A 72,089-nucleotide genomic window follows, 5' to 3' on the forward strand; every position below is an offset into this window, starting at 1 on the left:
GGCGAGCCAGGGCGTCTGCATGACTGTTTGCCGCTCGAGGAACTTGGGTGATCTGGTAGTGGAAGTGCTTGAGCAAAAGTTGTGTTTGCGCAAGATATGCTGCCATGGAGCTGTCCTTAGCATCAAAGTTGTTGGTAACCTGGTTGACCACTAATTGGGAGTCACTGAAAATATCAATTTGTTTAACCCCGAGGTGTTTGGCCAAACGTAATCCTGCTAGAAGGGCTTCATACTCGGCCTCATTGTTTGATGCCTTGAATTTGAAACGAAGAGCATACTCCATTGCTACTTTGTCGGGCGTAGTCAAGACTAGTCCCGCTCCACAGCCCTGTTGGTTGGATGAGCCATCAACATACAAACTCCATGCTGAGGTCGTTGATTCTACCTTCTGAGCTTCCGATGGCAATGAAGCTACTGCTTCAGGTGTAGAAGCAATGTCAACAGGATATGTGAAGTCGGCGATGAAATCTGCTACTGCTTGGCCTTTTTCGGCTGGTTTTGGTTGGTAGGAGATGTCAAACTCACCCAATGCTATCGCCCATTTGATCATTCGTCCAGACGTGTCAGGACTCTGGAGTATCTGTCGAAGAGGGTGATTGGTAAGCACGATGATGGCGTGTGCTTGGAAATAAGGGCGAAGTTTCCGAGCAGACATGACCAATGCTAGAGCTAATTTCTCAATGTTGGAGTATCGTGTCTCCGCATCTTGTAGGGCCTTGCTAGCGTAGTAGACGGGCCGTTCGACACCACTGTCCATTCGAATAAGAACAGAACTGACTGCTGAAGCCGAAACCGATAGATAGATGATGAGAGTGTCACCAACTTCTGGTTTGGAGAGCAGAGGGGCTTTACTCATGTACTCTTTGAGGTTCCTGAATGCCTTGGCACATTCCTCCATCCATGTAATGTACTTCTTATTTCCCTTGAGTGCTTTGAAGAAAGGAGCACATCTGTCTGTGGCCTTAGAGATGAATCTGGTTAAGGCTGCCACCTTGCCAGTAAGGCTTTGGATGTCTTTTGAAGTTATTGGCTCTTTCATGTCGAGGATTGCTTTGATCTTTTCAGGGTTAGCTTCAATGCCTCGTTGGCTAATCATGAAGCCTAAGAATTTGCCAGAGCCCACGCCGAAGGCACATTTGTTGGGGTTCAACCTCATTCGATACCTCTTTAGAATGGTGAAAATTTCAGATAGGTTGGTGATGTGTTGGTCAGCATGTTTGCTTTTGACTAGCATATCATCAACGTAAACTTCCATGTTCTTCCCAATTTGTTCGGCGAACATTGAATTGACCAGTCTCTGATAAGTTGCTCCTGCATTCTTTAGGCCGAAAGGCATGACTTTATAGCAATATAGTCCCCTGTCAGTAGTGAAGGCCGTGTGTTCTTGGTCTGAGGGGTTCATGAGGATTTGGTTGTATCCTGAATAAGCGTCCATAAAGCTCAAGAGCTCACACCCTGCCGTAGAGTCTATAAGCCTGTCAATAAGAGGAAGAGGGAAACTATCTTTCGGACACCCTTTGTTTAGGTCGGTGTAGTCAACACACATCCTCCACAAGACCTTTTGAAGCGAAAGACTTTCTTTGGTCGGATTTTTCCTAACAAGGACCACATTTGCTACCCATGTCGGGTAATTGACTTCGCGGACAAAGCCTATGCCTTTGAGTTTTTCAACTTCTGCTTTCATTGCCTCGTATCGTTCAGCGTCATAAGATCTTCGCTTCTGTCTCACCGGCTTGATCTTGGGGTCAATACTCAAACGATGACAGATGACATCGGGAGAGATGCCTGGCATGTCCTCGTATGACCAGGCGAAGACTTCAGTGTTCTCTTTCAAAAAAGATATCAATGCTAACCGAAGGGGTGGTGACAATGTGGTGCCAATATTCACCATGCGGTCTGGATGATCTCTTGAGATAGGTACCTTCTCCAACTCTTCAGCAGGTTGGGCTTGCTGGGTGAAAGAGTCATCTCGAGGATCATCGGGTTGATTGTTGCTATCAGGAAGATCCAAGTTCGCTTCATCTAGGCTGGTCTTTGTGACTTGGTTATGTACAGACAGGGTTTCCTTGGGTCCGGGCAAGTGTTGTTGCTTAACTGAAGTGTTGTAACATGATCGTGCACTAAGCTGATCTCCTCTGATGTAGCCGTTGCCATGGGGGGTTGGAAATTTCATCAACAGCATATGCGTGGATACCATAGCCTTGAGATCATTGATGCCTGTGCGCCCAAAGATGACATTGTATGCCGTTGGGCAGTCAACCACTAGGAAGTTAGTGGTAATGGTAGCCGTGTAAGGGCCTGTACCAATAGTAAAGGGTAAATGTATGCTCCCTAAGGGTTGCACGATATCACCGGAGAAGCTTATCAGAGGAGAAATCGAGCGATCGAGCAAGTGTTCAGCTACACTGAGTGCCCTGAAAGCTTCGGCAAACATGATATTGACCGAAGCCCCTGTGTCTACGAGGATTCGTCGAACATCAAAGTTGGCTATGTGAGCCTCCACGATCAATGGGTCGTTATGAGGGTAGATGATGCCTCTTTCTTCCTCAGGGTAGAAACATATTGGATCCTAGTTAGGCTTTTGATACTTCCCTCCCCTGATGTCTTCCACGTGAAACACTCGGTGACCAGGCCTCAGAATTCGTCCACTGTTTTTCATGGCCCTATTGGAAGATTCAGATATGGGTGTGCCGCCGCTTATGGAATATATGACATTCACCTGGCGTTGGTTACGGTTATCCCTTTGAGGGTGAAGAAGGAATTGATCAATTTTTCCTTCTCGTGCCAAAGCTTCAATACGATCACGGAGGATGATACATTTCTCGCTATCATGGCCGTTATGCTCATGGTAGCAACAAAACATGCCCGCGTTATTCGGGGGCGTGTAATCTGGATGCCTCGGCTTTGGCTTTGGTATCAGGTGAGCTATGCTGGGGTAAATGGCCGCGCATGTGGCATTCAAGGGCGTGTATGTCTCATACCTTGGGGTAGGGGGTATCTTGACGCGGGTTTGACCCACTGCATTGACTGCCTGGGGGCGAGCGTTATTGTGGCGATACCCTTGGTTATCGGGATAGTGTCCCTTACTCTTTTTACTGGAAGGAGAGTGGTGAGGATGGAAATCCTTCCTCTTGCCTTGAAATTGATATGTCTGTTGATTCGGTGAAGCATTATGCAAGGCATGGGGAGGTGCCACTGCTGTTTGGAAAGTCGAGGTCTTCTCATTTAGGTGAGTCTGGCTTCCACCTCCCACTTGTTGATAAAGGATGGTTGTAGGGGGTTTCTCCTGATATGTCTTTGCCTCGGCGGAGGCATGGTTATAAGCCTGCGCCATCACCTCAGAGTAAGTCTTCCAAGTATTGGCATTGATCATGTATTTAAAGAAACAATCACGTAGGCCTGCCGTGAAGGCTTTGAGGGCAGTCTTGTCGTCTGCCTCGGCACACCGGGAGTATTCATGGCTGAAGCGGCCAGCATACATACGTAATGACTCGTCTGGCTTCTGGCGGATAGTGTACAAGTCATCTGCAGAGTGCAAGCGATCGGTTTGGAAAATGTGTTGGGAAACAAATAGTTTCCTCAATTCCTCAAATGAGTCTACCGTCTCAGGTGTAAGACGACAATACCAATTTAGAGCTCCACCAGAGAGGGTGGAGGGGAAGAGAAGACATCGCTCTTCGTCGGTGTGCATCCGGTATGCCATGGTGGACTCAAAGAGGTTAAGGTGCTCAATCGGGTCCTCTTTTCCAGTATAAAGTTGCAAGCCAAGCTTTTGTTTTGTCTTTGCTTGAAGGGGGGTGTTGAGGATCCTCCTTGTAAGAGGGCCAGGCCTGGGTTGGTTCCAGTCAGGTATTTCAGCCTGACGTTCAGCCTTCAACTTGTTTACTTCCTCAAGAAGTTGTAGGACAAGGGGGTCCTGAGCGGAGTTATGTGTCACTGGAGCTTTCTTTCGTAAATCTCCATCTCCTATTGGAATTAGGAAGGTTTGATCAAGGGCATGTGATTTTTCCCTGGACTCGCTGTACTGGCTTCCAGGGTATGTCTGTCGGAACACCTCTAAGTCCCCTGTACCCTCATGTCTCTCTAGGACTTGTTGCCCCTTCCCCAAATTGGTGGCCGGCTTGGGCCGTGGCAGGGGACCGAGTCTCTCAGAAATCCTTGGGTCATTAATCTTTGAGCTTATATGGATGGAATTCTCTCGACGTTGCTTCAGGAAATCCCGACAATCGCGAAAGACGGCTTTCGATCCTTCTGCCCCTTCAGCAAAGAGGTGTCTCCCTCCACTTCTCATGGTTCGGGTCGAAGCAACTGGGTTAAGAGAAGCCTCATGTTGATTATCAATTCGAGGGGTAATATGTTCCCTATCAGGGATATCTATGTCGAATGCATGTGACCCTCCATGTTGGAGGGCACCCAGTTGATGGTTGACTTCCACGGGGGCAACAAGCTCGCGTGTCTGAGCTTGCCTAGCTTCGTGGAGTGTCTCGAAGAGCTTCTCATATTGCTCCTGGAGGACCTCATTCCTCATTGCTATCTTGTTGTTATGAGCTTCCAACTCATCGACTTTAGCTTGAAGAAGAACTCGTTTTCCTTCCTTCTTTCGTTGTTTCGCACTATGTGCAAGGGGGGTGTCATTCTGTGTGCTGTGGCTTCCTTCGCTTCCCATGCTGGAGAGGGATGCCTGATCAAAAGAAAGTGTACGAATGATAGAAACCAGCTTGACACAGCTGAAGAGAGTAGGAATAAGTGTCGTTTCCCACAGACGGCGCCAAATGTTGATGCACAAAATCAGCGAAGACTTTGGTACAACAGAAAGTGTCAGGTTTTATGACCTTCGCTTGGTTGCTTCGGTCACTAGTGAGGATAAGTACGTAAATGAATAGAGACAGAGAAGCAAACACAGGATGTACGTGGTTCACCCAGATTGGCTACGTCCACGGAGTAGAGGAGTTCTTATTAGTAGTGAAGGGCTTACACAAGTACAAAGGATCAAGCTCTCAATTTAGTGAGTTCTTGTGAATGATTTAACACAAAATGGCATTAGCCCATATTATGGGGGAATGACCCCTATTTATAGAAAAACTTGTAGCTTTGTCACATTGACATGTGTCATGTTATGATTGGTTCTTGATGTCGACACGTGCTGCGCTCTGATTGGCTTCTAATCTTGACACGTGTCGAGTAGTGATTGGCCTCCTGGTCGGAGGGGAACTCTTCTGGGTCCTTGACAGTATAGCGTTGGCCGGTGCTCGGTAGTTTCGGGATTGGTCAAGTATGGTACAAACAACTTATATAACATTGCCTCCCGATTGAAGAAGTTATAGGAAAATCAAGAGACAAAATAAAGACGAAAATGTGTACGAAAATTATTTCCAAAATTTTATCGAGCCTCGACTAGTGAAATAGTGACTTCATTAGCTGAGCATGCTTTAGAAGAATGACCGACTTCGAGTTCACTCATATCCCTTTCACTGTAAAAACCAGGTTTTAGAGGTGGGGGCAATGCACCTTCACTACCCAACATTAGAACTGCGGCTGACATGCTCGGCTTGTCTTCTGGATTCCTCTGCACACACAAAAGACCCACATGAATCATTCTCACAACTTCATGCAGAGTGACGGAGTCCTCTATCGATGCATCAAGCAGTTCGAGAGGCCTGCCTTCTGTGTGTAGCATCCATGCCTAAAACACGAAAACTAGTGTACTTAGCAGAAGTAGTAGAGTCGAGCGATAAGAATTTTTAACTTGACATTTGATGCTGTTACACTCACATGTCCAAGAAGGTTGAGTTTGTGGTCTGGATGAGAGAATCCTCTATTTCTACTCCCACTCACTATCTCTAGCACCAGAACACCAAAGCTATAGACGTCGGACTTTATAGAGTAGAAACCATCAATTGCATATTCTGGGGACATGTAACCGCTGTAGATCAATGTGTCAAAAAACATTTTTATACGCAAAGAATCTAGACTTTCTAGTTTCTATTAGTGTTTTTTAAAATTCGTTAAAAAAGAGCTGTACAATTGTGTTTTAGGATACTTACTATGTTCCGACCACTTTCTTCGTTTCTGCTTTCGTTTCAATTCCTCCAAAGCTTCTAGCCAGGCCAAAGTCTGAGATTTTCGGGTTAAATTCACTGCCTAATAAAATGTTACTTGCTTTGAGATCTCTATGAATAACTCTCAATCTAGAATCTTGATGAAGATAGAGGAGCCCTCGAGCTATCCCATTAATAATTTCAAAGCGCTTCGCCCAGTCTAATAATATCCTTCTTGTTTGATTTGCAAAATATCATAATTCACAATTGTCAAAAAAATACATCATGCTAGGTTGCTAGCATAAGTGGACTAATCAAACTAAATGCAAGGTTTTTGAGTGGTCAAACCAAAAATAAAGAAGTCTAAGCTCTTGTTAGGCATGAACTCGTAGATCAGTATCATCTCGTCTTCTTGAATGCAACATCCAAGAAGTTTTACTAGATTCCTGTGCTGAAGTTTGGCAATATGTGTAACTTCATTCTTGAACTCGTTGAGTCCTTGTCTAGAATTTTTTGAAAGCCTTTTCACTGCGATTTCTTGTCCATCTTGCATCGTACCCTAAAATCCATCAGCGTATGTTATGACCAAAATTCATATTTTGTAGTTTGCACACTACTTGTATCCATCATTCCATATTCTGACCAGAAGTACATGTATCTATACAACTTCGAAACTATGAAGGACTATCTAGTTTTACCTTAAAGACAGATCCGAAACCGCCTTCACCAAGTTTGTTTTCAATTGAAAAGTTATTGGTTGCAGAAACTATAGTCATCAAGTCAAATAACGGTAATTCCAGATCCTCATTTTGGCTGCGTCCCAATTTTCCTACAAAGACGCAGTGACAAGTGAAAAAAAATCCCTATACAATTGAACTATGTAGTTTGGAAAGAAGAGGGGCACAATAATACAACCAACTTCCCACATTTTTGGTGCTGCTTCTTCCAAACATAAAACAACAGAGAAAGGCCCAGGATCAGCAATCCGGTAGACAACACAATAATGCTTATTATGATTCTCATTTTCTTTTCATTGGATTCAGAGTATTTAGCGTTGATCTTTGTATCGTCTTCATGATCTACAAATGATATTTTTGAAGACATAAAATCTATGAGTCGGAGAGTAATAAACAAATAAATAAAAATTGTATAATGTCTATCATCCAACTAATAGTTTCTAGTTTGTGAGACAATTCTAAAAGAAGATATTGCTAATTGTGTCAACATTCAAAGTTAAAACTGTTAGAATTAGTACAATGTTTCACTTCGTTATGTCTTGACTTTGTTTCGAGCATATGATTATGACTAAATGCATGGTCACCAAAAGGTGTTTTTTACATACCTTGTTCTGCTGCGGCCATTCTTATATAAATATCTTGCCCGTTTTCAGCAGTGTATCTTATATCAATTAGATCACCGTACCACAGCAAGCACCCAGTTCCTCCATCCCGGATATCCAAATTTGTATAAGCCGTGCAGGAGCAGTTCTTCATGCACAGCATCTCACATTCCTTGAGGTTCATACTTTTGTTATGCCATGATTGTTCTGTGCTAGGCAATTTCACCCCCGAGTACTTTTGGAACACATCTCCAGTGCAATTTAGAGAAGTCTTTCTCACACAGCCATGAGACCAATCCACCAAATCCCATTCTTTCGGGAACTTTGGTGTAAATCCTTTCTAACAACTACAAACCGGGGACTCTTCAATGTTACATGCACCATGTACACCACACAATGCATAGTTTACACAGTCATCAATTTTGGCTGATTGGTAAAGAACCCAACCTTTGGTTCTATCAATCCATGTGTAGCGCGCTGCACAAGTCCATCTGAAGTTAACACCACCCTCGAAAAGATTGAGCTGTTGTGAAGCTTGTAACTGTAGTACATTTCATCAGGCTCAGAAACAAAAATGTATGTGAATATAGGGTTTGGATTGAACTGAGGGCTTCCACTGAACCCTACTCCATTCCATGGTCCAGTCCGATATTTAATGACCGAACCTTCCCTCACAAATAATTCTGCATATCCTTTGGGACCAAGTTGAGATGTACGATTTCCTTGAGAAGGATCCTGAGGACTTTTCGACGATCTAAGATGCCAATTGAAGCCTGTAACTGTGTTCCTACCAAGCTTCATACCTGGTAAGAATGTATCGCCAGGGTAATCAAAACTTTGCCACAGAAGGTTCTCAGAGTCATCATCACTCATATCTATCACGATAAGATTACCCGAATCCAAAAGACGTGCCATTGGATTCTGTGCAGTTCTCGATGTGTTGGAGGACCAAATTGTGCTCATGTTGTGGTTGAGCACAAGTATTCCGGGGTTGGTGACCTTCAGAACGCCAGACAAATCAGTGAGGGGTGTGTCTCTGTTGGCAACCCATACAATGGTTTTAACAGAAATCTTCTTGTACCATATCCCCACGTACCGTCTATTAGAAGCATCAGGACTGTAAAATCCTAGCTCAAATGTTCCCCCAGTTGAAACTACAGTCTCACCGTCTCTAATGGACTGAAATGTACTTGTGCCGTCATCAGCTATGGAGAATACTGCTGCGAAGATGAGCAGCAAAGAAGAGTAGAAGAGAAGCAAGCACATCTTAGTTGAAGCTTTCAATGGTTTTTTCATTAAATTCATGGGAAGACAAATTGTCCCTCTACGCCCTTCTTACATGTATGATTTCGCATTGTTCAGTCATTTTCGACTGCAATATCGTGATTTCGCATTTTCATTAAATTCAAGGGAAATTGTTTTCAATCGGAAGTAGACATCGGACTCCGTCCAAGAATGATTTTGTCTCGGCCTCACAATTTCCCATGACAATTAAGTTTTTTCATACAGTAGCAAAATATCTAAATTAATATGTGGTCAATGATCATCCAATTCCCTCAGCTCAAAGGAAGCTTACATTAGCAAAATATCTAAATTAATATGTGGTCATCCAATTCCCGTGACAATTTACTCTTGGCCATTATTGGTGGAAAAATTAGACGAAGAGAGGAACCCCACGTTTGACGTTTGACGTTTGACTTGAATACACTGTTAAAGCAATAGCACAACAATTCTAATCATATAAAGAAAATCACAACATCTATAATACACAAGATTATATAAAGAAAGTTAGAAAAACTAGCAAACTTGGAGATTGAGGCTTGTATAAATACAATATCTTAAAGATAAAATTTTGTCCATACTCTTGTGCTTGTGATTCGGTAGGTGTCCCTCTCACATGATTCAACAATCTATAATCCAAAGTCAAAGCACTTCAATTTTTAGACTCTGGAGAAACTCAATTTATTCCGTACTCTCAAGACACGACTTAGAATTAAACAACAAAAAAAGAACATAGTGTACATGGAAATACTCTTTTGTCCAATACGTTCTAATTGACTCTCTATCTCATCTATATTATATATATATATACACACACACATATAAAGGCAAGGGCCCATTGAATAGTATTTTTTGGTGTCAAAAGCTTCACAAAAAATAATTGGACAAAAATGCCTCTCAAATAAAAAACTTCAAAAGCAACCCAAAATAATGTATCAAATGTGGTAGGGGCATTTTCATCATTTTAACAATATTTTTTTAATAATTAATTTTTTTCTTATAGTTTTTTTTTATATAAATAATTAGTACATCACAATAGGCTAATAATAATGTAATTCAATCAATTGTTCATTAAATATTATTTTCTCTATTTTTAAATACGCTCAAAACATCTTAAGAGAAGTGTAATGCCAGTTATAAAAAAGGTATTTCGCACGCGGATAATAATGTGATTAAATTAGTTGTCAAATGATTTTTTTTTTTGAACAAATGATATTACCTGCATTAAGGGGAAGGGAGTGGGCGTAGCCTCACAATGGACTAACAATAATATGATTCAATAAGTTGTTTATTAAATATTATTCTCTCTATTCTTAATATAAATTCAACAGAGAGCGATTTTATTATATGGATTCAGCTGCTTTAATTGGTTTATGAAGGGTTTCTTCTAGCATGATCTAAGATTATAAATTTACTTCAAATATTTGACTTTGCTTTTGTCAATTTAAGCATATATGTTATACCCACCCCCACATTTTTTTAGCTATATTTCTATATTCCTCCTGAAACATGTTTAGGTCTATCAATTTAGTCTTTATTCTCATTTAGACCTAGCCATCTCTCTCTCTCTCTCTCTCTTTTTTCCTTTTGACCAATTCTTCCACTCTCTCTCTTTTCCTTTACATTTTTTTTCTCTCTCTCTACCCACCCACCACTATCAGACACTTCTTTACATTTTTTTATTAAAATGTACTTTTACTCTTTCACTCTCTTTCTTCTTCTTCATCCAACCTCACTATCCTTCTAACTCTCGAAACTCTCTCTCTAGCTCCATCAAAACCAGCCACCACCAGTGCTCGTTCCTTCACAAATTTAATCCCAAATCTTGATACTTTGAACCTTTGGGACATAGGGAACACGACTACAACTTTGCATGCAACATCAGAGCAACTCCGAGTGCTCTACCATTGAAGACCCGAGAGCTTTGAGCTCTCACCCTCAATCTCAGCCCTGTTATCCGCTTCATGTGCATGCATACCTTCCCCGAGGACGAACTCCGGCGAGTTTGTTGCTGTGGGTACACAAACCTCTTTGAATTCGAACCCAGGTAATTAATTACCTTCTTGTTTGTTGTTCAGTGTCGTGAGTGTGTATGCAGTACAGTGTATGTATGGTGTGGGCTGCGATGTGTGTGTGTGTTGTGCCGTGTGTGTGTGTGTGTTGTGCCGTGTGTGTGTGTGTGTTGTACCGTGCCGTGTGTGTGTGCGTGTGCAATATGTGTGGTGCATGTGTATGTGTGTGTGTGTTGTGCCGTGTGAGTGTGTGTTTAAGTGTGTGTGAATGTGTGTGGTGCACGTGTATGTGGTGCACGTGTGTATGTGTTGTGCATGTGTGCATGTGTGATGTGCATGCATATGTGTGTGCTGGCGTGTGTGTATGTGTGTTGTGTGGGTTTAGGCTTAAGCTCAAACCACCCATTTGTTTCTAAACTATCTAAACCCAAAACCCAATAAGTCCTAACCCTATTTAAACTAAACCTAAACCCTAATCCGGATCCAAACCCAAGACCCATTTCCATTTCTTAAATTTCTATAGTTGGGTAGTTTGATAAATTGTACATTTTTTGTGCTTAGATGAAGTTGCTAATGGGGAAATTCTTAATCATTATCCGCACAACTCTACTGCTACGTGCTGAGGGACATGGAGCAGGCATTGGGCCGGAAGTTGGTAATCTCTGGCTACGGAAGCATAGATCATGGTGTTGGCATAGGGTCGGGAGTTATATTTATTCAGTGATCTTACTGGCAGCACACCGCACTTACGAGACGATCTATGAGACGATTAATATTTTGATTTCCGCGATGTTTTTCTGCGATATGTCTTTTGAGATGTTTTTGGCATGCTAGGGTTTTCAGTAAACCTATCACTTATTATGCTAGTAGTTTTCTTTATATAAATCGTAGGGATTAGTATCTTGATAACTATTTTATTATTATTGTATATATGAACTTGGTCCACTCACCTTTGTTTTGCGCCCCTATTCAGGTCTTAGAAACGAGGACTACGACACAACGTACGAGGCATTCCCCTACTAGTAGCAGTCTATCATACATTTGTGTGATATCTTGTAATGATCTTTCCTTTTGTGATCTTGAATTAGAACGTACTATGTACACTCTAGACATTTCCTTAAACTATGTTTATTACCTTTAGATTCTAATGATTATTCATGTATATTTCCTCCTAATCATTACTCTTGTATTCAATAAATGGATTTCGTCACCCTTGGGTGTCGACCAACACGTGCCTATCCGGGTATTCAGGGAATATCGGGGTCGAGACGTGTCAGATTGGTATAAGAGCAAGGTTAGGGTTTCTTTCCATCAATTTGGTAAATTTCAGCTATTTTAAATCTTGTTGTCCTTGTCAGAATCATGGCTAATCCTGGTGGGAATGTACCTCGACAACCTCGTTCTTTTATAATGGGAGGAATCCAGCAGTTTACATATGCATTAATGAATGCTCTTTCGGATCATAGGCCGAATCGGACGTATTTAGAAATCGCTAGAAGTCATGGAGTTACTGAGTTGAAATCTGTGGGAGATTGTGAAGAGGTTGAGTAGTGGTTAAAGAAAATGGAGGATACTCTGGAGGCTATGAAATGTCCACTAAATGAGTGGGCAAACACGACAAGTTATTTTATTCAGGGTAATGCTAGGAATTGGTGGAAATCAACGAAAGAATCTCGTCCACTTGGTTCTTGGATGACATGGGCTGCCTTCAGGAAATGTTTTATTACTTACTTTCTAAGCCCCGGTTACAGATTGAGAAAGAGGCAGGAGTATTTAGAGTTCAGACATGGTGACCTCATCATCACAGAATTTGACAGCACCTTCAGGCACTTGGCTAGGCATCATGATGGGACTTATGATAATCCACAAGCACAGATGGATCAGGCAATGCTTGCACTGAACCAAAAGTATCGTACACTGGTAACTGCTCAGAGACCTAGAACTTATGAAGAAGTAATCGAGATAAGTCTGAGTATAGAACAGTCTAAATGGAATATAGAGATGCAGGATTAACCTCAGATTTTGGGCCAGCCCTAGAGATAAAATAGACAGCGGAATTAGAATCAGATGAGTCGGAATTTCGGTCACGGAGTACCAGAGAATCAGTGGGCCCCTCCATTTCTGTAGGTCCCAAACATTCTTTTTCCTTTAAACGACCATGTCGGGGTTCAGGGTCGTCCAGTGAAAGCTCAGGCAACGAGTCGGTGAGACGATCTTTCGGTCATTTCACTTCGAGTTATCTGGTCTGTAATCAATGTGGGTTACGTCATCGAGGGAGTCGTGGGATAACTGTTGTAGTTTGTCACAGGTGCGGTGACATTGGGCATTTTGTTCGTGATTGTCCTTCAGCACCACCACATGGTGATTTTGCCTCTGGCTCAAGCTACAGTGAATATCAGACAATTCAGAATTTTGGTGCCAGACAGAGCTATGATGGCAATGGCAGTAGTAGTCGAAGTTATGGTAGCAGTAATAATCAGAACTACAGGGGTAACAGAGGTATGCAGTTTGGTGGCAGATGTAGCCAAAGTTTTAGAGGAAATGACAGCCGGAGTGCTCAGTTTTCGACCCAGCAGCAGGCTGGAACATCTTATGGTAACAGTAATCAGGGGAACAGAGCATGACGTGGTTCCAGAGGTCGTGGCAATCGGAACAATAATGCGGGATATCAGGTTCATGGACGTATAAACGCCATGACTCAGCAGGAGGCTGATCAAGATCCTCGAGTTATCACCAGTACGTTACCTGTCTGTAATACTTGGGCTAGAGTTTTAATTGATTTGGGTGCTACATAATCTTTTGTTTCTTCATCTTTTGCTCGGGTTATACATTCTCAACCTCAGCCACTAGGTTTTGATAGGCTGATTCAAATGCCACGTGATGAATTGTTTTGTGCTCACTAGCAATATCGGAATTGTCCAGTTATTGTGGAATGGGAAAACTTAGAGATTGATTTAATTCCTTTTAAACTAGCGGAGTTTGATATCATTCTGGGAATAGATTGGCTATCTAAGCACTGAGCGAATGTCGCATGTTGGGAGAAAATTGTGATGTTCAATCGGCCAAGACTTCCAGCAGTTACATTTATGAGTGAGTGACATGTCATCCCCAATAGTATTATTTCTGCTATTCGAGCAACTAGGTTGTTGAATAAGGGTTGTGTGAGGTTTTTAGCCCACGTAGTTGTGAATGATGAACCTTTTTTACGTCCAGAAGAGGTGCCAGTTGTAAGGAACTTCATTGATGTGTTTTCGGATGATTTACCAAGGTTGCCCCCTGCGAGGGAAATTGAGTTTACTATCGATTTACTCCCAGGTACAAATCCTATTTCCTTGGCACCTTATCGAATGGCACCAGCGGAGTTGAGAGAATTGAAGATCCAACTCCAGGAATTAGTAGACAAAGCTTGCGTAACATTCTCTTGGCAAATTCAAGTTTATGGAATGATCTCTTGGATCCCAAGTCCATGGATGGGTTGTTGCAGTAGAAAGAAAAAAAGCAGCCATGGAAATGCTAGTCCTATACAGCATAAGCAATTATAGAGGGGCAAATGACGCCTTTTTGAATAAAAAACATTCAATTAGATATGTGATTTTATTAAGGGAGTGGGTGTAAAGATAATTTTACATTTTGAATTGGGTTTGAAAGGGTAGTTTAGGTAATAAATTTGGGTTTAAAGAGATATTAATTCTTTAATAAAAAACAATATGGGTGAAGATGGTAAGTTGGGTGTAGAAAGAGATTAGATGTATTCAAATAAAATTTCCCTTAATTTTTTAACACACATATCCCATCATTTACATAGTGACACGTGGTGTACCACCTCATGTGCCGGTCACACTGATAAATTTCTTCTACTTGGACATGTCTTTCCGTGTCTCATACTGGAGAAATTTATGTAAGAGGTAGCTAGTGTTATTCACATGTTTATTTTTATCTTTCAATCACCTTTGTTAATATTTGGCCTTGATTTTCTCCAATTTACTTCATCTGAGGAGCGAATATTGAAAGAATGTGTGGGAAGTAAAAATGAGTTTGTAGATAGTATAACCCTCTTTTTTATATATAATTGTTATTTGGGGGTTTTAATCTGTTTTGGGGAATTCAACAAAACCGTCATAAAACTTATTTTCATAGAACTTTTGTTGTTTTGTAAAATTTTTCAGAATTCATTTAAAACAGTTTCGAAAATGTTCCAATTGATGAAACTTTGTTCTAGCCACTACTAAAATATGTTAGATATTTTCTCTGTTGATTTTTTTCGCCTTAAAAATGAACAATGTTTGGCCACTCAAGAACGAAAATGCCTCATAAACAGTTCGTAATACTTTTGTCAATTCCTACCATATGTTTTTATATGGCTCAATGACTAAACAATATCATTTTTTTTTGCTGAAAAATCATCTTTACGAATCGATTTATAATATGACAGTTCAAATCATATTCACAAACTTTTGTGAATTGGCCTAGAGAGTGTAGCCTTGTGACAATGACTTATATAACATTGCCATCCAATTGAAGAAGTTATAGGAAAATCAAGAGACAAAATGAAGACGAAAGTGTGTACGAAAATCATTTCCAAAATTTTATCGAGCCTCAACTAGTGAAATAGTGACTTCATTAGCTGAGCATGCTTTAGAATAATGACCGGCTTCGAGTTCAGTCAGATCCCTTTCACTGTAAAAACCAGGTTTTAGAGGTGGGGGCAATGCACCTCTAAAACCTGGTTTTTAGAGGTTCAATTGGCAGAATAGCATATGTACATCCTGCATCAGGTGAATTATATTATTTAAGAATGCTTTTGAATTTAAAAACAGGTGCATTAGATTTTGATGATATCAAAATTGTTAATGGTGTTGTCCATTCTTCATATCAAGTAGCATGTAAATCATTAGGATTATTAGGTGATGATAAAGAATGGTTATAAGCTTTAGCAACTGTTGTACATGTTGCATTGTCTACTCAATTGAGACAATTGTTTGTTACAATACTTTTATATTGTGATGTTGCAAATCCTCAAATTCTTTTTAACACTCATTGGAAAAACATGTATGATGATATCTTATACAAACTACGAAAAACTTTTGGAATTCCTGATATGATTGTACCAGAGAATGAACTAAAAAATTCTGTCTTATTTGAATTAGAATTACTTTTTAACAATGCTTCTACCTCTTTGGTTAAATATAATTTGCCATTGCCTGATGAAAAAAAATGTTGGAAATAAAAAATAAACTTTTAAGAGAGGAGCTAAATTATGATTATGAAGAATTGTCCAAAAAACATGAAATTTTAAAGTCACAACTTAATCAAGATAAAAAATATGTGTATAATTCTGTTATAGATGCTGTAAATACAAAAAAAAGGAGGATTATTTTTTGTATATGGTCATGGTGGTACTGGAAAAACTTTTTTATGGGATACAATTATTAGTAAACTTAGATCTGAAGGTAAAATTGTTTTGGCTGTAGCATCATCAAGAATAGCATCTCTGTTATTACCAAGTGGTCGAACAGCTCATTCCAGATTTAAAATTCCGTTGGTTCTTACTGATGCCTCAATTTGCCCAATAAAAAAGAAAACTCATCTTGCTGAATTAATTGAAAAAACAGATTTGATTATATGGGATGAAACACCTATGAATCATAAATATTGTTTTGAAGCATTGGATAAATCGTTATGTGACATTTTATCACATTTACACGCTCCAAATAACAATGTTCCATTTGGCGGTAAACCTCTTTTATTAGGTGGTGATTTCTGACAAATATTACCTGTTATTCCTGGAGCAAGCAAAGAAGATATAATAAATGCTACTTTAAATAGCTCTTATTTATGATCACATTTTAAAAAATTTCATTTAAAAGAGAATATGAGACTATTAAGAAATGATTTAAGTATTGATGAGAAAAATAAAATCAAAGATTTTGCACATTGGATTTTACAAATAGGTGATGGACAAATTCATGACATAATAAATGATTCAAATGATGCAGACTCATCTTTTATTCAAATACCTGAAGATTTAATAATTCATTCTTCTACAGATCCAATTTCTTCAATTTTTCTGGCAACTTATCCTGATTTTGAAAATTCTTTTGACAATGCATATCTAAGAGAGCGAGCTATTGTAACACCTCAAAACACAACTGTATCAGATGTGAATAATTATATAATTAATTTAGTACCTGGAGAACAACATGCATTTTTAAGTTATGATTCTTTGTGTTCTTCAAATGGTAATGTTGAAAATCTTGAAACAATGTATCCTACAGAGTTTTTAAACAAACTTGAATTCACTGGTTTCCCTGCACATAACTTGATTTTAAAAATTGGGATGCCAATTATGTTGTTACGAATTTTAAATCAGCCTTTTGGTTTATGTAATGGAACTAGATTGGTCGTTACACAATTATTTAATAGAATTATTGAAGCTAAAATACTTGCTGGAACCAATATCGGTCACAAGGTTTTCATACCAAGGATCACTCTTGCAGCAACCGAAAGCAAATGGCCTTTTATTTTTAAAAGACGACAATTTCCAGTTAGACCATGTTATGCAATGACGATTAATAAAAATCAAGGACAATCATTGAAGCAAGTTGGATTGTATCTCCCAGAACCTGTTTTTACCCATGGTCAATTGTATGTTGCATTATCTAGAATCACATCAAGAGAAGGTCTGAAAATTTTGATAGAAAATGGAGAGAACAATTCAAACAATTATACTACAAATATAGTATTTAAAGATGTGCTACAAAATTTAGAATCAAGTTTTTAACTTCATAAATGGATAGATCATAAATAAATATGTTCCTGTCCTGTTAAAAAAGGGATTGTTGTGCTACCATTGTTCCATCCAACAGTGTTGCGGTACGGTACCATCTGTTTTTAATCTCTTTTCTTCTTTCTTTCACTTTTTCTTTTCATTATCTATTGATTTATTAATTGAAAATTGAAAATCCATTTTCCTGATACGCAGATCATCATACCATTATCTTTCGTTTGTGTCCCGGATGGCTCATACCTCATTGGCTCAATGTACGTTTCTTCTTTCACTTTCATTACTTTTTCTTCTTTGTTTATAACTCTGCTTTTCATTTTTGTTCAAAGAGAACATAAAAAATTCAACGTTTCGTAGTTGGGCAGGTTTATTTTAAGCAGGAGTCACTCACCAAGACATTGCAAGGCACAAGGGTACTATTCGGACTCGGGATATGTAGGTATATATTGATTTCATTTCTGTTGTATTGGTTGAAGCGTTGTTAACAGTACTAGAGTTGTTAAATTTGTCCACCATATATATTCACCAAATTATGTCTCAATGTTGTTGTTGCTGTTACTCGGTAATGGGGTTTCTTAAGGTAGACTTTTATCAAGTTCGAATTTTCCAATTTTCTTTCTGCAAATTATTTTTTAATTATTTTTTGTTTTAGGAACTGCAATTGTATAATTGGATAAGAAAACTAGAAAATATGTTCGATTAGAACAAATAATTGTAATCATATCTTTAATTTATTTTTGGATTCTATCTTAGTATCATGTTGAGTGTTAGTCTTATCTTTAAACTTTATGATGTTGAGTTTGTTTAAACTCTAATCGTAATTGTAGGTTGATTTGGACCTGGGCAACTATGAACACTTCCTAGATGTGACTCTTACTAGGGATAACAACATGACCACTGGCAAGATATATCAGGTGCTTCTAACTCGATTTTGACTTCCTTTGCGGTGTGTATCATTTCCGAATTTTGACTTCAAACTGTATCTTACTTATAGTTTTTAGTTTTTGAGAAAGATGTAAATGTAATAACTGAGGTTTGTAATAGGGAGGGAGACACCATCAGTTGCTGGAATCATTAACCCAGGTTCTGAGGGATTTCAGAAGCTATTTTTCGGTCAAGATGAAGTCGCCATACCAGTGCACTCAAAGTAATTCGCCATTTTCTCATCCTCTTCCTAGATTTCGTCTTTCGTGGCTGCAAGCCACCTTTTGTATAGTTATGTATATGCATGTATGCTTGGTTAATTTTAATTTTCCATATCCAATATGTTCAAATCATGTTATTAGTTAGATTATTATTCTTTATCTGTTGTTTCGAGATTGTCTGACCCTTGGGTTGATAACTGTTGCAGCATTGAAGCATCATGCGCCGCACATCCTACTGCTGATGTTTTAATCAACTTTGCTTCATACAGAAGGGCAGTGATTATTCTATGAGTAGTGTTTTGGAGTGCGAAACTTTTATGGTTGTACCTAACGATGAATGTATGTTGATATATGTGCAATGCTGCTGCTTCTTCCATGGCTGCTCTCAAGCAACCAACCATTAGAGTTGTGGCAATTGATCGCATGTGCACGGGCAAACAACAAGGTTGCACAATTGATGCAAAGTCATCTTAATTTCACTAACCTGGGAAAATGAACTGGCAATACTAACTTTAATTATCGTATCTTTTGCAGGTTGTCATTGGCCCAGCTACTGTTGGAGATTGGTGACACTGCTGGAACAATTGATAATATTATTCACTGCAAGCTATACAGGACTGGATCTGTTGGTTTTGTCTCCAAATCTGTATGTAGCTAATCCAATATCTTGAACTTCAGATAATTTGGTTATTCATAAGACTTTCATGATGTATATACCTTAAACGTTTAGCGTATTGAAATTGAGTTCATTCATTTCTGTCCTGTGCCCTTATGTTGGCAAAACTGTCCAGGTGATGGTACAAAATCACAATGTTCATATGTCCTACCTTTTCTTTTTAGCTTCACTTGCTTGAACACTGATGACTAGCTTTCTTCCGTGATTTGAGTCCATTTAGGTGGTTCCACACATAATTGATGTCATCAAGACATGGGTCGGATTTGTTTCAGTCATTTCCGTCGATGGAAAAGAGGGCCCTGCAAATGTTTATGCAGATCATTAGGAGCTTAATTTATTAGTATTTATGTAGAAATAGAAATAATTATAAACGAAACCTTCTTATCAGGCATGACCTTTCTTTTGATGTTTGTTTGATTTTCTTTTGTTGGTTGTGTTTTGCAACTCATCAAGAACAGTAAACAAGTGAAAGGTATAAGCTCTCCATAATAGGGTAGCCTTCTATTCATTTAAAAATCATCCGTATGGTAGTTGGTAGATTTTTTCTATTTGAGATTTCTTATTGTTGTGCTAGCCGGAGCTGTGTTGTGATTTCTTTTGCTATTTGATATACATTCTTTACATACAATTTAATATGTCCATATATGCTCTCGAAAATTGATAAACTATATATTTTGGTTCTGCATCTTTGTAACAGAATGGACAGCCTCCCGTGGTTTACAAGCTTTTAAACCACCAAAAAAGATAAGGGTCTCTGTGTGTAAAGTATGGAGAAGTTAAGGCAGGTGAATTTCAAAAACTCATGTTTGTACAAGCTGTTATAATTTGAACAAGTAACAACTATATATCTTATGCAAATACTTGGTACATGTTTTATAAATTCTACACACAATTCTTACAACATATTTGTTCCCTTATGTAACATTTATATACAATACTTACAATATATTTGACATTCCCGCAGCAACGTGCGGGCAAACTTCCTAGTACATTCTAAATCCGACGTACCAGATTAGAAATTGCAGGGGTATTTGGGTCATTCTCAGTTTGGGAGAGTGGTGGTGTGCTTGGGTTCGATGGGATGGAGGGATTAGGTGAGGGATGTGCCAGTGTTGCAGAGGATGAGGGAGGAAATTGATAGAGGTTATCACTGACCCGATTGAGTGAGGGATTTTGTGAGGATTCCATTAACTTGATTGATTGAGGATGGTCTGACATTCGGTAAGGCAAAAACAGAAAGAGAGAGGCGGCTTGCAGAGGTAGAGAGAGAGGGAGGGGTGGGGGCACTGAACAGGAGCGAGCAAGGTGTTTTGATGCCTTATTTTGGCGGTGAAAGGAAGGGTCATCTGTAGAGAGAGAGGTTTCCTTTCGTGCACATTATTCGATCCGTTTCAATCGCTTCGACAGCAAGCCGCCGCCGCCATCACCATCTAGAACAAAAAATAAACACCCGCCACTTCTTTTCAGCAGTCGTCTCCGGCGATCCATTCAAATCTCCAATCGAAACAGGTATTTACTTCCGATTCCATTGATTTCAGATCGTTCAAATTTTCATCATAATTCGCAATCAATCTCCCAAATTTGTTGGATTTAGGGCTTTGTATTTGAATTATTGCTGAAATTTTGTGATGGGTTGAATGCAGAGAGAAACTTAGGGAAAGATGAGCGACGTATTCGAAGGGTACGAGCGCCACTACAGTGAGCTCTCCGCCAACCTCACCAAAAGATGGACGGTAGCTAGTGCTCTCAATAGAGACCAATTTTTTTTCTCACTTTTCCTTATTTATTTATTTATTTTTGTGAATATCATATATACATGTAGTTGCGTCATATTTTGGATGATTTATGTTGTATTCAGTTGTGCTGGTGTCCTCTTCAACGTTTACTTTTGTCTCGAAATCTTCCGTTCTAGCAAAACCCCCAAATCTTTGGTTCTCTCTAACTTTCTCTTTACTTTTTTTTTTTAGTTGATGTGGAATCTCGCGCCGATGGATCCCCTCGATTTGAAAAGGTATACTATTGCTACTTCATTTTGCAGCTTTATTATTTTCATTTGATTTTTATAATTTTTTGTATTTTACTTGCATTTAATTTGTTGGGATCTATTGAATTCGGCTGCTTGAGTAATTAGGGATTTGGTTCCTTGAGTGTCCTTAGGAGTAGCAGATTGAATCGATGAGATCAACGGCTTTGCCGTCTAGGATTTCGAAGTTGTTGCCGGATTTCCGAAGAATTTCCAGCCCAGTTTGTGCGCGGCCTGACTTCAGATCATAGTGAAATGAGTTTTATTCAACTCAGGTATTGTATTTGAGTTTTGATTTTGGATTTTTGTTAATTTGGACGACACCCTAACAGTTTGGTTTTGCGGTGAGTTGTGGTGCTTTGTCAGGGCTTTCCCAGCTAAAAGGGGATTTTACGTTTTGTCTCCTCAGTTGATAAATCTGAGATTTGGCAGTAGCTAGAACGCCACTGTTACTTTTTGGGTATGTTTTCCGTCCTACTTTTTCCCAATTTGAATATGTATTCATAGTTGTCGGTTTAAAACGTATCTGTAGTTTTTGGGAAGAGATGGTGAATGATGGTATATGTTCCTTGCATGTTAGAAGCATTTCAGGGTTTTATTTCATCTTATCTACATGATTACTTGCCACCACCTCCACTGTTTCCTGTATTTTCTTGATTTTTTTTTCCTGAACCAGATCTATCTGATTGGTCTAATTCTTAACTTCTTGTGGTTTAGTCTTCGATTTTGAATATTGAGAAATTTAGATCTTCATGTGATTTACCATGCAGGATATTGAGTCTGTATGACATCAATGAGGATGACATTGATGGTGTCACTGATCGTTCTCAGCTTTCAACAGTAACACAACCATCTCCACTCCAGATGTAGCTACCCATATTAGAGTCGCCAAAAGTTTGTTCTCCATTCTGTTTATTTGTGATATTCATGTAATTTCAAATCCAGCATATGGACATTAGATGCTAATAATTGTGTTGCGTTTATCTAGAACCTCCAAGGTGTTTAGTGCTCCTGCCTCCACCTTTCTGGAGTTGTTATTGTGTCTACTTAGTTTGCCTGAGTCGGCATGAAATATCTTAGTTATATCTTTATGATATTAAAGTGAGCTTGTTTATGTGTGTTCAATTAGGTCTAGGTTTCTTCTTTATATAATGCGGTCGTAGCCTTCATTGAAATTTCTAAACTTTTTGAGATGTGAGATATCTCAATAAAAATAATGCTAATCATATAACGTGTAATTTAGTAGAACACTATTGATATTGTTGGTTGAGTTGCGAGCATTCTGTTTTCCTCTTCTAGAATTGTGACTCTAGGAGCTTTTTATGATTCACCGTTTCTGTTTTGCTTCTGTGATGATATTGGAGTGTGCTATATTGATATATGATGAACTGATGGTTACAGAACACACACGCACACTCACCAGTCATCACGTACTCTGGGGTTGCATAACCATAGATTCTCATGACTCACGTCGAAACATGAGTTTTATCACCCTCAGGACCATCTTTCCCAAGTTCGAAATCCAAAAGCTTGGCATTGTAATCCTAAAATAACTCATTCATTTAACACATGAAAATTATGCATTTTCATAATTAAAGTTTTAAATTGTCATCATTCTGTTCAAATGCACCATTTCCTTTTTGTTTCCCTTCTCTCATCTTGCAAGCACTCATGGTGTCCATTTCCTTTTAATTTCGGTTAATGCAGGTTTTGAAATTTGTGATGATCATTTTCAAATTTCTATAAATTTTGAGAGAAAAAGGCATGTGAAAAAGCACATTAGTCTCTAGGTGTAAATCACATTAGTCTAATTATGGCTAGGATAAAAAACCATGTCATAAACTGTGGCTTGGTTACACTGCAATTTCAATTTAGGATTTGAATTTATTTACAAAATTACGATCCTTTTTAAAATTTAGTTAAAATTTAGAAAAGAGCATGTTAAAAGACCAATTTTCTTTACAGGAACTTGAATAAAATGTAGGCCATGAGTGTAAACCAACCAGCAAAGATTATGGTGATTCGCTAATTTAAACATAAACCAGCTTTGAGAGTCATGCTCACCCATTGTCGGTTTTCCTTGCAAGCATATTTCCTACCCAAAGTTTCCCAAACTGTGTTCTCAAACCGCTGCATCAGCATTTCTTTCCAACTTCTAATGGTCTTTGGTGCTAGAACATCTTCTAACTTCATTCTAAAAAAAATTGATTCATAAGTAAAGACACCTAAAAACAGCTAAGTAAACAGTTTAAACAAGAAGCAATTCAGAAGTAGAACCAAATAAGCCACGGTCCAACTTTCACACACCCTCCGGCGTAATTTAATATCAGAAAATGGGATATTAGGGTGCTGGAAAAATGGGAAAGAGAGCATGGAAGACAAATTTAGGATTAGAGATACGAAAACTAATCAAAAGATTATGACAGAGGAATGGGTTGGGCTAATTTGGTTTTTTTTTTTTTTTTTTTTTTTTGCTGTGGTTGCCAAGTCAGCTTGAAAGAGAGCAATAACCAAATTATTCGAAGATAGGTTCTCTACATAACTTGGTTCATGCATGTAGCTGATCTCCTCCATGTAGAATAAACATCCTTTAGTCAAGTTGGACACTTTTCCATATAATGTTTGGTTCAGGGATCCTTATACAAACATAATATTCTTATGTATTTCAATCAGACTTGACCCTGTTCTGTTTCTTTAGTTTCGTATGGAAACAGACCACCTGTCTTTTTTTTTTTTTTTGCCTTTCAACAGTTGTGGTTCCAAATTTAGCTACTCGAACAAGTTCTTAACACTTTCTGTTTTAAATTACCTGTTGAACTAGCTGCCTACACTGCAGGACACATATTATGTGTGAACTATATGTTTCTTCTGTTTCTTAAGGAAACAATTTTTTTTTGGAAACCATCTCTTTCTAATCAAACACATATAGTTTCTTCCACTCATTCCGCAATGTGTTTATATGCCAACTCACTTAAATGTGTATAAAAGCAAAACTGCTTATCTTACCAGCCTCACTCACTCATGTATCCCTCTGTTTGTTTGTAATTGTCTTAATTTATTCAACTTAAATGTGTTTTATCCATCCGATTACGTCTGAAATAGCTAGTTCCCGTAGCAACGCGTGAGTGTAATTTCGAAGAGAACACAATTCTTTTGTGAAAATGTCTGCATACTGATCTGCAGAAGCTACAAAATGTAACAATACAGTCCCTTGTTGAACTCTTTCACGTACAAAATAACAGTCAGTTTCAATATGCTTGGCCTTGGAGTGCAATACTGGATTGATCGCTAATGCCATGGTAGAAATGTTATCACAGTGAAGTAAAGGAGTATCAGAACTTACAATGTGTAAGTCCTTGAGTAGCTGCTGAATCCAAACGATTTTTGGAGTAGTAGTAGCAAGAGCTATGTATTCTGCTTCTGTGGAAGACCGACAAACAATGTGTTGTTTCTTATAACTCCAAAAAATATGCTTGGAGCCAAGAAATACTATAAAACCAGTAATTGAACATCTATTATTAGGATCACCAGCCCAATCGACGATACACGTCCCTTAGAATGTTTCGAAAATGTTCCAAATTTCCAATCGACGAAAATTTGTTCTAGCCACGTTTTGATGAACAATGCTCGGCTTTGAACATTTCTCCATTGATTTTTCTTTTTTCGGGCTTAAATATGAACAATGCTCGACCACTCAAGAATGAGGAGAAATTCCTCCCATAGTTTTTAATACTTTTATCAATTCCTACCAATTCATTTTTATATAGTTCAATGATTAAACAATATCGTATTTTATTGGTTTTTTTTTGTGCAAAAATTATCTTTATAAAGTGATTTATAATATAAACGGTTCTAATCATAATTACAAAGTTTTGTAAACCGGCACAAAGAGTGTAGCTATGTGACAATGACTTATATAATAGGCATTTCGTTTTGACTCATAGTTTAGTTTTGCATTCCTTTATGAATTCTCCCGTTTGCTGAAAAAAAAAAGGCAAATTTGATCCATGTACTTGGTTTTTTTTTTTTTTTCAAAGTTTAAAACCTTTTTGTTGCTGTAATACTGTATGAAGTTATGAACTATACCTCAAATCCAAAGAAAACATAAATAAAAACAGTAAAGGCTTGGAATCTCTCATATTTGTGTTCAATTCTAAGAAGTTATATGCACCAACACGAAATATAAATTACGACATATCATTTATTTCTTGCCTTGAAGAAGTTGTAGTAAAATCAAGGGACAAAACAACGAGGGATAGGTGTGCGGAAATCATTTCCCGTATGTTATCGAGCCTCAAGTACTGAAATAGTGACTTCATTAGCCGAGCATGCTTTAGAAGAATGACTAGCTTCGAGTTCAGTCAGATCCCTTTCACTGTAAAAACCAGGTTTCAAAGGTTGAGGCAATGCACCTTCACCACTCAACATTAGAACTGCAGCTGACATGCTCGGCCTGTCCTCTGGATTTCGCTGCACGCACAAAAGACCCACATGAATCGTTCTCACAACTTCAAGCAGAGTGATGGAGTCCTCTACCGATGTATCAAGCAGTTCGAGAGGTCTGCCTTCTGTGTGTAGCATCCATGCCTAAAACACAAAAACTAGTCTACTTAGGAGAAGTAGCAAAGTCGAGTGATAAGAATTTTTAACTTGACATTTGATGCTGTCACACTCACATGTCCAAGAAGGTTGAGTTTGTGGTTTGGATGAGAGAATCCTCTATTTCTGTTCCCACTCACTATCTCTAGCACCAGAACACCAAAGCTATAGACGTCGGACTTTGTAGAGTAGAAACCATCAATTGCATATTCTGGGGACATGTAACCGCTGCAAATCAATGTGTCAAAAAAACATTTTTATACGCAAAGAATCTAGACTTTCTATTAATGTTTTCAAAAAATCTTCAAAAAAAAAAGTCATACAATTGTGTTTTAGGATACTTACTATGTTCCAACCACTTTCTTCGTCTCTGCTTTCGTTTCATTTCCTCCAAAGCTTCTAGCCAGGCCAAAGTCTGAGATTTTCGGGTTAAATTCACTGCCTAATAAAATGTTACTTGCTTTGAGATCTCTATGAACAACTCTCAATCTAGAATCTTGATGAAGATAGAGGAGCCCTCGAGCTATCCCATTAATAATTTCAAAGCGCTTCGGCCAGTCTAATAACATCCTTCTTCTTTGATCTGCAAAATATCATAATTCACAATTGTCAAAAAATACATTGTGCTAGGCTGCTAGCATAAGCGAACTAATCGAACTAAATGCAAGGTTTTTGAGTGGTCAAACTGAAAATAAAAAAGTCTAAGCTCTTGTTAGGCATGAACTCGTAGATTAATATCATCTCGTCTTCTTGAATACAGCATCCAAGAAGCTTCACTAGATTCCTGTGCTGAAGTTTGGCAATATGTGTAACTTCATTCTTGAACTCATCAAGTCCTTGTCTAGAACTTTTTGAAAGCCTTTTCACAGCGATTTCTTGTCCATCTTCCATCGTACCCTGAAATCCATCAGCGTATGTTATGACCAAAATTCATGCTTTGTAGTTTGCACACTACTTGTAGCCATCATTCTGACCAGAAGTACATGTATCTATACAACTTCAAAACTATGAAGGACTATCTGGTTTTACCTTAAAGACAGATCCGAAACCGCCTTCACCAAGTTTGTTTTCAATTGAAAAGTTACTGGTTGCAGAAACTATAGTCATCAAGTCAAATAACGGTAATTCCATATCCTCCTTTTGGCTGCGTCCTAGTTTTCCTGCAAAGACGCAGTGACAGGTGAAAAAAATTCCCTATACAACTGAACTATGTAGTTTGGAAACAGAGGGGCACAATAGTACAACCAACTTACCACCTTTTTGGTGCTTCTTCTTCCAAACATAAAACAACAGGGCAAGGCCCAGGATCAGCAGTCCGGTAGACAACACAGTAGTGCTTATTATGATTCTCATTTTCTTTGCATTGGATTTAGAGTATTTAGCGTTGATCTTTGTATCGTCTTCATGATCTTCAAATGGTATTTTTTAAGACAGAAAATCTATGAGTCAGAGAGTAATAAACAAATAAATAAAAACTGTATAATGTCCATCATCCAACTAATAGTTTCTAGTTTGTGAGACAATTCTAAAAGAAGATATTGCTAATCGTGTCAAAATTCGAAGTTATAACTGTTAGAATTAGTACAATGTTTCACTTCGTTATGTCTTGACTTTGTTTCGAGCATATGATTATGACTAAATGCATAGTCACCAACAGGTGTTTTTTTACATACCTTGTTCTGCTGCGGCCATTCTTATATAAATATCTTGCCCGTTTTCAGCAAAGTATCTTATATCAATTAGAGCACCGTACCACAGCAAGCACCCAGTTCCTCCATCCCGGATATCCAAATTTGTATAAGCCGTGCAGGAGCAGTTCTTCATGCACACCATCTCACATTCCTTGAGGTTCATACTTTTGTTAAACCAGGATTGTTCTGTGCTAGGCAATTTCAACCCGGAGTACTTTTGGAACACATCTCCGGTGCAATTTAGAGACGTCTTTCTCACGCAACCATTAGACCAATCTACCAAATCCCATTCATTCGGAAACTTTGGTGTAAATCCTTTCAAACAACTACAAACCGGGGACTTTTCAATGTTACATGCACCATATACACCACAGGATGCATACTTGTCACAATTATCAATTTGGGCTGTTAGGTAAAGATCCCAACCTTTGGTTCTATCAATCCATGTGTAGCGCTGCACATGTCCATCTGAAGTTAACACCAACCTCGAAAAGATTGAGCTGTTGCGAAGCTTGTAACTGTAGTACATTTCATCAGGCTCAGAAACAAGACCGTATGTGTATATAGGGTTTGGATTTAACTGAGGGTTTCCACTGAACCGGACTCCATTCCATGGTCCAGAACGAAATTTAATGACCGAACCTTCCCTCACAAATAATTCTGCATATCCTTTGGGACCAAGTTGAGATGTACGATTTCCTTGAGAAGGATCCTGAGGACTTTTCCATGATCTAAGATGCCAATTGAAGCCTGTAACTGTGTTCCTACCAATCTTCATACCTGGTAAGAATGTATCGCCAGGGTAATCAAAACTTTGCCACAGAAAGTTCTCAGAGTCATCATCACTCCTATCTATCACGACAAGATTACCCGAATCCAAAAGACGTGCCACTGGATTCTGTGCAGTTCTCGATGTGTTGGAGGACCAAACTGTGCTCATGCTGTGGTTGAGGACAAGAATTCCGGGGTTGGTGACCTTCAGAACGCCGGACAAATCGAGGAGGGGCTTGTCTCTGTTGGCAACCCATACAATGGTTGTAACAGATATGTGCTTGTACCATATCCCCACGTACCGTCTATTAGAAGCATCAGGACTCCAAAATCCTAGCTCAAACGTACCGCCAGTGGAAACTACAGTCTCACCGTCTCTAATGGACTGAAATGTACTCGTGGCGTCATCAGCTATGGAGAATACTACTGCGAAGATGAGCAGCAAAGAAGAGTAGAAGAGGATCAAGCACATCTTAGTTGAAGCCTTCGATGGATTTTTCATTAAATTCATGGGAAGACAAATTGTTCCTCTACGCCCTTCTTACATGTATGATTTCGCATTTTTGCTGTCATTTTTTACTTCAATATCGTTGAATAATTGGGCACATGGGAAGACAAATTACCAAGCTGCAACGGAAGACTAATTGTTCTCCAGCGTTGAAACAGAGGAAATTATTGGAAGTAGACATCGGACTCGGTCCAAGAATGATGTTGTCTTAGCAAAATATATAAACTAATATATAGTAGCATTATTGTCGGAAAACTTAGACGAAGAGAGGAGCCCCCGCATTTGACTTGAATACACAAATGCCAAAAACAGAGTATCAAATAAGAGCATCTCAGATGGGAGAGAATATGCCTTGTAACCGGTTGTATGTCTCTTTATGTGTATCTTTCTCTCTCTTCGCGTGAAGTTTTTTTATAGTAAAGTCAATATTTTTTAGAATGATTCCAGGGATGCTACTGTCTTTTTTTTATTTTATGCCATTGTGTCTACCGTTCCCTGCCGAATTTCTTTGTAGAAGTTTTGCTTTCTCGGAGTCTCTCTGTTTCTCTTATTTGTTTTGCTTTCAATCTTGTATTGCAGTAAACATTAGAACGTACAGTAAAGCTGTCGAATCTGAATCACAATTGTTCAAATGTATAATCTAATCCAATTGAAATTTATAAACTATAACTATTTAATCTCTCTAATTCAAACTTCAAACTCGACTACTGTAAAAGTGACTTCATTAGCTGAAAATGCTCTAGCCTTGTTTGCACAAGGATCGACTTTGAGGTCCTCTAGATCCCTCTCGCTATAAAAACCAGGTTTTTGGGGTTGAGACAATGCACTTTCACCACTCAACATCAGAACTGCAGCCGGATTTCGCTGCACGCATAAAAGGCACATGGATCAATCGTAAAAAGTCATGTGGATTACTGAAGTCTCCTACTGATGTATCAAGCAGTTCAATGGACTTGTCTTATGTGTGTAACCTTCATGCCTAAAAACAATCTCCAATCGTATTGAATAAATAGAAATTGAGTAAATATAAACAATAATGCTAGACAAACCACATTTTAGATTTTTAAGCGGAATCGAATCCATTTTCTACATGAGTTATCGTCACCAAATGTTAATAGAGAAGTCACTGTCACAACCTGTATATCATTAGCTAATGTAGTCATAATATAGTCCCTCTAGCATAATTCAACGAAAAATTATCAACTTGACAGCTGACACTTACATGTCCTAGCAGGTTGAGGCTGTGGCTTGGATGAGAAAATCCTTTGTTTCTCTTCCCATTCACTATCTCGAGCACCATAACACCAAAGCTATAGACGTCAGATTTTATCTAGTAGAACCTATCGACAACATATTCTGGGGACATGTAATGTAACCAATGCAAAGCAATGTATCAAAAACTATATTTTGCAAGCAAAGCAAGTAAATGTGTTCCTGCCGAGTTTTGTACCCCGTAGGAATGTGTCACCAGGGTAATCAAATCTCTGCCAACCGATATCTTCTTGTACCATATCCCCACGTATCGGTTTTCGGAAGAGTCGGGAATGAAAAATCCGAGCTCAAAGGTTCCACCAGTTGAGACTAGGGTCTCACCATCTGCAATGGAGTGAAATGTGCTTGTTTCGTAGTCTTCGGCTGCGGAAAATAGTAATACTGTTGTAGTGATGCAAATGAACAGCAAAAGATGCAACCGCATGTTGTATCCAAAAGAATAATATTGGAGGTGAAGTTAATTGGACTTAATTGTTTGGACTTGGGCCGGTCATGGGGTTACCAGCTTCCTCACTTGGTTCTGCTCCGATTAGTCCTTATGGGCTTATTAATTGTCTTTTGAACATTCGCCCTTCAAGTTGATTTGTGGTTGAATCCTCCTTCGGCATGATAGGATTAAGAGCCCAATAGGTCTGCTGGAAAGTGAGCAAAAAGAAAAATAATAATAATAACCAGAAATTATCAGAGTACCAAACCATGAAATTAACCATAAATCTTCTGTAAAATTTGTGTTCGTAAATCCTATTGGCATAACTTGTTCTTAATCTTACCACAGTTTATCCCTTCGAATGAAAATCAAAACAGTTAAAACAATCAAGACTTAGATAAAAGTATCACTTCTTGTATATGTAAATTAATTTTGCTGGTGAAACATCAGAGGTGGAACTCTCCCTCCAACTAAATTATACATAACCCATTTGAAGTTAGCCATTAGGCGTTCCTAAGATATCATGGTTAACTTTTAGGGTTTTGAATAGTTTAGATATGTAGAGTTTCTAACAGCTGAAATGCTTATTACGTTGTGGAGTCACCAACTCTACTTCCCCTTAACACCTCTCTACCAACTCTCCACTAATATTATCGTTGTACTAAAAAATAGAATAAATTACATTTTAACATTTCAATTTTAGGTTGCATAACAATCTCATATTGCATGTTTTAAACATTTTAATGTTATACATCAATTTAGTGGACGGAAAGACCTTACATGAAATTATAAGTAATTAATTGAATTACTCTCTATATTGTCATTCGATTTTATAATATAAACTCAACTTCCTGAATTTGTAATTACAGCTTCCTTACCAATAGTTGAAGGTGGGGAAACTACGTTCCCAGATTTGTATTGTTTTTTACCATTATTCTTCAAGTATCCCAAAATCTAGACTGCATGCACCTAAAAAAGTACAGAAAAAAAATAAGGAAAAAGATTTTTTCTTTCTTCTGTGAACTGACAAATGCAGTGTCGTTTGTTATGGTAGAGGCCTACATCATAATATATTGTGGCTGACTGTTGGTGGTGAGGTAGTCTCCATCGGGACAAGTATCTCTCTCGAGCCTCTCGATTGAATTCTGAATCGATCATATTATTATTACGCATTAACAAATTAAATAAATTAAATGTGAAATGGACCTGTCCTAAAGTATGAGTAGTATTGAAATGCACATGTTACGCCTGCAGGCAACACCCACCCATCACCGAAACACACAGACCAACCCACTGGGAGGGAAGGAGAGAGAGAGAGAGAGAGAGAGAGAGAGAGAGAGATGCATGCATGCATGCATTATTGGGAAATGCTCATCTCTGATCGATCGACCAGATTTATATCAGAGCATTACTTTTATTTATTTTCTTTTTCTTCATCACAAGTATACATCACTTTCTATATCCAGATTAAAGTTCCAAAACCCCATGTCCGATTCCCCCACTTCCCTTCTTTCTTTGCATGTCTATCATTCAATGTTGCAACTTTCTTACTTTGCGAGGAGTAACTTCAATTCATGGTAAAAATCACATTTTGTTCAACAATAAATAGAAAGAAAAGAAATTTTGGAAGTTAAGTAATACGTCATTGTGAAATTATGTTTATCTCTCTCGTCACGTATATATTAAACATTTAAAAATCTCTTGATGTTGTTGTAGTTATCTAATTCTGATAGTTTTCGCACCGAGTAAGACAATTGAGACTAAAATAAAGAAAAATTTTCATAATTTGTGAAAAGTGTTTGTGTTAAAGAGATTTTTCCTATACCCAATTCAAAAGCTCAATGACGAACATCCAAACAATAAGTATTTGTCACGTATTTAAAAAATAAACTTTATATTCAATAGAAACACTCATCACTTGATGCTTCGGTAACAAGAGAATATCTCACCACTAACCTAGTCGAGTTTTTATCTGAGAGTTACTGGATATTGATAGATGACTACAGAATCATCATGTAGCTATAGAGTGGGTCCAGGGCTTCTCTGCAAAGGACCCGACCCAGCCATGCAGGCCCCATGAATGAATGCCATTTCTCCGTCACTTTCCCCAACCAAACGGTCAAATTTTACTTTGGCAAAGAGAAGGAGAGAGGGAGATTGCATATATATAAAGCTGGCATATATTTCCAAGCATCCTGAGCACAAGTAAGGTATGTTTCCAATACAAGAAATAATGATATCCCCATCAGACCCGGTGCCAGACCCCATCAGCAAGCAGCAGCCGCAGTAAGCATCACACTTGGTTGTCATGACAATTCTGGCACAATATTAATTCAAACCCAAAGCCAAATGGAAAAGTCTCCTTCCATTATTATCTCTTTTGCTGTGAGACAGAAGTCACCATAGTCATCACCGACGTTAACAAAGATAAACTTATATAACATGAGTATAATTTTTTAGTAATATTTCGAATCAATGATAGAATGATACAACGTTATTAGATATGTAAACAATGCTTTAAATATTGTCTTTGTATTATTGATATAGACTATTACAATAATGATGTATTCGTGTCATGAAAATTATTCTTCTATGTCTGATGCATGCATTAGCAAAACATGAGTTTTGGTTTTATGTATTGGTGAAAGAGACGAATGGAAGGGAGACAAATTCAAAGGGTTGGTTTTATATGTTTGTTAGGGTGATGAGTGAGATTCCCAAAAAAATGGAAAACAAAGCTGTAAAGATAGAGAAAGAGAGCGAGAGATTCTTCATAATGTGAGAGTTAAAAAGGGTCGAGATCACATGTAGAATATAAACACCAACTTTAAGTTGAATGGAAGAAAGAAAAGAAAAAGGGTTAAACAAAGATAAAGATAACTTCCATGTCCACAAGTCAAGGTTGCAAAAACAATTTGATCTACAAAAGGTGGTGAAGCACAAACACACATGATTCCCAGTGTACTTATCTTTATTTTTCTCCTTCCTTTTTAAACTAATTTGTATAGAATCCTTATCATAATATCACGCCTCAAGTAATCTTGGCTCTCAAAATTAGTTTTTTTTTCTTAGATTGGCGGTTCAAATTCTGAATCTAATCTACTCTTACTCATCACCCTACTCACCATGACCGCTAAGCTAATCCGAGAGAATACTTTTGGCCCTTGGACTTAGTATATCTTTTGTTTCAAGAAAGCAATCAAAATGTAATAATATTGGTTGTATTTTTTTTACTTTTGATGCATGCTTTTTGGATTTGGGTAGTGGTTAAGCCAAAGTATGGTCGATCGATGCAGTTGGGTTGGCAATAATAGAGCTACTATGAAAGAGAAAGATGAGGGAAGGTGGGCAGGGAATCACTCTCTCTATATGCTTCTTTTTTCTTTTGTTTTCCATCTAATGACTATGTCCTTGTTCATGAGATGGTATCTTTCTCTATCTATTTCATCAAGTTTCGGAGCGATTGTTTAATTGTATGATCGAATTCTTGGCGAATAGAATAGAACCTTTTCCTAACTTTAGCATTTTTATTTTTGAATATTAGATAATAACGAAATAAATATAATGAGTACTAGATCAAGCTAGGTTTTCCAAATTAATTAGTAAAAGCAAAATGGAGATAGGTGTTCAAACAAAAAAAATATTATGTTGTAAGAGAATTTGGAATCAGAACTGTGAATCTGAATCTGTATCATTTACCTTGTTTCAATTTTTTTTTTTAACAAACGATATTCTCTCCATTAAGGGGTGAGTGAGCAGACTAAGTCTCACAATGAGCTAATAATAATGTGGTTCAAGTTCGTCTTTGGCAATAATTAAACTTAAGACCTCTCACTTACAAATGAAAAAAAATATTACTAGACCGTAGTACTAAGTAACACCTTGTTTCTATTTAAACATTTGGTTTGTTAAGTAAAAAAGTTATAAGTCAAAGGGAAACCTCTATCACAATAAGTACAACATCCATATGATGGCCCATATTTATGATCGAATCAACTACAAACTTTGTCTCTCAAGTTATGCGGTCAACCAAAATTTGATGGAAGGATCTACCAAGGTGACGATTATTCTGAAAAAACATATCTCTGTAGCAATTCACCACCAAAGTTGATTTTGATTTGCTATGCCTTATCTTATATTCTTTTCATTAGCTTTTATTCGGAAAAAAAAAACAAAAAACAAAACTAGTGTCTATTTGTGGTCCAACATTTTTAATTAAAATTAAACTCTAGTGGTTAAGCAGCCTGAATTATGGCAGAGAAAACAATCGAAGAAGATTAGGATGCCATGCCAATGCCATGCTGTATATATCATAACTAGTAATGCCTTGTGACTCTGTCTGTACGGCCTGCCCTGCTACGAAAGAGAATACTATTACCAAATAATATTATTACCCATGTGGGTGTGTGTGAAACTATTTAATTAAGACTGATTAACTCGTTTTATAATCGTACTAAACAAGGTTAATTAATTGTTAATACTAGTGTACTTATTTAAAAAAACCAACAGATTAGATTAGAGAAAAGTTTATCAATAATGTCAGATTATGCCTCCTCAAATCCTCCGCAGATGAAGATTATGTGCAGGATCAAGGTGTGGAACCCTTGCTAGTTGGCCACTTTAATTTATTAACTTTCCGGCAAAGTTTTTGGTCACTAATTAAATGACAGATCTGTTTGTCATTTTGTCTCCTTGATTGAAACTACCTTTCCATCCCTTTGCTTAAGTACTTAGAAAAAATTACAAACCATCTAATTAGAATTATCTTTCTCTTGGTGATTTGGTGGTCCATAAATTATAATCGCTCACCATTCAATTTCGTATCTAGAGTGAAGATTAAAACACTAAAAAGACGTGCACTGTTAAAATTGAATTTAAAAGTGAATAATTATGTATACCTGATTACCTGACTTGAAGAACATTTTTTATTCAGTTAATGATTAAAAAAAAATATATATATATATATATATATAGTCGCTTAGTCGTGACACATTTTACATTGAATATATCGTTCTATAATTTATAACCATTGTTGGCTATAATGAATGCAATTGTCACCCGTTGTCTTCATAAAATGCAGAATTAAAAAAAACATTATTTAACTTTTTATTGGAAAGGTACATCTTTTATATCTTGGTACAGCATCAAATTCTTAACAAGTGAGGCAAATGACTCTTTGACGCAATAACATAAAATAATTATATTTATAAATTTTGTGCTGGCTCAATTTTTATCGATCTCTCTTCTCTTTAATAACTAACAATTTAATTTAGTAATATTATCGTTTGTTAAAAAAAAAAAACAACTATTAACAAGAGAGAGGAGTAGGGCATGGCCGCTTGGGCTAAGATAACTCAAGAAGGGATAGATGCATGTGGAGACAAATTATTGTGTGTGTTTGGATACTAATTGAGGATTAGTTCAATGACCACCGAGTTTATAGAATATTAATTATAAATATTTATATATTACATGCATGTTTCCTAGCTATGTGTTCATTTCCTATATCTATACTAGAAGCTAGTAGCTATCTCTTCGTATATATTAGCATGCTAGGGTTTTGTATCATTTACACATTTAATTTTCTTTGCCCAACTTAGAAGAAAGGTGGCAATGGCATGATCTAGGTGATGTGGAGGAAGAGTAGGGCGTGAGATAAATTGGTAAGCAAAACCCATCAACTTTGAATGAGAGTTTATCTTTTTATTATAAGCGGTCTAACGAGAGATTCTCTCTTGCAACTATTTTATATTTTCAGTTGTGTTAACTAGTCACATAATTAAATATGCCACAAGATAACATTTCCTTTTCTTGGGTACTTATTTTATGGTTGTAGCTTGAATAAAAATGAAGTAGGAATTGTAATTTCACATGGCAGGGTGATTAATTCGAAAGACTAATTAGAATTTAAACAGACAATGTGTTACATAATTTGAATGACTGAAACATAAGTAAATACTAGATACTCATAAACTCAATAAAGAAAATAAACTAATTTTTGTAAGATATGGTATGTTTCAACCACATATCTTATGACGTGAAATGAAGTTTCTCACCGTAGATTTTCTCGTCAATTTAGAGTGAAAATGTAACAACATGACATACGAGACTAAATTAAAATTTAGCAAGCGTATTTCCCTCTATATAACCTATGAGCGTCCATAAACTATGATTGGGATGTTCATGCTTTTCTCTAGGGTCAACATCGTGACCACCTACAAAGTTGTATCCTTATTAATCGAATCTTAGCAGCCAAGTTATTTTCTAAATTAACAAAACTTGACTACTAATTAACAATTATGCGGAAATAACACCCAAGTAATTAAAGTGTAACCTGGATAAGTCTAAAACGGAACAAATTTTATCCACTAGTTTCTACCAATCTTATACTAATTTTATCAGATGGAGCATCAACATTGAAAAATCACAAAAATTAGTTGGGATTGATTGTCACGCTGTCAAATTTAGATTTGGTCAAGATCCATGCTTAAAATGGACGGGAAATAAGAAGGATATTTACTAAATACAGCTTAACGATTAGAAACGGAAAATTAATTCTAATTGGTTTGTTAATTCTTGTTTGTCACTCAGTACTATGGTCTGATGGTCTTTCACTTCATTTGTAAGTGGGAGATCTTAGGTTCAAATCTCGTAAATGGCGAATTCGATACCAAATTAGGTTGCTCATCATGTGGTTTGGCCAAACTCTCCCTCACCTTAGTGTAAAATATACCGTTGTACTAAAAAAATATTCTTGTTTAAGTTTTAGAAAATAGTAAATGAGAAAATATCCAAGTCCATAGCAATCTGGTTCCTTTAGATTTAAGATTATTATGATGACCAAACGATCAAATATTAATCCGACGATGGAGCAGAAAATAAAATTACAAACGTTAAATAAATATTTATTTTGATTGAAGATCCAACAGTGGAGAAGAAAACAAAATAAAAAAAATTTAAATGAGTATTAATTCTCATCGATGGTGAAATTAAGTTTAAAAGGTTATTAACCACGATTTCCTTGGATCATAAGATTCCAGAGGATGGGATTGATACCATTAATCCATGGCTATTAGATAATCTAAAAAATAGTGTCACATGTTTCACAGAAAGAATGCGAGACGTACTAAGCGACAAATAATTCGGTTGTTTTTGTTAGTTACGGAACCAATAATTTGATGCATGCATGCACTAACATTTGTAGAAAATGAACATTTGAACATCAATAATACATATCCAGATTATCCTCAAAAAGCAAAAAGTCTCCCAAAAAAAAAATACCATGAAATCATATCATCATCTATCAAGTTGATGTATATGTATCAAGTCCAGAGGGACGGGACAGAGTTTTTTGGGTACAACGGTTCTTTTTCTTTCGAGTGAGAGTTAATATCTCGTACATGACTGTTGACAAAAATCTAATTTTTTCTAATTTTTTCTACAATATATATATATATAGTAATTTTATTGGTCGCTGTCAAATTCTAAAAATTAATGTTCAGGAGCTTTACATACTGTTAGGTATAACTGGTCTGTATATACCAAACCGATAAATTAGAGGAGGCCCCTAAAGCTTAAAATGTACCCTATACCTATAGAGACGTCAACATTACATGATTTATCATACGAAGCCTTGTTCGTTTGTCAAATTTGTTATACATTTTAAGATATTCGAATCCCAATACTTTAATGTAAGGGCTTATGTGAAGTCCTATCATATTATATGGATTTGGATCCTCTCATGAGCTTAAGATGAGGATCCTCCAGATCAAGTAGTATGGGCCGTTGGATATACAAACAGATGATCCCTTTAAAGTTATAATAATTATACCCGTTGAATTTTTATCCAACGGTCCACACTTTATGGTCAAGAGAATCCTCACCTTGGGCTCAGGAGGATCCAAATCCATATTATATCATGCAAGTATCGTCACTTTGATCTTAAGAGTATGAATAAATTTTTTCGTAACGTATGTTAACAAAGATAAATGTATCTGATTATAAATATAATTTTCATTAATAAGTAAAGCGGTAACTTTTGCCTATGCACGTGTGCGAAAGTCAGTTAACATTTTGTATACATATACAATACAATGACGAACAAAAGTAAAACATCATCAACATTGCTTATACTTCATGAAAACCTTGACACGCACGAGTACAATTACCGTTAATGTGACAATTACCGCATGTGCGTTGACAACATAAACGTTTTTGAATGAAAATTAAGATTCACTTACACAAATTCAGATGAAGTTGATTCACAACGCTTCACAATTACCCGCATATGCATTGACAACACAGAGTCATAGACATGCCCTCATCAAGACTAAAATGAATTGGACGGGTGTGATGAGTCGATTAGGGAGGTTGCAGGAGAGTGAGTATGGAGGAGCAAGCAGCTAGCAAAACCCTCTTGTGCCCATTTAGGGGTTTGGAAAATGTCTGGAGAACCCTCGTCTGATTATTCAATCATATATGTTTATTGTACATCGTGCGATCAGAAATTATTGTATATATATTTTTATTTAAAATTAAATATAAACAATACTTGATAAAAAATTAATCACGTGATGCATGATATACGATGAACAAATGCACGGAATTCTCGTCAAAATGATTCGAGGATGATCATTTTTTTGGAAAATAGACTGTAATCAAATGGGGATAGTGTCCAGGTGGCAGAAACAGTCCAAAGCCGAACCAAACAAAACGAAACGTATCCATGCGATGCGCCTGAGTGTGCTGTGTAGGCCGTAGGTCTCCCCCAAAGTAATAAAAAAATAAATAAAATAAATAAATAAAACTGCCAAATGGGCCCACCCTCGCAGGAGTACCACCCGTACTTCCCAACGCCTTAATTAAATTAATTTAATCTCCTAAATCAAATCAAAATTATTTTTTATTTCTTTAAACTTTATTGCTTGACAAAGTCAGTTCGGTGGCCCCACGAGTCCACGCTGGCCCCTCGCACGCGTTCGGAGGGATGAGCAATTGTCGTGTTCCCTGCCTAACCAGCCCCACACGTCCGCAGTTACGCTTGTGAATTCACTGAATATATAGAGTAGGATTATCTTTTATTTTTTATTTTTTTTGTTTATTTGAACAATCATAATTAAATTATGTTAATATTTTATATTAATTTTTTATAAAAATAAAAAATATAAGAAAAAGAGATGGAAGTGATGAAAAGAGGAGGGAGAGAATCTGTAAGTAAAAGGAGACAGGCTCGGCATGGTGACTTGGCGCTTTGGAGTGTAGCGGTGCCTACGTGGCGCTCCCGCAGGCCTCAGCGAGCAAACTGCCGCGTGGCAGATGTCCACAGTGTTAGTTGTCATCAGTCTCTCTCTCTCTCTACTTTCTCTCCCCTCTTTATTTTCACTTGGTTAATCACGGGAAATAAATAGTAATTAATTATTTCTGTGCGGAGGACGAAAAACAGAAAGTCGCGGCGCTGGCGTTCCGTATATGCCCCTCAGTTATCGCTGAATTTGCGGACTGACCGCATCTCTGTTACTGTGTTGGTTGCAAATTAGGAGTCAAGTAAAATTGTAAAAGTAGAAAGTAAATTGTAACAACGTTTCCTCAATTTTAATTAAATTAGAGCAATAATTTTTCAATTAAAAATCTATTACTATTAGTCCCTCAACTTATCAAAATATACAGCTATAGTCTTTTTCATCAATTTAGTCAAAATAAGTTATGTTAGAATAACCATTTATATAATTAGGGTCCCTCAACTCATCAAAGAGCGTAATTATAGTTATTTTCGTCAACTATATCAAATTTTTTGTTAAAACGAGTTATATTAGAAGGATAATTGCTACAATTGGATTAAAGTTAAAAGACCATTTCTCTAGTTGAATTAAAGTTGAGGATACATGGTAATGAATTTTTAATTGAGGAATCAATAGTAATGAATTTTTAGTTGAAGGACCATTGCTCCAATTAAGTTAAATTAAACAACATTACTACAATTTACTCTAAAACAAGCAGAATACAGAAGGGTCTTTCTGGTAACGGGCATCCAATATACAAAACGGTCAAAACACCATAATTTCTGTCTCTCCACTTTTTATCTTTACTCTCACTCTCTCTCTCTCTCTCTCTCTCTCTCTCTAAAACTTGTATCTTTTTAATATTTTATAATTTAATTTTGTATTTTTTCTAAACCAATCCAAACCCTAAATAAACCCCACCGTCCAGCCTTGCCACCTCTACTGTATGCCCTTTAGTTCATTTCCTCCTCACTCTTGTTCTCTCTCTCTTTATAGGCACCAAAAACCTTTTAATATAAATCCAAGCAAGAACCGCCACCAAACTCCATAACGCTTCGCTCGCTCTCTCTCTCTCTCTCTCTCTCTCTCTACATATCTCGACACACCAATTTGCAAACCCAAAGAAAACGTTTCCTCTATTTCCTCTGCTTTCTTCTGCTTCCTTCTGCTTCCTTTTTCACCATTAAAATCATGGCTGTTGAAGCCCGGCATCTCAATCTCTTCCCTTCCCAACTCATACCCAACAGGTACTTTTCACAATCTCTCATCTTTCTTCTATGTATTTAATCACCTGGGTCTCTAAATATTGATGTTTTCGGGAAAAAGCCTGATGGGTTTGGTGCGATTTTTTATTTTTTTTACAGGGACATGATGAATCCGATTCAGGGGAACGGAAATCTGTACAATACCCAGATTGGGTACGGAGTGCCGTTATCCGCCGGAGGAGTGGCGGCGGAGGCTCTGCTTCCGACGTACAACTCCGTGATCGCCGATTCCATAATGCCTCCGAAGACCTCCGCCATGAAATCCGACAGTGGCCTCACCTACAACGTCCCGATTCCTCTCCCAAGAAAGCGGTCCAGAGAATCTGTTACCAACGGCATCAGCCCTTCGTTTTCGTACCCGGCTCCGCCGTTAACCAACTACAAAAACTGCGGCCCTTTCTCTTTTCTCGGCGAGGACATTTCTCTGCACGTGCAGCAGCAGCAGTTCGACGTCGACCGTCTCATTTCCCAACACGTACGTACCCAAATACAGAGCATACATGTTTGACGGATTTGGACCGATTTGGCGTTTGATTATTCGATGGGTATCTTTGTATTCGGTTTTATTGATCTGGATTGCGTTTATTTGATTTTACAGATGGAGAAGGTGAGATTGGAAGTCGAGGAGAAGAGGAAGCGGCAGGCGCGGCGGATAATGGAGGCGATTGAGGTCGGGATGGCGAAGCGGCTGAGGGCTAAAGAGGAAGAGATTGAAAAAATGGGGAAGCTGAATTGGGCGCTGGAAGAGCGCGTCAAGTCGTTGTGCGTAGAGAATCAAATATGGCGCGACCTGGCTCAGGCCAACGAAGCCACCGCCAATGCCCTCCGAACCAACCTCGAGCAGGTCCTGGCTCACCAGGCCAAGGACGACGACAACCGGCAAAACGACGCCAACGCCGCCGCGCTCATGGACGACGCCCAGTCATGCTGCGGAAGCAGCGGCGAGGACGAGGGTCGAAACGACGGAGTCGTGGGGTTAGACGGGTGGCGCACTGTCAAGGGTACAACTAGTGCTAAGGCTGCGGAGGCGCATGTCGGGGATGAAGGTACAAGCAGGGCATGCAGGTCGAGTACAAGTAGGTGGTGCAGGAGTTGCGGGAAGGAGGAGGCCTGCGTGTTGCTTTTGCCTTGCCGGCACCTTTGCTTGTGTACGGTGTGCGGATCATCGCTGCATACTTGCCCCATCTGTAAATCCACCAAGAACGCTAGTGTGCATGTTAACATGTCTTAGATCAAATTAAGTTCACCTCCAAAAAGAAAAAAGAATACAAATTTTAATCACTAGAAATTTGTTTTTTTCCCCCCAATTTTCTCTTAACTTCTTTTATTATTTTTACTGTGAGTAATTTATAATTTTAATATTATTTTGTTATTAATCTTTGAGGTTCATAGGTTGGTTTCGAATGCTTGCATTATTTTGTTATTCATTTTTTAAGGTATAAATTTCACCCCACCCAAAACAAGTTGTCGGTGAAAAATAGATTGGAGAGTGCAAATTTCAACCCATTCGATCTTTGTTTGCTTTTGGATTTTTAATTGAACAATTAGTTTTGGATAGAAATATGGATTAATGCGGCGCATTTTAGCATAACGCGCACGTTAGCGATGCTGATGCGCATGTTAGCGACGGCACTTCAGAGTTTATGGCACAAAGGCCGGATGTGTGCGTTTGTAAGTATTTCAGTCTTTCTTTTTTTTTGTTTAAATATTTTCGATAGTGTTTATTTTAACGAAAAATCATATTTTTACATTAAAAGTTAATCATATTACTATTCATTTTAACTTTTATTTTATTTTTATCGTTAAAATTTAAAGTTTTAAAAAAAAATTTATTAATTTTTTTTTTATCAGCGGATCCCGCCGCGATCAACCCCTGCAGGCTGCGGCTAGTCTTTCTAGACCAACTAGGTAACACGAAACGGAGGTGGGTCGCGGGGACGCGCGACTTCCGAAGCGTGGGGTCAACGAGAGAGGGAAAGAAGAAAGCGACAGGTGTGAGGCAAAAGCTGACACGTCGAACGTGCGCGCGCAAATGTTGCTGTGGCAAAAGCACTCATCATCACTGCCTGCAACGGGCCACTATTTCTGAAAAGTTAATAAATAAAAAAAATAATAAGAGGCTTAGTGTAAATAAATAAATAATAAAAATGGGGACATATATAAAAAAGGGTAAAAATCTGGGGAAAAGGATGAAAAAGTCCAGGAGTGGGCAACATCATGGGCACAATCCAATTACTATTAGCATATTCTTGTTGCGTAACCGAGACGACGACGTATGAGCAAAAATATCGAGGACACAATAAAAACAGTTGGGATTCCCGAAGCCTGGTGATGGTTGAACGATGCGAGTCCTACGAACGTTACTATGTGCCTCTCTCTTTGGTCCCTTTCATATTGCGACAACAAGATAATCACATTGCCCTCTGGCACCTGCCTGCCCCTATTGTTTTCCTATTTCCCTTTAATTATTTATTGCTAATTACTTGGGTTTTTTTTAGGGTAAATTTGGAATTACAGCTACGAATCTTAGGGTACAGAAGGAAAAGATGTGGGGGGTGTCCTAGTGAAAGGCGGCCCGCCCTGGATTGGAAGGTGAGAAATAAATGTGGGTTTTTGGGTAAAATTGGTAACCAAAAGTGGTCCACCTTTGTGTAGGTTGGTACGATCCTCCGTCTAGATGTTCAGTCTGTAGGGCTAGCTCATACGGTGATGAATTAGGTCAAGGATTCGATTTCATCTGAACCGATCCGATCATAGCGATTATCCACTATAACACTATGTGAATCATCCTATCAGCAGAATTGTATTGATTCGACGCATCTAATAGTTTCGTAAGTCATAAGGGTTCAGTTTTTCTCTTCGTTGAAACGTCTAACATGTTAAGTCGATATAATTTAATCGAGCATTGGAACATTACCCTAAAATTGGGTTTGCCAAAATTAGAAAATTATAATAATTAAGAGATGAGGTTGTACTTACTTGGACATGGGGTTATGAAGAACGTGAGGGGCACGTGATGCGTGGGCGGTGTTTTCCTTTTCAAGATGTGGGGAAAATAAATTGAATGATAAGATAAGCAGTGTGGGAAAGAATTGTGAATTATTCATTCCCCCTCTCATGACTCACACCAGTCACCACCTTTTGTGGGACCCTTGGAAATTAAAATTATGCTGCCCAAATATTTTAAATGTTATTTTTTGGGGTCCTACCACATAAAAAATCAAAATTCAAGCAGGAAATTACGTACCTGATTTTACATGCCGATATATGATTTTGTTTTTTATACGCAAGTTATATAATTGGGTCGATGACATTATGCTTTGCTGTGTTTAGCATGTTTGCATATTTTTATGCAAAGGCGAAATTAGTGGTTAATTAACCTATTTTAATTAAGATTTAATCAATCACAAACTTCACCAACCAAACCATGATTGTCATTAACTTCTTCTTTTTTTTTTTTAAATCAAGTACGATATTCTTTAATTGAAAATTTGTAATGCAGACAATACATGATCTTGATAAAAAATTTGTTGCATGTTTCAACTCAGTTGAAGGAGAAAAAAACATCCTGCAGCAACATATTTGCTTTCCTCCATGGTGGTAGAGCTTCGTATGAGGAATGAGTTAATGGTCTCACCATTAGTTTTCATGTAAAAAGATTAAAAATAAATTTTATTAAGAAATTGTTATGTAATTCTAGAAACGTAATCAATCAAGTGGAATTACGAAAACGCGGAGTCAATAACAACATAAAAGTTTCAATCATCTGGAAATGTTGGCTAAATTAAAGGTTCAAAACGACAAGCAAAAGAAAAGGTCAACATACAATTATACTAAAGAAAATAAAAAATTAATTGTGTTTTAATTTTCTAGTACAGCAAATTGATTTGGAATTTTTGTTTGAGCCCCATAAAACAATTATTGCTAATACCGCCCCTTTGGCCTTTGAACAATAATTCTCTCCATTTTTTGGTCTATGGGAAAAGACAAGTTTGAAATAGGCATCGTCTAACCTTTACTTTTATTTCTTCGTTTTTTATATTTTGACCTTTGTTTTTTGTGTTTTTTTTTTTTTTTGTTTTACATTTTTGTTTAGGTTGACAACGGAGCTAAATGTCCAACAATAAAAAATTACCATTAAACAGGCCTAAGGATTTAGCAACATTCATCACTTATGGCACGTTTACGTACCCGTAATCGGAATCAATTTACGGAATTGGATTCCGAATACGGGATACACCTTTGTTTACGTAATCTTGGAGAATCAAAATACATGTGGGGTCCACACGAATTAAGGAATCCAACTCCTAATTTTGGAGGAATTGGACTCCCTACATGAGGGAGGTATTTCAATTCCTTGACACTTGAGGAATCCGGAATGGATTTCTTCTACCAATTATGCCCTCACTTGTTTCTTATTATCCCAACATTGCCCTTCATTTGACACTCATTATGCCATCTTTTAATAAATAAATAAAACCTATTTATATATTTTTATATAGATTAATTTAATTAAGAATTTAATTTAATTTATTAGTTTGTATGAAAATAATTTATTTATGTAAGGGCAATTTAGTAATCAACCTAGTTTTCATTTCGATTAAAGTGAATTAGTAAACAATTTATATGGATTCAACATCATTTCTACCATCTTTTAATAAATAAATAAAACCTATTTATATATTTTTATATAGATGAATTTTATTATATAAATTTAATTAAGAATTTAATTTAATTAATTAGTATGAAAATAATTTATTTATGTAAGGGCAATTTAGTAATCAACCTAGTTTTCATTCCGATTGAAGTGAATTAGTAAACAACTTATATGGATTCAACATCATTCCTACTCCGATTCCAGACAGTTTTAGTAAACAATTTTAACAGGAATCTGATTCTGATTCCACCTCATTTCAATTCCTCTTCAATCCAATTCCTCCTCAATTCAATTCCTCTCAATTTGATTACGGATTAGTAAACGCGCCATTAGAGATGTCGACAAGAGGTAAGGATTCATTAAAAATGATTGAAGAGGCTATAATCGAATTAAAAATGGTTAAGTTAACAATGTTGGTAGTTTGAGTTTTCACAAGATAGACTTTAGGTTAAATCCACTTATTTGTGATACGACCAATAATTTTAAAGTGACCTTCTATCTAAAGTAGTCGTGCAGAGAAACTTTTCAGCTTTGGTATCATTGTTTCTCTCTTCACATGATAAGTCACAAGATGCGATAAGAGTGATCAAAATAATGAACCAATAATTAATGTATCGAGTTTTTTTTTTTTCTTGTTATGGATGTGGGGTATATGAGAATTGTAGGATATTGAAGGTTACAACCTAGCTACATCCTTGTATAATACCGAGATTCGAGTTCTTGAGTCGAGTATAAAGTACATAGAAGTTTATCCATATTGCAACACATGCACATCTACGCTCTACACATTTTACTATCTTATTAAACTCATAACACTATCCACACCCACATACGTAATTACCGTGTCACACATAATAATCTTGCTTGTCACAAACGAACTTTAAGTAGTATTTCAATACCTTTCTCGACATTTTGGCTAAGATCAAGTGTAGTATTTCATACATTATGTTTGGGTTAATATTTGAACATTGGACCTAGATGAAGGAAAGCCCAAGGATGCCAACTAAAAGGGGACTTGCCCGAGCTAAGCACCAAGCCCAAAGGCAAAGTGAAGCATTTCTCAACCATGATACAAGCCACGTGCTTACCATTGAAGTGACAAGTGATGAAGACTAACCTACTACCAGCCACAAAACATTTTCTAGTGGCATTCCAAGTAAAAAGCTAATAACTTACTACCCTTCAGATGTTTTCGGGCAAGAGCAAAGTCACAACAATCGGGCTAATTGGCCTATAAAAGGCAGAATAGGCCCCAGAGACAAAGACACTCAACAAATCAAACAAACAAACATACAAACTCTGCTCTCAAGCCAAATTTGCGTTCAAAAGCTGAAATCAACCCAGATTTAGTCATTTTTAGCGACAAGTTATCTCTTGTCCAGTTTATAGCTCTGCTATCTCCCTTAATGGTGTAGTATCGATTCCCTTGTGTAAACTTGTTTACCATTCATCCCTTTTTAGCATATAAACCCATGTTAATTCAAAGAGAAGTGATTGCAAGAGGTTCAACCTTGACAGACAAGGTGAAATCTTGCCCGACACTTTTTGTTTGTTTTCTAAATTTGTAGATCTATTACTTAATGCATTCTCCAGTATGTATTCAAGTTATTTCCATCATTTTTCCTATTTTAAGAGTTCCATTTGCATCTGGATTTGGTTAGTTTAATGGATATGTTATCATTAAAATCAATCAAGAACCAAGCAAAAGCATTAAAAGGGCCTGGACTCCCTTCATTTGAACATACAAGACTATGAACTAAAAGTTCTTGTTTGCAATGCAAGAAAAAGAACTTAATGTGGACTTAACCCATCTACGACAATCTTTTGATAAAAAGAAGTCCGAGTAACTTGGGGCACAAGTAATCGACTAAAAACACTTTTGTTCTACATCTGCTATACTGAGATAGCAGTGACACGCCTAACACTTAGTTGGTTTTGATTACGAGCCTCAAGGCCTACACCTAAGGCCCCACAAAGGCACATTTTAGAACTAACTTTGTCATTTTCTTTTAGCACATTAACAAGTAAGAGCTCGACTACACATCCAAAGTGCCAATCCCTTAGGGAGTTGTGCTGAGGTCTGAGGATCCTTCTCCAGAGAAATCTTTGCCCGAACACATCGAGTATATGATTCATAAAATATTTGCCGTAAATTGAGGATGAAAGTTCAAAATGCCAAAGACAGGCGGCTAGTATGTATCAATCAGTTGGGAATATCTTCTCCAAGAATGCTAGCCACCCTTCACTTTTGTTTTAGGAAAACTAATGAAAAGAGCTTGAAAACTTTGAGTTTTAACGATAAAGACAAAATAAAGGGTAAAGTGAATAGTACCAGGATTGACTTTTTAGTGTAAAAATGTGGTTTTTCGTTAAAGTGAACAATACCGTGGCTTTTCGTTAAAACTCTCTTTTATTTTATGTAGATTGTTTGTTCCTTAGGTATTACTTAATTAATACCAGTAATCACCCTTCACTTTTTTATAAGCCTTAAAGGAAAGGCAAGATTACATAAGAATATCACGAGGCCACAAGATCCCAGCTATATCTATAACTAGCAACCAACTACAAGAAGGAGGAGCTTGCTTAAAAAATGATTGGACCCAAATTGCATGACAAACCCGAACGAGTCAAGTCATCAGTAACAAAATTCTTTTCACGATAAATATGACAAATTTTATAATACCAACTTCAGTGCACAAGGGCACGACAATTCAATTGAATTGGCCATTTTATACTAGATTTATATACTGTTCTAAAAAACGGCCTAGGCACTGGGCGATGGTGACTTAAGGCGTTTTCTTGCAAATCAGTTGGAAAAATCAGCTGGGCTCTAGGTGGCGCCTAGGCGGTATTATTATTATTATTATTTAAATTTAAAAAAAAAATCCTATCTACATTTCTATATTTCCTTATTTTCCTCCTATTTTGCATTTTATGTGGTTTTAAATTGTGAATTTATTGTACATGTGTCATCCTACAATACCCCTCACTATGGTTATATGGCATATATGATTAATGTGTTTTTAAATTTTGGACTTGTTGGATACTCTTTTTGCATTTTATTATTCTTTTATTATCTTATTCACGTATTTCATACAAGTATAATTTTTTGTAAGCGTTAATATGCACTTATTTACAAGATATACAAGAAATTTACCTATATTTGCCTAGGCGCCCACCTAGACTCCGTCTAGCTGCCTAGGCGCTAGACGCTAGCCCGCCGCCCGATTAGCGCTTAACATTTTTTAGAACCTTGTTAATAAATAAATTAACTTTCAAAAAAATCAATATATAATATTATTTTTTAATACAACTTAAAATTAACGGATGAGATTTTGTTTTTTAAAAAGTCATATCATTTTATCACTTTTATTAATCTATTAGTATTTTAGTGCATTTAAAAGTCACGAATTATTGAAATCGCACGTTAAAATATGATACCTAAAAAATGATAATGGTGAGACCGAAATAAAAGGCTATTATTAAAAGGTGCCCCATATTGTTCAGAGGTTTTTGTTTCCGGTCCAATTCAAGCAACCAAATCAACTTCAAATTTGTCCTACTAATGGTCCAATCAGGAACCGTATGTCCTAATTGCAAGACACAAATTATAGAAAATAGGAAAGAAATGAAAAAAAAAGGCTTTGGGCCCCACGAGAAACAGGTGCAAACAGCCAAAATTAGCATTTAATTGGAGAGAGGGTAAAACAAAAGACATCACAAAAATAATGGGAGATTTTGTTTTGTGGGATTGGATGTTGGGGCCCACAGTGGAGGATCCGGCAGATATCAGGACCATCTGTCCCTTTACGACCAGCAGCATGCCCTCTACAACACGCGAATCGGATTCCCGCCCAGTTCGGTTACCCTTGCCCTTTCCCATTTTTCTTTAATTTAATCATTTATTTTATCATTATCCTTCTAATACCTTGTATATCTTAATTAATTAATTAACTAATTTGATTAAGTGTTGATGATGATGATTTAGTTGGATTCCCCATCAGCATAAGATAATAATTATTTATTTCCATGACATTTTTCTATTGACTGACTAGTTTAGTGTGGATGTGATAGATAATGATGCATTAATTTGGTAATGACGAAAGACCTTTTTAATTGATTGTTTAATTGTGCAAATTGGACTTAATCCAAAATTTAAAAAGTAATTTAAAAAGGTGTTTCTGCCTAGGAATCTAATCAAAAGTAAGGGAACGTTGTACCTTAAAAAAGGGGATAATTCCCTTTTTCGTGTGTATTCTAAAAAGATTTATCTCCTTGTGACTTGTGGTGACAAAACGCACCCATTAGTATGGCCATGGACGCAATTTTGGATATGAATTTGTGTTATATTGTTGTTTAATTGCTTAGAGGTCATCTTTCAAGTAAAGTTGTATCCTTACTGTGTGATGTTTATGCATATATAAAGTGAGGATGAGTTTAGAGAGAAATATAACATTTCAGTTCTAAAAAACCCAAGTAATTCAATTTAACTGTTTGATAACATGACATATTATCACGCAAAAACCTTATTACATGTCACTAATTATACAATGCACCCTTAAACATTTTGACAACTATTTCCAATGTCACTAATAATGAAAAATTAGCCGAAGGAAAGTGTTATTGACACTTCAAAATTTTCATTCTACTGTTTGATAACATAACATATTATCACAAAAAAAACCTTATTATATGTCACTAATTATACAATGCACCCTTAAACATTTTGACAACTATTTCCAATGTCACTAATAATGAAAAATTAGCCGAAGGAAAGTGTTATTGACACTTCAAAAATTTCATTCTACTGTTTGATAACATAACATATTATCACACAAAAAAACCTTATTATATGTCACTAATTATACAATGCACCCTTAAACATTTTGACAACTATTTCCAATGTCACTAATAATGAAAAATTAGCCGAAGGAAAGTGTTATTGGCACTTCAAAAATCTCATTATACATTCCTCACAAGTGTATTTTTCTTTCTAAATATAGAAAGTTTGGAGTTTAGAATAAGATTTTTAGAGTGCTAATAACAATTCCATTAGCCGAATGACAAGAACATAAACCTAATTTAACATTTAAAACAAGTTTATCTTTCTTGCTGTAGTTTTGTAGGTATGCTCAACTTGTATTCCAAAAGGTATCTAGACGTGGGCACTACACGTGACATGTGCCCTAATTTTTGTTGACCCTATCTTAATTTGGTCATCATATGAGTTTTTCTTATCCCTTCCGCCATTGTATTTTTTTTTTTTTGTTAGGCAAAATTTGTCTTGTACTCAAATCGAACATAAAGATTGTACTTGCATATATAAACATTTGGCTGTACTTGTATATAATTATTTGCGTGTTTGTATACTTTTCATGCCATCCACATGCAAATGATACAACATCAAAGACAATTTCATTCAATGGATTCATATATTCATAGGGCAAGAAATTGACCCATTTGTTGGTTAGGATGACTCCTCTTGTCCCATATTTAAAATATATGAAGAAGCGGTTGTTGACATATTAATTAGCTAGTAATCTGAACCAATTATTTTTAAGTTTATGATTGAAATGTTGTCCTATAACCTAATACATAGGCAAACACAATGCTTTTATATAAAATCCTGATTGGAAGTAATTGGCGTGTCGTATGCATTTGTAATTTGTCCAAAAGAATCGAGAGCAACGTTACAAAGAATATTAGCTAAATAGGTCTCATTTGGTGAAATTTCAATGACAATGCCGGTTGGGTTTTCAATTTTGATAAAGGAAAACAATTAGGTCACTCTCAATGATAAGTCAGGCGGCCATCCTTTCGTTGCCGTTGGGAAGACAAATGAAAAATGTCAGTGAAAACTTGATTAAAGAAAAGGACTTGGATTGTCTGCCCTCCCATTTCGGTGTCCTCCTGTTTTGTGTGGTAACGGTTAAGCCACGTTAGTATTTTATATTATTTTTTTATAAAAATAATAAAACAAAAAGAAATAGTAATATAAAATGTTGACGTGACTTAACCGTGACCACAAAAACAGGAGGGCACAGGGAGGGCACCAAAATTAGAGGGCAGACAATCCAAGTCCTAAAGAAAAGGGAGAGAGGGAAGGTTGCCCTTGCTTGAATCATGGGAAGGTGGAAGATGGAAGATGGGAAGAGGGCAACTAACATATTGGCAAGCACAAGAAGTTTTCGGCTGATTTTCTTGGACTGTTGGTAACCAGCTGAAAGTGGAGGAGAATTAACAGTTAAACAATGAAATTTAATTAATGGGTTGAACAAATATATATTGGTATGGGTGTTGAGAAGTGTATTGAAAGTGCAGGTTAACTCTCTTAGCTTAATGTTGGGTTAATTCAAGCTCAAGTAATTCAGTCATATTGCTTCAACTGGCAGGCTAATTGTGGGAAGCTAGTTTCTTTTTTGTATTTGTTTAATAATAATTGTGGGAAGTATAGTTCTTTACCGTTGAAGTTACAATAATATTTGGACTTAATCAAGGCGGATCCATTAAAGGGACCATCTAGGTCCCGAGACCCTCCAAAAGATGGGAGAATGGATTGGAAGGTCCCTATGCGGATCATATGGTAATATGGTATGTGATCCATTAGTTCACACTAATAGTCTAATGGAATGCATGCTCGACGTATCTCAGTAAGGTGATGCTTGGCAGACTTCAACAACAATACTTGATAGATGTCGACATGCCTCGACAACACTGCTCGACAAATATCAACAAAGGCAGCATGGCTCACTAGATGTCAATACGCTCGACAAATGTTAAGATGCCAATCAAAATGCTTGATAAAATGCCTCAACGCTATAAATCAGCATTAATCTTATGAACTAGAAAAAAATTTATGTACACCAGAACCTTATTAGGCATGATTTCTAGATCCGCCAAGTTAATTCCAATTAAGCTTACATGGAAGAAGAAAATGGACACATTTTCAAACCATAGGGTTGAAAACAAAAGATAGAGAGTTGGCTTTACTATATATTCCTTTGTTTTGGATACATACTATAAGTTTCATAATCCAAAATATTGTTTTTGTGAATGGTGACCCTTGTTGATATTTCTATATGCTTTGAGCAAAACATGACCATATACATCTTGATCAAATTCATTGATTAGAACATTAAAAATAAAACAAAACGTAACACATGATCACATTGAGGAATGATAATTACAATTAAATCACGGGCTTAATTATGTATTGATTAAGATTGGTTTAAATATGGATTACACGGATGAAGCATCACGGAGCTTAGTGCGTACTAATCATGCTGTAATGGGACCACCTTGCTGTATTGTACCATCATTTAGATTGATTCGATAGTGACTAACGACCATGTTAAACCCTTGATACAATTTTTAATCAAGAGGATTAAGTACCTAATTATAAAATGATATTATCTTAGGAGATAATTGGGATTGTCAAAGATGAATTAAGAACTAATTAATTTTTGTCAAAAGGGCACATCTCATGGTCATGATTCATGAAGTGATTTGCTTTTGGTTGAGTGCTGAGAATGCACATTGGACTTCTCTCAAGTTACCAAACCCCTAATTTTTTAAGAACTGGACTTTTGGCTTTAATAGCAGCTGCTACTTACACCCAATCCCGTTTAGACACATGTTCGAGTTTCAAAATTTGGACACATGTCCAGCTGGGATTGGGTGTAACCAATAGCTGCTGCTAAATTCGCAGCAGAGAAGTTAAATCCATTTTTTAAACCAATATTTATTTTAATTAATTTTTTTATTGTGATATACTAATTATATTAGAATAATGGGTGTTACCAATTATAGAAAAGTGCTACCTATTACAGAAAAGTGGTCCAAAATATAATACAGATAATGTATATTATTTTTAACCGCCTTTACCCAAATGATCAACTAGGTGACTAATGGGGCACACATTTTATAAATGTCAAAGAGAGGGCGACAAACACGTATTTCTCCTTCCAATGAAAAAGATGTGCGATTAAAGTAAACCTAATAAGATATCAACATTGGGTTGGTCTTGGTCCCCCAATTCCTATAGAATCACACATCAATTTCGTGTGGGGGTCATGATCCATCCATCCCTACCTTACCTTGTTCCTCTCCCCTCTGTTCATTGATGTAAATGCATACCAGATGGTTGCATATTTGTATTTTGTATGTAGGAATTGAATAATCAAATAATGAAGGGTATGCTCAACCAAAACTCATATGTCGACGATGAGGACAATGACACTTGGCCCAATGGGAATGGAATTCTTTTGTGAGGACTTCAAATTTTTAAAAATCACAATCCCTCTAAGCCGACGAAGGTAGGCTGCTGAAGTTGAACCAGATTTCACCCCAAGAAAGATTAGACAAAAATAAGTAGAAGTGCTTATGAGTTATACAAGCAGTAGTTCGCATGGTTACGAGCAGAAGTAATTCTGACTAGTAGAGTAGTTATTATATTTAAGAGGAGAAGTAATTTCGACAAAAGCACAGTAAATTTTTATGTTTGTAAGCGAATGTAATTCCGAGGTGAATAGTTTCAGTAGAGACACTCGCAAAGGCCTAACAAGTATCTACTAGTCCATGCTTGTGCTTTTTTTTATTCTTTTACGTCGTCAGGAGTGAAAGGGATTGAGCTGTGTGTGGTGTCACATTTAGTTGTCCACTTTGGTGATACAAACCATATTCCAAGTTTAAGTTGATGAGGATTGAGGATGGTGGGGCTGCTAAGTAATGGACGGTACAAAGCATAGAATATGGATCCAGTTAGGAGGGGGGCATGGAGGCCATGATGGCAACCCCAAAACTTTAACTCTTCCCTTGTGAAAAGGTGCACTCATCATGTATGTAAATTGTACCCACTCCACTTCATCATCTCGGAATTATGTTGCTTGGCTATTTCCTTCTTTTGTTCTTTCATCCTAACATGTATATTTTTTCAAACTTAGGACAATTAGGGACCCCCCACAGGGTCCTACAGTCACTTAAGAAAATTGATAGGACCTTGGAGAGCCTTGTCAAATTAGAATTTGAGGTGCATGGTCCCAGTTTAGCGTTACTTAATAAGCATGAAACATAAGTCTAAAAAGGAACCAAACCCTAATGAAACTTAGACTCACTTAGGGTCGTAAATTTGTTTGTCTCTTTACGTGGGGAAATTTCTGGATGGACTTGGGGTTTTTGGGTGTGATGGATGGAAATCATGGAATGGATGGAGTAAATCTAAAGATTGAGACATTATTTATTGCATATTTGAATCCAGGAAACCCCACTAGGAGAAAACACAAAGTTAAAAAGCAAGAAAAAAGAGCAAAAGGAGTACAACAGTTGTATTTTGACTTGACAGATTGGTGTGTGCCTGCAAGTGCAAACATCAGCCTCTTCCACTAGCATAAAATCCATGTGCTAAGACTGAAGACTGAGTCTTATTTTCTCATCCCCCATTGATGATACATAGCAAGCCAGGTCATTGGAGATTATGGTTGCAAACCAAACCCTAGCTACCCCAGCTTGGCTAAAATCATTATGTCCTCTCTCTCTCTCTCTCTCTCTCTCTCTCTCTGTTGGTGTTGGTGTGTGCCCACTCAGCACTCAAATCAAGCAAACATCATGAATCATTTTACTGGTGAGAACTTTTGCAGTGGTGCTCTAGTTTAGGCAACAAGGATTACATGCTACTTTAGACAAAGTACCCACTAATGGAACGGATGAGAGAGAGAGAGAGAGAGAGATGAATTTTCTATGTGAAAGGACATAATGCAGGCCGAGGAAATAGATAGATAGATGGGGTTTTGGAGTCTTTGGACGACTAGTTAAGTCTCTTGGCTTACAATATATAAAGTGATTCTACACAAGCATGATCTCTATCATGAACCTAAAGAAAGTGATTCTACACAAGCACCATCTTTCTCTTTCCTTCCCACTTTTTACTATACACAAATATCATTCTCGCTCTTTTATATTTTATGATTCTAGAAAACTGTCCTTATCCAATGTTCAATTTTAATCCAATAGAAGATGGTCATTTAAAATTTATTGTTGTACGTCGACCTCCACTATTAGATTAAGATTGAATAGAAATGGCTACAATTTTCTTAAATCATGAAGTCAAAGAAAACGAGAGTCACACATATATTTATACAGAGATAGATATACAACCCCTCTCCTACTATATGAAAGTTGCAGAATTTAACAGTAGTGAAGTATGGGTCTTTTAATTTAAGGATGAAATCTTATTTTGCACCAAATAGATTTGGGTGAGGTTTTATTTCAATCTTTTACTTTCATTTTTCGTGATTTCACTCTTGTTTTTACTAAGTATTGCAATTCATGGATAATACGATAACCTTGGCGTCTATTTATTTATTTATTCTCTTTTTAGAAAGAAATGAAGCAAATAAACCTTTGTCTTTAAATTGATACAATTAGCAAATCATAAGGATAGTGAGAATCAAAACTATATAGACATAGGTGAAATTTGAGTCAGAGAAAAGCTAAGCGGACTCTCTTAAAAGTGGACTCGCTTCCACATCATGTTTTTGGTATGATGTTTTATAATATGAGCACGAAAATTGATGTTAAACTGTGAAATAACAGAAAATCCGTGAAGAATCTCACTTTCGAGAGAGTCCCATCTGCATTTCGCTTTGAGCCAAACTACAGTGACCAAAATCATTATTTCGCCACATTTCAAGTTACACGCACTACCAGTGGAACCATAAGTACCAATTTATTGTCAGCTACCAAACATTTTTGGTGGGTTGGAAGCTTTGCCTTATTTTACAAAGTAAAGATGGGCCCATAAGAAACAACAGATCGAGACACCGAGTTAAGATTTTGGGCCTGCTATTGGGCTCCACAATGAACCCTACTGCAAGTAATCAAAAATGGGAAGAAGAAGATAAAAAAGAAATGGTGACTTGAGAGGGAAGACATGTCCCACCACGTCATCATATACCAAACGAAACATGAATGATGTCTGCATAATGCATTTGACACTCTGGTCGACAAGGACTTGGATTCTCTGCCCTCCAATTTATGTGCCCTCCTCGTGCTCTTCTGTTTTTGTGGTCACGGTTAAGCCACGTCAACATTTTATATTATTACTTCTTTTTATTTTATTATTTTTATAAAAAAATAATATAAAATATTGACGTGGCTTAACCGTGACCACACAAAACAGGAGGGCACGGGAAGGGCACCTAAATAGGAGGGCAGACAATCCAAGTCCGGTCGACAAAGATGTTCCAGTACACCAACACGGATTTGGATCCTCTCCTGAGCTAATGGAGAGGATCCTCCTGACCCATAATCGTGGGTCGTTGGATTTTTATCCAACGGCTATAATTATTATAACTTTAAAGGAACTCTCCTGTTTGTAGTCGTTGGATAAAAATCCAACGGTTGAAGATGATGGGTCAGGAAGATCCTCTCCATTAACTCAGGAGAGGATCCAAATCCCACCAACACCATCATATATTATTAACACCAAAATATTCAAGTTACTTTTTGCTTTATTTTTTTCTTTTTCTTTTTCTTCTTCTTCCAATCGATGGTGATGAACAGTCTACGGATACAAATGTCAACAGAAAACAACAGAGAATTTAAAGCAAGCTTCCCAATGAGTCGGTACACTTTCCGTCTTATCGAATTTTAGTTACGGAATCCTCTACCGTGCTTCGAAACATAAGATAATTCAAACATTTGGATTTTTTTTTTTTGGAAGAGACATTTGGATTTTATTGTAACTATCGGACCAATGGATATGTCGGTCGTATAGCGTGAAGTTACATATCTTTGCATGCAATTTTTATGACATTTAGAGAGTATAATGTTAAATAATTTTCATTTTTTTTTGTTTTTGCGTTTTTTTATGAGAATTGTTATTGTCACACTCTAAAAATTTAATTTAAAATAAGTAATGCTAGGTAGTCTAAGGGTTGGTTTGGTATTGTTGCACTTTGAAAAAAGTTGCTTTTGTTGTGCTGTGAGAATAAGCAGCAGAGTGTTTGGTAAACTTTTTTGTAAAAGTGCTTTAGAAAAAAAAAACAGTATTATAGTGTTTGGTAAACTTTTATGTAAAAGAGATGTGAAACAAAAGCCGGTTTTTCAAAGCTAGGTTTTGCAATTTTGTGTTTTTGACTTTTTTTTCACCCAAAACTATGAAAAAAAGTTGAAGCTGAATGTTTATCAAACATAAAAAAACTCCCAGCTTTTTTTGGTACCCACTTTTTTTTCAAAATCACTTCAGTACCAAACCAGGCCTAAGTAAATTCGCAAATTAAATGATGTGTCAACTAATAAGAAATAAACACATTAATCAACAGTTAAGTAATAATCAAATCATAAACTTTCATGTCATTTAGTTTACAAAATTTAAGGTACAAATTTAGTCTCCCTAGCATTACTCTTTTGAAATTTGAAATTTGAAACTTTGACGAATCATATACTCTTTTGCTTTGAGGCCAAAATGAGATTTTGGAGGAAACTTAAAAGTGAATTGCAAGAAGCGTAATGGTTGTTATCCATGACTCTTCATTTCAGCTTGTAAGCCCTCAAGATTAGGGACGTGATTAACATTCATAATGACTAATTAACACGAATTATAACGCTAAGTTTGTTCTTATCATAATTAGTTAATTTCAAGTCCAACTAGGGTTCCAAGGTGTTATTCAGCTGTAAGCTTAGGTTAAGCAGAGGATCCATAAATTGCAAGGGTTAGGTCATAGGCTAAAATTCTTTAGATAGAGAGAAATTAGCCACGGCATCCACCCCCGTCCACCGATCCCAGACCAAGCGACCGTTTGAACAAGCTACTCAATTTTCTGGGCAAATTCTTTTAGTAAAAACGCGACCCTCGTTGAATGCATACCCATGAGAAAATCCGACTCCTCTAACTATGAACTCGCTATGGCATTATTATCTATAATCCGCCTTCTAGAAAATGAATTATTGATATATATATCTATATAAACAGGTACTTGTACAAATCCACTCATGATGAATGAAAAATGAACTTACCTTGAACATCTATGACATCTCTACAGACATCTAAATAGCATCAACACCACTCATAGACCATATGCAAACTGATTATTTCGTGTTAAAACAGAATTAGCAAAGATCCATCTTCGACTATTCATTGTTCTGAAAGAGAAAAAAATTGGAAATGCTCTCGTGTTTGTCAGGAGAAATATTTGAGTGTGCATAGAAAATCGAAGGATCACAGAACAAATGATAAAATGTTGTCATCTGATTCATTAGATATCTTTAAAAAAAAAAAAAAAAAAAACCCAGCAGAAACCTGTGACCTCGCAAGTTGATGGAACCATAGCGATTCAAAACCTAGACATAACATCTGCAGAAGACATTGCTGAAATCTAATAGAGGGCAACTAATATTAGCTAATTATGCATAGTAGTCATGCTGAAAATTCAGAATAAGACGGGAGCTGATGCTACTTCTTTTTTTCTAAGTTTACTTCTATAGACTATAGTTCAATGTTTAACGCATGTTAAGACTTGCGTTAGGAAGTAAAATTATGCAAAGTTTTGGAAGTTTCAAAGATTTGCATTCAAGAATACTCATTTGAGATGCAATTATCCGATCAGTACTTGGTATGACAGTCATTCGATGCAACAAACAAGGAAGGAAATTTCTATATTTCAAAGCACTCTAATTTGTAACAACTTAAACTGGAAAGGACCTTGTGTGAATCAAGAGATGATATGATTGAAATGATTCTCGATAAACAAAATTTGCAGCTTGACGAGGACAAACTCCAAACAGTTCTGTTAAGCAACATCAAGTAGGCGTTTAATAAATTCAGAGTCTTCAGACATTATAGAACCATGCTGTGAACTATATACTTTTGCAATAAATTTCATTTCGTTGTTCTTTTAAATGGTAGAGATACCGTGCATGATAGTTTCAATGACAAATATCACAAAAGAATCCAAATTTACAATTTCAAGAATAAAATCTATGAAGAATGCATCACATTACATGGATTGGTCTCTCTTCTACCGCTAAGCGCTACAAATTTATCGTGAAATGATAACAGGGGACATTTGCTCATCAAATTCAACCCATCATAAGCTTCTTTAAGAAAAACAGTGCTCCTTGCACCTTTATTAGTTATGTAAAAGATACCAGGATGCTTTATCAGACAAAGGACCAATTTAGAGGGTAAGAAATACTCTGCATGAAATGCTTCCAGTTGAGCAGATGTCATCCTCTTCTGCATTGTCAAGCTGAGGAGCTCATGAAGCACCGCCACCACTCGCTTCCTCGCTTTGGGATCAGCAATGTCAAATCTCCTGGCATTCAAATATGGAGAAGGGAATTCCGTTTTCTGCCACCTTTCAAGTTGCTCAAGATAACTAGTGTTTGGCCTAAAACCAGCAGGAAAATTCACTCGAAATGCATGTGGACCTTGAAAATTACCATCCTTCGATATCCTAACCTTCTTCCCGAATCCACAAGCAGCGGAAATTCCTTCACCAACCAAATGTTCCTCACGAGCTGTCACTGCTAGTGAAGAATCCCAATTCTCCAAATGCAGATAATCTCTGCCACTGACATCTTTAACCGAAAAGAATTCAGGATACTTCGGAATCAATGATTTCTTGAAATCATTTGGCAAACCCAATTCGGATTCGATGAATTCAATGTTTTCGAGAGGAACCCGGCAGTCAACTGACAACATCAACAGCTTCTTCAAGTTTTTAACCAAATTGGGTTCCATCAAATCCTTAGCTGAAGCTTCTTCAGCAGCAACTTTCTCAGCTTTTTCAGTGAGTGTAACAAAAGGGGGCGTTCTGTTGCCGCCGCCAACGTAGAATACTGAAGGGTATTTTTCTATGACGGCCATGAAGTTCCACTTCTGAACAAACCCAACTTCTTTCTCGAGGTCCCTGAGAAGGAGAGATTGGTGTTTCTGCGACTGGATAATGGATTTCAGCTGTAAAATCAAGACGGGCTTTTTCTGCAAGTCCATGACTTTGTCGAGTTCGTGGACTCTGTGGTATACTTTCTTCTTGGGTCTACTCCCTCCGCTGGATTTGTGCTTCACTGGGACCCACATAGACGCTAATCTCTGACATGGGATTGGAGAAGACGATGCGTATGCTTCTGTTTTGCACAGATGAGAGGTTTTGAAAAGCTGATGAAAGCGCGGTACCGTGGTTCTCCAATGCATTTCGCGGGAACGGGTGAGTGTCTCTGGCGCAAAACATCGAACACTTGGCGTGCAAGATCTACCCAACTGTCACTTGTATTAAGTGCTCTGAATTAGTAGGAGGTGGGAAGAGTAACGTGGTTCGTATCAGGCATGGCAATGAATGGCCTTTGAGATATTCAGACAAAAGGAACTGGACCATGAAAGGTCAGCCCATTCGGCCCACATCAAAATGGTGGCGTTCCAAATGCAATTGAATCATTCTTCCCCAAATTGTATTTCCAGAACAATCAAGCTTTTAGCCCTTTTGACTCTCTACAAATAAATCACTTAAATCGAAAAACAAATGACTGTTAGAGCATCTAATGCCTGCAAACTAGTCTAGGCAAACGCGTATGTAGCCTCAATGACAAAAATCAATTTCTAATGGGACTGATCTAGCCTAGGCTAAAATAGCCTGCCAAGGGCTTTTCAGAAGGGACTTGGCTTCTCTGCCTTTCTAGTTCTCATACACTCACATACACTCACATTCCCTCTTATTTGTGCGATCACGGTTAAGCTACGTTAACATTTTATATTATTATTATTTTTTGTCTTATTATCTGTATAAAAAAATCAATATAAAAGATTGACGTGGCTTAACTGTGACCGCACAAAGTAGGAGATGATGGGAGTGTATGAAAATTGGGAGGGCAGAGAAATTGGATCCTTTCAAAAGACCGATTTAGCATCGACTCTTGCCCAAAGGTCTTGAAAGGTTAACTTAGGAAAAAACTGATGACCAATGAAAACTAGTCACTTGATACTTTTTAATCTCTAGCCTCACACTATTAGAACAATTTTTTTTTATTGGGCTTAGATTTCATGAATAATGACATTTTGAGATGCCAGATAAAGCCTCTATCCCCTAGCCCTTTCCAATAGACTTGCTCTCGGATCAGTGGTCATTTAGTGTTTCTTTGAAGCATTGCATTTGTATATCTTCATCCATCCAATTGAATTTAATAATGGTTTTAGATTTGTCAAACTTTTTGCAGGGTGTTTTATGAATAATGAAATGATATAGACGGTTTGGATTGTTAATAAAAGTTACGGAGTGGGCAAGATACCCTCTAATAGGTATTTGCAAGCGTGATATGCAAAGATGCTATTGACACTAAAGAAGTCACCATACAATCCTCTAAAAAATAAGAAAGATTTACATGGCACAAGTATTGTTACTATTGCATGGCACACGTATTGTTATTTAGCAAAAAAAAAAGTCCTTGTTATTTCAAGATACCATCCCAATAATACAAGAATATGTAAATGTTTGCTTAGTGAAAGCGCACATATAACATGTAAATTACTCCCCTAAAATAGAACGGCTAAAATACTCATTATTTATTAATGGAATAAAATGAAATTATGATTTTCAAGACTTTTCCCTAAAAAATAAAAAAAATATTGTTTTTATCATACGCTGGACACAATTTTCCTTCCACAGCCCAGCACATCAGTGAGCCAAAATTTTAAAAGGGATGGCTTGAGTGAAAAAGAGAGTAGGCGTGCCACTGATGGAGGCCTTCAACAGACAGTTTTATCAGTTGGCTTGGAATTATATTGTTAGAGGATCAGAGTCCAAAGTAGAAGATGGATGCGAGAATGAAAGTGAAAGAGAATGAGAGCAGAAAAACTGAATGTAATCATTTCATGACTGAAGCAAGATTACAAGCGTTTGTAAAAGAAACTTGTTAAACTGTTTGTTCATAAACTAATGTTGAGTAGCTATCGACTAGCTCTTCAACTTAGTGGTACTTCTCCTCCCATAGTCGGATGAGATCCTGAGTTCAAATCCCCTCTCCCCCGTTGATAAAAAATCTAATCATCTTCCACAAACTTTCTACATCGTCGTTACTCTTTAATCTCATCTTAATTGGACAATAGATATCAATACTAAACACTTACCGCGATTTATACGTTAAATGCAGCAAGCAAGCGAGATTTACTTCCTGAGCAGTATGTTCATGGGACGTGTATCGTACTGGTCATGCAAAATCAAGACAAAACGGTGCATTTTCTATCACATTGAAGGACTTAAAAAGTAAATTAGGTAAAGCCAATACCAGCGTGCATGTATATGATTATGATATGAACACAACTGCACAGATAGAGGTTGGCTGCTCACTGACTTAATAGGGGTTATTAATGGAGGTTGTTGCCACTGCTTTGTGTCTCTTGGAATCCATGACTCCGAATCCTTGCTTGTACTTGCCTCAGGGAGGGATCGAAATTACGCAGTTATCTCCCACCTGCAATCTGTTGTAAAAGAAAAGCTTACATGCCTACCCCTGATCGATCACTAAAGGAAACAAGATATTAATCCAAACCATATATAGTTATTAGTTAACGAACTCAGAAACAACGTAAGCGTCTGGTCAGTATCCAACCAATTAAACTGAAGCGTTTGACAGCAATTTAGTACTTACTCTGGGGAAGAGCCTTGGTAAGGGGTTCTGCGACAGGAAGCTTGACAAAAAAGGACCTTAGTGAGAACTCCAGGTCAGCCTCTTCCACCCTTGAGCCGTACGATCGATTCACATTGAGCTTAAACATAAATCTTTCCGCAGGGATGTTGTCGCTGTTAAAGAAAAGAGAAAATTGTAGCAACGGTTTCTCAACTTTAATCGAATTGGAGCAATGGTCCCTCAAGTTGGTTAGTAACAAACAACTCATTTCAAATAAATAGTCTGCCCAACGCATTTCATCAAGTTGGTTGGTAATCTTTCTCAAACTGGACCACTGAATACTGGCATTACATAATCTAGCAGAAATTCTTACAAATAACTAATCTCAATCCATTACGAGGCTAATTTGTACATTTGCTACAAGCAAAGTCGCTAACTTGTTCAATTAGAAACACGATCTTCAAAATTTTCACCCAATTTGGTTTACAAATCATTTCTAAGCATAGATGATAAGCTTAAGAGCATGAATTTTTAGTTGGGGTTTTCAACTTTTGAATGATTTTCCTTATTTTACAAGTGTGTGCAATTACTGGTACTTGCTTGCTTGACAGAACCCTTTCACTTTTATTTTATTTATGTTTTGATAAAATTGTTAAATTATGGCCAAACAACAATTACTTTCGGCTATTAAAAAAAGGAAAAGAAAAAACTTTTGGTTATAAAATTATAAAGACATCATGATGAGGAGGCATCATGATGATGTTTTTTCTTCTTTTGTGGTTTTTTATTAGCCGAAAGTGATGGCTTGGTTTAAATAATAAGTCATTGTTTTGTTTCGGTAGATAGAGAAGAAAAGGAGAGCTCAATTTCAGTTTTGAGCAGAAGAGAGAAGAGAGCTGCAGAGAAAATGAGTGCAAGCTGCAGAGCATCAGAAAATTAGAAAGGGTGCAACAACCCTTTGTTGAAAAGAAGAAGAATGTGCTCTTCTTTTTTATTAGCAATCATCCATCATAGTTATTGTTGTAATAGCTTTGAGCTATATGTGTAGAGAAGAAATTATACCTTATATTTCTTTCTCTATTTGTTTCTGTGGTGTGTGAGAGCTATTGGGTGTATTGGGTTATTTGGGTTGTGAGATTGCCAACACTTTGTAAACTCCCATTTGGTTGATAGTGGATTATTGGGTGAGCTCCTACTGCTCCGAGGACGTACTCCAGTTACACTGACTGTTGAGGAACCTCGTTAAAATCTTGGTGTCTTTTATATTTTGTTCTTGCATTTTCATTTGATAAATTTCCTGTGGGTTAGCTTGAGTTGGTTCCAACGGGTTTGGTGCTATCCTAGCACAACAATTGGTATCAGAGCACTGGTTGCTCTTGGGTACTGTCTTGTTGCCAAAAGATGTCAGACGGGCAAGATGAGAATCCTTTTGGAAGCACCTCCGGGTTTGCAAGAACTACGGTGCAAAATGCAAAGTTCGAAGTGGAAAAGTTTGATGGCACAAACAACTTCGGGATGTGGCAATGTGAGGTCAAAGATGTGTTGGCTCAACAAGATCTACTTGCCGCTTTGGGAGAGAAGCCAGAAGCCATGTCGAAGTCAGAATGGGAGAAATTAAATTTGTGGGCTTGCTCTTCAATTCGGTTGTGCCTTGCAAAAACTCAGAAGTATTTTGTGATGCGGGAGACGGTAGCAAGTGTGTTGTGGCAAAAATTGGAAGACAAGTATATGACGAAGAGTGCAGAGAACCGGCTACACTTGAAGAAAAAACTCTACCGCTTCCAATACAAAGAAGGTACAAAAATGATTAGACACCTTGATGCTTTTAATAAGTTGATTGCCGACTTGTTAAATTTAGATGAGGATATTAAGGATGAAGATAAGACCTTAATATTGTTGAATTCCTTGCCGGATTCTTATGAGCATTTTGTTACCACTATTATGCATGGTAAAGAAACTGTGAAATTTGAAGATGTGTCAAATGCCTTGATGAATTATGAAATGAGGCATAGAGATAAAAATCATGATAGTACCTCTGAAGCTTTATTTGTTAGAGGTAGATCATCGGAGAGGAGGTCATCTTCTAGCAGGAAAAAATCACAGTCTCGACCTAGAGGAAACTCTAAAGGTAGAAAACCTTTGGAAAGGGATGAATGTGCCTTTTGTCATAATAAGGGTCATTGGAAGAAAGATTGTCCTAAATTGAAGACCAAAGGCAAAGAAAGTTCTGAAGCTAATGTTGCTGAGGTTGAAACAGATTTTTCTGATTTTGCTTTAACCACTTCCTCATCATTTAATTGTGCTACTAAGTGGGTGTTGGATACGGGTTGTACTCATCATATGACTCCTCACAAGGATTGGTTTTCAAGCTTGAAAGAGTTTGATGGTGGCGTTGTGTTCATGGGAGATGATAATCCTTGCACAACAAAAGGGATTGGTACAGTTCGTTTGAAGTTGCATGATGGCATGGTTAAAGAGTTGACAGGTGTTCGGTATGTACCGAATTTGAAGAAAAATCTTATTTCTTTGGGTACTCTGGAATCCAAGGGCTTCAGGTTTCATTCAGATGGACAGACATTGAAAGTTACTTATGGTGCACTTGTTGTGATGAAAGCTCCTAGATGTGGCCATTTGTGTTTATTGCAGGGAAGCACTGTGACAGGTGAAGCATATGTAGTCTCTGAAAATATGGGCACATCTGATTCAGATACTACTAGATTGTGGCATATGAGATTAGGCCATGCCGGTGAGAAAGCTCTACAAGGGCTTGTGAAACAAGGTCTTCTAAAAGGTGCCACGACTTGTAAGCTTGATTTCTGCGAGCATTGTGTCTTGGGGAAGCAAACTAGAGTGAAGTTTGGTACTGCTGTACATCAGACGAAGGGCATTCTTGATTATGTGCATTCGGATGTTTGGGGTCCTACAAAGACTCCCTCTTTGAGTGGTAGACATTGGTTCGTGACCTTTGTTGATGATTATTCAAGAAGGTCTTGGGTCTACACTATGAAGCACAATAGTGAGGTGTTGAGCATTTTCTTGGGTTGGAAGAAAATGGTTGAGAACCAGACTGGGAGAAAGATTAAGATTTTGAGATCGGATAATGGTGGTGAATACACATCCGATCCTTTCTTTAAAGTTTGCAAAGAGGAAGGAATTGTGAGACATTTCAGTGTTCGGGGAACTCCACAACAAAATGGAGTTGCAGAAAGATTGAATCGAACCTTGCTTGAGAAGGTTAGATGTATGTTGTCCCAGTCGGGTTTAAGCAAGTCATTTTGGGCAGAAGCAGTTAATTATGCATGTCACATCATCAACCGGTTACCTTCAGCTGCTATTCAGGGTAAGACACCAATGGAGGTATGGACTGGAAAACCTTCTTCTGATTATGATCATATTCGTATTTTTGGTTCACCTGCTTATTTTCATGTAACTGAAAATAAACTTGATCCTAGAGCCAAAAAGGCTATCTTTCTTGGTTTTAGTAGTGGTGTCAAAGGTTACAGGTTGTGGTGTCCAGAGATGAAGAAACTGGTAATTAGTAGAGATGTGACATTTGATGAAGAAAGTATGTACAAAGTCTCTGAGAAGAATGTGAAAGATGTCCAACAGGTGGAGCTTGAGAAAGTTGCATCTGGTACTTCAAATCCTATTTCCGCTGATGTCGAAGCCACTACAAGTGAAGAAGTGGGAGACCATGAGGATGTTGAAGAAGTTGAACTTGAAGATTCTATTCAAGTTGAAGAGCAAGTTTCACCTCAAGAGTCTATTGCCAAAAACAGAGGAAAGAGACAAATTACCAAGCCAGCTCGGTATAGTGACTATGTTTCTTTTGCTCTTCCTATTATCACTGATGATATTCCATCTAATTTCGAAGAAGCCATTGAGAGTGAGGAGAAGAAGAGGTGGTGCAATGCCATGGGTGATGAGATGAATTCTCTCTTGAAGAACAAGACTTGGGAGTTAGCTAAATTGCCTAAGGGCAAGAAAGCTATCGGTTGCAAATGGGTGTATGCCAAGAAGGAAGATGCTGATGAGAAAAGCAATGTGAGATTCAAAGCAAGATTAGTTGCTAAAGGGTATGCACAAAAGGAGGGCATTGACTACAATGAAATCTTTTCTCCGGTTGTGAAGCACTCCTCAATTCGCATTATGTTAGCTCTTGTTGCACAATATGATCTTGAGCTTGTGCAACTTGATGTGAAGACGGCTTTCCTACATGGTGATTTGAATGAAGAGATTTATATGTGTCAACCGGATGGGTATATAGTGAAAGGGAAGGAAAATTTGTTTTGCAAATTGAAGAAATCACTTTATGGCTTGAAGCAATCTCCAAGGCAATGGTATTTGAGGTTTGATAAATTTATGAGAGGCCAAAATTATTCTAGAAGTCAATATGATCATTGTGTGTACTTCAAGAAGTTGCAAGATGGGTCTTTCATTTATTTGTTGATATATGTTGATGATATGTTGATTGCCTCAAAGAATGTTGAAGAGATTGAAAAATTGAAGAAGCAAATGAAGAATGAGTTTGAGATGAAGGATCTTGGTGAAGCGAAGAAGATCCTTGGCATGGAGATCACTAGAGATAGAGAGAAGTGTTTGGTCAGTTTGAATCAAAGACAATACCTTGAGAAATTGATTCGGAAGTTTGGAGTTCATGATTCAACCAAACCGGTTAGTACCCCTTTGGCTCCTCATTTTAAATTAAGTTCTCTACAATGTCCTAAAAATGATAAAGAGAAGCTGCAAATGAAAAATATACCATATGCAAATTTGGTTGGTAGTTTGATGTATGCAATGGTATGCTCTAGACCGGATATTGCTCATGCAGTTGGCATGGTGAGTCGATATATGCATAATCCAGGTAAAGAGCACTGGCAAGCAGCTAAGTGGATATTGAGATATCTCCATGGTACTCGAGATGTTGGTTTATGCTTTGAGAGAGATGACTCTGGTATTGGTCATTTTGCAGTTGGTTATGTTGATTCAGATTATGCAGGTGATCTGGATGGAAGGAAGTCTACTACAGGCTATGTGTTTACTATGGCTAAAGGGCCAGTTTGTTGGAGGTCTATTTTGCAGTCGTCTGTTGCCTTGTCTACTACAGAGGCTGAATATATGGCAGTTGCTGAAGCTATAAAGGAGGCCATTTGGATACATGGGCTGATTAGAGATTTGGGGGTTGATCAGAAGCAGGTGGAGGTACATTGTGATAGTCAGAGTGCCATTTATTTGGCTAAGTATCAGGTTCATCATGCGAGGACCAAGCACATAGATGTGCGTTATCACTTTGTTCGTGAAATTGTTGGTGAAGGGGAAATCATTCTCCAGAAGATTCCAACTAAAGACAACCCCGCTGATATGTTGACTAAGGTTGTTGGTGTAGCCAAGTTTGTTCATTGTTTGAACTTGGCTCACATTATGCCTATATAAAGAAGGCGTTGAGCAGTAGGAGTTTTGGAGCATTTGGCTCGGTATGAGTTGTTCTCGTACTAGTGTTTGGGAGTGATTTTTTTGTGTTGATTGTGTTGGTTGGCTTATCATGGTGTTTTCGAAATTTGGCCAAGGTGGAGATTGTTAAATTATGGCCAAACAACAATTACTTTCGGCTATTAAAAAAAGGAAAAGAAAAAACTTTTGGTTATAAAATTATAAAGACATCATGATGAGGAGGCATCATGATGATGTTTTTTCTTCTTTTGTGGTTTTTTATTAGCCGAAAGTGATGGCTTGGTTTAAATAATAAGTCATTGTTTTGTTTCGGTAGATAGAGAAGAAAAGGAGAGCTCAATTTCAGTTTTGAGCAGAAGAGAGAAGAGAGCTGCAGAGAAAATGAGTGCAAGCTGCAGAGCATCAGAAAATTAGAAAGGGTGCAACAACCCTTTGTTGAAAAGAAGAAGAATGTGCTCTTCTTTTTTATTAGCAATCATCCATCATAGTTATTGTTGTAATAGCTTTGAACTATATGTGTAGAGAAGAAATTATACCTTATATTTCTTTCTCTATTTGTTTCTGTGGTGTGTGAGAGCTATTGGGTGTATTGGGTTATTTGGGTTGTGAGATTGCCAACACTTTGTAAACTCCCATTTGGTTGATAGTGGATTATTGGGTGAGCTCCTACTGCTCCGAGGACGTACTCCAGTTACACTGACTGTTGAGGAACCTCGTTAAAATCTTGGTGTCTTTTATATTTTGTTCTTGCATTTTCATTTGATAAATTTCCTGTGGGTTAGCTTGAGTTGGTTCCAACGGGTTTGGTGCTATCCTAGCACAACAAAAATAATTGAACTCGTGCTTCACTTCCGATTTCCATCTTTATTTTAAGACAATTACGGAGTCAATCTCTACCTTCCATCCAAATGGCTGGTTTTTTTTAGTACAACAATATATTTTATACTAAAATGATGGGAAAGTTCAGCCAAGCCACACAATGAGCAATCTAATTTGGTATCGAATTTGCCATCTACAAGATTTGAACCTAAAGCCTCTCACTTACAAGTGAAGAGGTATATCACTAGACAATAGTACTAAGCGGCATCCAAATTGCTATTAAATGGAGGCAGACTAGAGATGGCAACAGTTCGATTTGGGGACGGAAATGCTATATCTATCCCCATAACCATGAAAATTAATCATATCCATAACCGCCAATTAACCATCGGGTATTATCTATAACCATACCCACCAGGTAACGGATTCTCCATCGGTTAACGGTTATACCCATCTTCGTAAATACAAAAAATATATTTATTCAATTGATGTATGACAATTTAGTAAATATTAATTTCGTCATTAAATATTTGATGTATAAAATGATTTAATGAATGAATCTTGTGGAGCATAAAAATTAAAGCTAAACATTGATAATGTTGACTGATCTTTGATATCTCCTATAAGTACTATTGGTCTGGATTCTCATTGATTTTGATTCATATCAAAACTTTTTAACTTGCCCATAAAATGTGACTCACATAGTGCAACCTTTGTATTCTCAGGGTAGATTCGGTGAATAATAAATATATATGAATACTATTATATTATATATAATTCAGTTTGGATTCGGGGACGGATACGGATTGGGGATCCTTATAACCATATCCAAAACCATAACTGAATATTATTAACGGTTTTTCCCCATATCCAAAATATACCCGAATTTTCATACTCAAATACAATCCATTTAGGCTGTTATCCACGATTATTTGTTTTAACAATTAGAATTGTCATCTCTAAGATAGACACGGCCATCTACTCTTCAGTTAGAAGCTAGGAAAAATAGCAAAGGTACATGAAAAGCATAACCAAATTGCCCTCCGTGCTTCACTTCAATTGTTATTTGAAAAGGTAAAAGTTAAGTCTTGTTCGAGTGGACCTTAATTGTTATTTGAACAGGTAAAGTTATGTTTTGGTCCGAGCAGGGATAGCATTTCTCTTCTACATGTCCACGGAATTTTGAAAAATCCGTAGAGGTAGGAATTTATGGATCGAAATATTAGTTCGAGGACAATTTGGTATGGTCCACGACCCTGATATCGCCGCACTTGGCTCACAGGGTTGAAGGGGGATGGGATACAAGAAGAATCTGGTCCATCCATCCCAAAGAAAACACACAGATGAACAATAAATAAATAAAAACTAGGATGTATTTCTAAATCCATGAGTAGCAATTAATACAAGACTAATAAATTGTTCAACATTATTATTATTATTATTTTACTATTTTATTTATTTATTTATACATCAAAAGTAACATCTAACTCCGCGATGCCACAATGACACCATATAACTAGTTCCTAAAAACAACAACACCACACACCGATAGCTAAAGACCAAAATAATTCGGTCGCAATCTAATCAGATTATGCTATATAAATATATAAATAAATATATATATATGTATATATATTATGCTATATGTATATGTATATATCATCCATCCTCATAGAGCAAATCGAAACTATAGGAAGTTGTTTAGAGCTTATCCTCGTACTCGGAGAGCGGGGTCATCTGCTCCTTCAACCCCTTCCTCTTGCGGATGTCGGCAACGAGCGTTGAAGCCTGCGTTCCTGGTTCCAGGGGATCAGACGACATCATCTCCCAGTGATCAAACACGCATTGTGGGAAAGCCTGACCGGAAGTAGAAGCCCTTAACTGACTAGAGAATCCAAAAGATTCAATGACGGGCAGGTAAGCCTTGATGTTGTAGAGTGGAGTGCCGGGCCTCTGAATTTCCTCAAAGACGTGCCCTCGCTTCTGATTAAGAACGCTGTAGATGCCGCCAAGAGCTTGCTCCGGAGTTTGGATTTCGACAAGATAGACTGGTTCAAGGAGCCTTGGCTTGGCTGTGAGCTGGGACGCGTAGATGACCCTTCGAGCGGTTGGAATGACCTGGCCACCACCCCTGTGGATGGCATCGGCATGGAGAACCACATCGCAGACTTCAAAGCAAATACCTCTCATGTTTTCTTCTGCCAATGCACCTTCCTTTGAGGCCCACTGGAACCCCGCAACAACGGAATCCTTGATTTCATTAAGGTACTGAACTCCCTTACACATGTCGACCACCATGTTAGGACCAGTCGTCTCGGGACCAAAACACCAGATTTTCTTTGCAAGATCCTTGTCCCAACCAAACTCCTCCGCCAAGATCTTGGAACGAATCTTGGGATCATCTCTTGGCCCAATACGGCCCTCATCAATGGCC

General features: G+C 37.3%; 5 protein-coding genes, 1 long non-coding RNA gene and 1 pseudogene across 7 annotated transcripts in view; 3 read left to right on the forward strand and 4 right to left on the reverse strand.

Annotated features, from left to right (window-relative positions):
- Nucleotides 1-5,288: 5,288 nt before the first annotated feature.
- On the reverse strand, nt 5,289-8,851 carry LOC126621153 (G-type lectin S-receptor-like serine/threonine-protein kinase At4g27290; annotated as a pseudogene).
- Nucleotides 8,852-15,171: 6,320 nt separating this feature from the next.
- Nucleotides 15,172-29,312, reverse strand: LOC126621141 (G-type lectin S-receptor-like serine/threonine-protein kinase At4g27290). Of its 2 annotated transcripts, XM_050289544.1 has the most exons (8): nt 27,571-29,312; nt 27,151-27,306; nt 26,927-27,057; nt 26,584-26,794; nt 26,243-26,480; nt 25,975-26,125; nt 25,711-25,885; nt 15,172-15,384 (listed from the first exon to the last, which is right to left on the reverse strand). In XM_050289544.1, the coding sequence occupies exons 1-8, from the start codon at nt 28,868-28,870 to the stop codon at nt 15,257-15,259; spliced, it is 2,490 nt and encodes an 829-aa protein (XP_050145501.1). In that variant the 5' UTR covers nt 28,871-29,312; the 3' UTR covers nt 15,172-15,256. The 2 variants fall into 2 exon arrangements, with proteins under 2 accessions (XP_050145501.1, XP_050145500.1); XM_050289543.1 differs by lacking the exon at nt 15,172-15,384 and having other exon boundaries at nt 25,408-25,885; nt 27,571-29,304.
- LOC126621152 (uncharacterized) lies at nt 17,918-18,947 on the forward strand. Its single transcript, XM_050289556.1, has 4 exons — nt 17,918-18,034; nt 18,282-18,368; nt 18,499-18,601; nt 18,806-18,947. The coding sequence occupies exons 1-4, from the start codon at nt 17,987-17,989 to the stop codon at nt 18,847-18,849; spliced, it is 282 nt and encodes a 93-aa protein (XP_050145513.1). The 5' UTR covers nt 17,918-17,986; the 3' UTR covers nt 18,850-18,947.
- LOC126621154 (uncharacterized) lies at nt 20,070-22,473 on the forward strand. Its single transcript, XR_007622808.1, has 4 exons — nt 20,070-20,784; nt 21,243-21,286; nt 21,433-21,758; nt 22,069-22,473. It is a non-coding gene; the product is annotated as an uncharacterized LOC126621154 (long non-coding RNA).
- Nucleotides 29,313-40,828: 11,516 nt separating the features above from the next.
- LOC126623801 (probable BOI-related E3 ubiquitin-protein ligase 3) lies at nt 40,829-42,498 on the forward strand. Its single transcript, XM_050292782.1, has 3 exons — nt 40,829-41,091; nt 41,209-41,584; nt 41,708-42,498. Exons 1-3 carry the CDS (start codon nt 41,036-41,038, stop codon nt 42,338-42,340), a joined length of 1,065 nt encoding a protein of 354 aa, XP_050148739.1. The 5' UTR covers nt 40,829-41,035; the 3' UTR covers nt 42,341-42,498.
- A 17,130-nt stretch (nt 42,499-59,628) lies between these two features.
- Nucleotides 59,629-61,324, reverse strand: LOC126620668 (protein WHAT'S THIS FACTOR 1 homolog, chloroplastic-like). The gene has a single exon (XM_050288891.1). The coding sequence runs from the start codon at nt 60,957-60,959 to the stop codon at nt 59,742-59,744; it is 1,218 nt and encodes a 405-aa protein (XP_050144848.1). The 5' UTR covers nt 60,960-61,324; the 3' UTR covers nt 59,629-59,741.
- A 9,686-nt stretch (nt 61,325-71,010) lies between these two features.
- The window catches only part of LOC126620779 (elongation factor 2-like), a 2,788-nt gene continuing 1,709 nt past the window's right edge, over nt 71,011-72,089 (reverse strand). Inside the window, exon 1 of the mRNA XM_050289060.1 lies at nt 71,011-72,089. This exon is cut by the window's right edge and continues 1,709 nt beyond it. Within this exon, the coding sequence (XP_050145017.1) occupies nt 71,357-72,089 (733 nt within the window). The 3' untranslated portion in view covers nt 71,011-71,356.

This window comes from Malus sylvestris, chromosome 5 (genome assembly GCF_916048215.2).
Source record: "Malus sylvestris chromosome 5, drMalSylv7.2, whole genome shotgun sequence".
NCBI lineage: Eukaryota > Viridiplantae > Streptophyta > Magnoliopsida > Rosales > Rosaceae > Malus > Malus sylvestris.

What these genes read in the sequence shown, in the direction of transcription:
- LOC126621152 (XM_050289556.1), top strand. Translation starts at nt 17,987, where the DNA reads ATGTCTCAATGTTGTTGTTGCTGTTACTCGGTAATGGGGTTTCTTAAG. An exon ending in CCACTGGCAAGATATATCAG is followed by an intron (nt 18,369 to 18,498) that starts GTGCTTCTAACT and finishes GGTTTGTAATAG; the next exon opens with GGAGGGAGACACCATCAGTT. An exon ending in GCCATACCAGTGCACTCAAA is followed by an intron (nt 18,602 to 18,805) that starts GTAATTCGCCAT and finishes TAACTGTTGCAG; the next exon opens with CATTGAAGCATCATGCGCCG.
- LOC126621141 (XM_050289544.1), bottom strand. Translation starts at nt 28,870, where the DNA reads ATGAATTTAATGAAAAATCCATCGAAGGCTTCAACTAAGATGTGCTTG. An exon ending in GAAGAAGCACCAAAAAGGTG is followed by an intron (nt 27,058 to 27,150) that starts GTAAGTTGGTTG and finishes GCGTCTTTGCAG; the next exon opens with GAAAACTAGGACGCAGCCAA. An exon ending in TCTAATGTTGAGTGGTGAAG is followed by an intron (nt 15,385 to 25,710) that starts GTGCATTGCCTC and finishes CAGGTTTTAGAG; the next exon opens with GTGCATTGCCCCCACCTCTA.
- LOC126623801 (XM_050292782.1), top strand. Translation starts at nt 41,036, where the DNA reads ATGGCTGTTGAAGCCCGGCATCTCAATCTCTTCCCTTCCCAACTCATA. An exon ending in TCCCAACTCATACCCAACAG is followed by an intron (nt 41,092 to 41,208) that starts GTACTTTTCACA and finishes TTTTTTTTACAG; the next exon opens with GGACATGATGAATCCGATTC. An exon ending in ACCGTCTCATTTCCCAACAC is followed by an intron (nt 41,585 to 41,707) that starts GTACGTACCCAA and finishes TTGATTTTACAG; the next exon opens with ATGGAGAAGGTGAGATTGGA.
- LOC126620668 (XM_050288891.1), bottom strand. Translation starts at nt 60,959, where the DNA reads ATGCATTGGAGAACCACGGTACCGCGCTTTCATCAGCTTTTCAAAACC.